The sequence below is a fragment of the Pinus tabuliformis genome, chromosome 8 (genome assembly GCF_031772625.1).
Source record: "Pinus tabuliformis cultivar Carrire ecotype Pingquan chromosome 8, CPIR1, whole genome shotgun sequence".
Classification (NCBI taxonomy): domain Eukaryota; kingdom Viridiplantae; phylum Streptophyta; class Pinopsida; order Pinales; family Pinaceae; genus Pinus; species Pinus tabuliformis.
The window spans coordinates 530,445,298-530,517,386 of NC_142294.1; positions in this window are offsets into that span (position 1 = coordinate 530,445,298).

Below are 72,089 nucleotides of genomic sequence, written 5' to 3' on the forward strand. Positions count from 1 at the left end.
CATCTAATTATCAAAATGAATTTGATGCTCATCTACTTGAAGATGATGAACCAGATAGTGTGGAGCATGTTGAAAAGGAACAACCATCAAAGAAACACAAAAGAATGTTCAAATCCAAATGGCAGACAAGTTTTCCATGTAATATTCTTTTTTCTTGATATGGTCAAAATGGATGTTACTTTCACATGGTATTTGTCGTGGTATATACCCATGGTATTTTCCCATGGTAATTGCCTTCTTTTTAGAAGAACAATAAAAGAAAGGCATTTAGAGAGTCCATCGAGCCTATAAAAAAGGAGAGGAGCTAGACATTTGGATCATCTTGAGTTTGTCTATCCTATTGTTTTTTTTTTAGAACTTGCTATGGCCAGTTCTAGTTAGTCACAGGGACAAAAATCCCGTAGTGTAATTTGTCAGGTGGATCCATCCACGGTCCACAAGTGTGCTTCTGTTGATCGAGTCATTTGATGAGCAGTCGTACATGCCATTGGAAGGGGCTTCAGTATGACTTGTATGGGCATGTATCTTTGTTTTCAGTTATTAATATAATTAAGAGGCTACATTTTCAAATCCCTTTGTGTTCAATGTTTTTGATTGCAAGCATTTTAATTAGAACACTAAAATGTGTCAGATCTATTAAAAAATTTGATGTTTGGGATCTTACAGTGGTAACAAAGCAGTGCATCCTCCCAGCCTGAGGGATTCTTGACAGCAGATCAGAATTTTTATTTGCGGGATTGAAATTTTATGTGGTAACTTCGGTGGGATTTCTCTCTCCCTAATCGACATTTTCCATCTTCGGTGCTACTCGATATCACCCTATTTGGTCTCTTGTTTTTCAGCTAATTATTCCTACAACCAGTTCGAGGACTAGATCTATATCTGCAGAAGGTTTCTCGTTATATATATATATATATATATATATATATATATATATATATATATATATATATATATATATGGAAAATTCACTTCTGCGGACAAAAATGAACTCCCTAGATCTAGTGGTCTGATATAAAACAACAGAGAGAAAAAATATCTATGTTTTCCTTAGAGAGATTGAAATACAGAAAAGAGACCTACTTGGAATCTATAGTAAGTTCTCCTCTCCTCCTTGCTTGTAAGCTCCAACTCTAGCTCCTCACGTTACAAACTGAACCTGAACAAATAACTAGAACAAGAAAAGGAACTACAACATCCACATAGAATAACTCAATATCTCTAATCAATGAGTCAACATGGAATTGAAATACATAAGCATTAGCATGACACAAGTATAGGAAAACATAATTGTTTTTGTATTAATAAATAAAGGAGAGAGTTACAACCATATATAGAAGTTGAATTTGTAGATGTCTCCCCAATTGTCTTGTCCTTCCTTGCCACAAAGCAAATCTTCACACTCAACCCTAATGCATAAATGGATGGATTACTTAAGCTCAAAGAAGCACCATGAGGGCACTAGCAATCTCCAAAATCCAACCCAAACTCTATGGGAGGTACTAAATTTATAGGGTGAAAGTGGTAGTTTAGGATTTATCAATCTAGGCTTGAGATCCACATATGAGGGAGGATAAGCTCAAAGGATAAAATATAACATCTTCAAGATAGGATCAGATATGAATTCGAGATCTCTATCCATGGTAAATGGTTAAAACCACTTTAGAAGCTTCTAGAAGAAGAAGATTCGAAAATATTTTTTAATTTTCCCTAAATTCTAGAATCAAAACACCTGCAGAATGGAGCAACCTGTGCTAATTAGTGTTGATACTCAGTTATGCAACTTTCATCCAACGCAGGTGGAGGGGCATGCAGAGTGCGTTAGGGCTAAAAACATGGTTTTTGAGATGATTAACCCAGAAACTGAGACTTTTTAGAGAAGTGATGCTTAGGGATTTGTAAAGGGATTATGAAAAAGCTTTCAAGGATGTTGATTGATCTAGTTTTCAGGCCTTTTGAGTGGATGTGACAAAATGACCTGTAATAGATTGCTCCCTAAAGTACAAAATTAGAAGTAGTGGCTGAGGACTAAAGTTTTTTACCTTGTAACAGTTCTATATGAAGAATAAATTAGTTTGAGATCATCATCTATTACAATACATATCATCATCATGATATCATCATTGAGGGAGGCATACCCATAGCATATGAGCTAATCTTAAATGTACAATGATCAAGAAGTCTCGTCCACTGATGACAAAATGTGGACCCATGCTTGGATGACTGTCTTGAATGATCATAGCCATCATACTTTGTAAACTTGTATCAATCATGAAATTGCATTTGGGGTCTTCTACCTTGTCATTCGATAGTACGAGAACAATGTAAACTATCCAACAGGAACTGTACCGAGTAGCCATTTTTTTGAGGTAGCAAAAAATCATCTGATTTTGAAAAGTGTTTTTTTTCATTCAAAAAAATTTCATTAGATTTTCAGGAAATCATTGTTTACAAAGATCATCTCAACAGTCCCTTTTCTCTCATTCTAACTAGACTTGTTGAGATTAGAGACTGGAGGATACCATAGAAAACACTTGACAAACATTATTTCTGGGAGGCATTGTAGCCTTAGCATATTAGGAAAAAACAAAAAGAGGACCAGAAATTATAGCAACATATCAAGGAGGGGGGTTGGGGGGCATTACAGGGGGAGCTACAAAATAGCCAACACGATCATGCATATGGAAATCTATGTGTTCCACCTATGCTTCTAGGCTGCGTAGTTTTTCATTTGTGCAGTTGTGGCTACGACGAAGGTTGTCCAATTTTTCAAGAATTTCACTTTCACTGTATTTGGTGTCCTTGATATCGGCCACAATTTCTTTTTGATATTCATACCTGTGGTCCCTGAGAATGTCCATGTTGAGTTGAATGTTCTGAAGCTGCTCAATAATGGACTCCATGGTAGCAGGGGCCACTATGTGACCAGGAGAGTGAGATGGAGAGATAGTTGCAGCATCCTCTGTCTCCCAACTAGCCAAATTGTTTGAGGACAAGTTATGGCCTGACTTGGGATGCCCTACACGGAAGTGCTCCCCCCCCTCCCATGGTGAGGACTACCCTATTGGCGGGGCATACTGAGATTGGCACGAAAAAACCGTTGAATGAAAGGGAGGGCCAATGAGAAGTCTTCACATAACCTGCAATAACAAAACCAATAGCTGAAACCAAGAATCTAATGCCCTAGGTGGGTGATACCATCATCCAGGAACCACAAGAGTGAACACAGGGAGAGTCAGCGTTGACCCAGACCAAAGAGCTATATGGGGCAGATGCCTTCCACCATCCAATTACCCCATGGAAGCCAACAACACAGACCTAAGAGCATGCCGCAATAAAAACAGTGACACCTATTCCTGATAGTCACCCAAACCACCAGTAGAGCTGACCAGAGACCAAGGTAGCACCCCCCCACAAACAAGAGCTAGAGGTAATTCCCCACAGTGAACCAACAATGGAGTGATCCCAGACAAGCAAAGACATAACCCCCCTCCTATTATGAAAAGCGAAAGAAATTACCAGCATAGATACCTGACCCTTCACAGCAAGAGGTAGTTCCTGAAGCTTTCGCTTCTGTATTGCGGGTCTGAGGTAGGTTGGCACATGACTGGCATGAAGACGAGATGACACCCCAATCGCTCAAGTTCTCAGATCTCAGGGCCAAGCCAGCAAACCAATTTCGACCCAACCCAAACTAGCACAGACATCCACTCCATTGCTCAACCAAGGTCGTGACCCCAGAGGGTCGTCATGGAGCCTGTCTCGCATGCCTTTGTTCTCCTCCCAAAAAACATTCATCACCCAGTCGTCCAGACTCGAGCGCACCGCTCGCTTTCCCATGAATTTAATTGCGGAATGTGCATGCAAGCTCAACACTCGCCTGTATTGAATGCGAATTCGGCCCATGAGCTGGTGTTTAATGAGCGTGTGGAGGCAGGATGAGCCCCAATGGTCGCGCATGTGACAAGTTTGTAGTTGGTAGGTCACCATCATCGGGGTTGATTTTGAAAAGTGTTGATTCAGAATACACCTTTTTTTTTAGCATATTTTTGACACTTTAAATTTTTTTATGTATCAAGTATGAATATTTTTTTTTAAATGTTAGTGATTTTCATGCTAATTTTGAAAAGTGTTGATGCAACATCAACCCTTTATTTAGAGGGCTTATTTTTTACACTTTAAACTTTCTAATGTATTAGGTATGGATTTTTTTTTAAATGTTGGTTATTTTCATGCAGATTTTGAAAGACATAAATAACTTTTTTTTTAAGGCAAATTTTGACACTTCAAATTTTCTTATGTCCTATGTATACATACTTTTTTTTAAATGTTGATTATTTAACCATTCTTCAAGTTGTCTTATTCATTTTCATGTTTTTCATCCTAAAATAATTGTTTTTTAAGGGTTTTCCAAATTTTTGTTTTTTGTTTTCCTTAGCAATGTTTTTTCATAATGATTTTTTTTTTTGGCAAAGTTTTAAAAAAATAATAAAATTAATATTTTGACAGGTCAGGACATTTCTTATATTTATATATCATTAATTAATATTTATATACACATAAAATAAATGTCACTAAAAAATAATAAGTTTGAAAACTCGAGTAAAAATACACATTTTGCATAAGATATAATTTAAAAAAAATACATATTTCAAGACATTTCCGCTAAAAATGACATGTTAAATAAAAAAAATTATGGAAAAAATAAATATAATTTTTGAAAAAATAACAAATTTTATGAATTTTGTATAAAAAATGATAACATTTGAAAAAAAAAAATCCAAAAAAAAATGATTCAGATAAAAAATTAAGTAAAAATACAATTAAATTAAAATAAAAATAAAATAATAATTAAAATTAAATTAAATTAAAATTAAAAGATAAAAAACATTAAAGTAAAAAAATAAAATAAACATTTAAAAATTAAAAAAAATAAAAATAAATACATATTTGGAAAAAAAAAGAATTTAAGAAAAAAACATTGTAAAAAATATATATACATTAAAAACAATTATAAAACATAATTAAAACAATTAAAAATAAAATAAATAAATAAATAAACATTACAAAAACAACAACAAAAACATTAAAATATATGTTAAAAAAAATTGTGGCTCCTTAGACCCCTAGGCGGGAATTCTAAGAAGTCAACTCCACTTGCCTAGCGTTGAGGCACCTCAGGCCCCCTGAGCGGGCTCATCCAATTTGGGAGAGGCCTCAATTTTTATTTTTTTCAATTTTACTTACATAATTTTTATAATTATTTTTATAATTGCTTTTATTTATTTTTTAATGTTTTTTTCTTTTTATTTTAAATTTTTCCTTTCTTAAATTTTTTAATTTTTTTTTTAAATATTTTTATTTTATTATTTTATTCTTTTGAATTCTTTTTATTTTATTTTATTTTTTATTTCTTTCTTTTTTTTAAATGTGTTTTTCTCTAATGTATCTTTTCTTTTTTTAATTATGTTTTTTTCAAAAAAAAAAATATTATTATTGTTATTTTTTTTCTTTTACAAGTTAATTTTGTTTTGTTTTTTTTGTTTTTTTTACATTTTTATGTTTGATTTTTTTTTCTTCTATATATTTGATTTCTTTTGTCTTTTTTTTTGGTTCTAATATATATTTTTATTTACCTGTTATTATTTAAAAAAAAAAAAAGTATTTTTTTCATTGTTTTAATTTTTCTTTCTTTTGTAAATTTTTGTTTTCAATTTTCTCTTGAAATTTTAAGGTTTTTCAGAGTCATGAAATTTTATCGTCATTATTTAAAAATGTTGAAAATTTATCCTAAAAAAAAGACGGTATTCCAACATCAACACTTTTCATTTTCAGGGTGTTTTTTGCAAAAAAAAAATGGTGTTCATTGCCAATTTAAAAAAATGTTGAAATTTTACCTAGAGAAAGAAAATATGTTATTCCAGCATCAACATTTTTCGTTTTCAAGTTGTTTTTCATGTTTTGGGGGGGTTTTTTGGTTAGATTTATCAAACTGAGTTTACAGTTTCCATTTGATAGTTTACATTGTTTGATTCTAATCATGCGAATAAATGAGTTGGAGTCAAACATGGTAACAACCATCTGATTATTGGCAGATGATGTAAGCCATTAACAGACACAAGAGAAACCACCGATGATGTTAATGGCTCTCAAGGTACTATAGTACAATCTATGTGGTGTGAATGGATGCGTTGAACTCGAACACCACATAGAATCTTTCGGTCGAAGGCCGATGACGAAGATCTATCACCTAGTGCGAGGAAACTTGTTATTGACGTAAGTAAGCTCCAAGGTACCAAAAAGTGTTTCTAAGCCAACTTCCTGGATAATGAGTTGATGTCGATAGGAAGTGACCCATTGCAAGAGGGCCTTGATGTATCCCCCATCAACGACATGAGACAGGTATCATGATTTGCGACAAAATGATGTTGGTGCAGAGCTAGTTTAGGAAGGGGAGACATGAATGAAGGTTTAAGGGTATTGTAGCAAATGTGAGCTGAAGGACTTCTCTTGAACATATCAGTGACACTTTATGGAGTTGGCAACATTGACCCAAAATCGATTACGGAGGCTTTTGATATGGTGTGATTAATCAAAGAGGCAAGTAGATTTCCCAACCTAACAGTCATAGAGATGAAGTGAAAGGGTGTCATGTTCAAGAGCAACTCACTGCTACTAATAAGTTAAGTTCCCTGTTTCCCCAATTTCCCCAACCATTTATGGTCAATACCTCTTTAGTTTTGATAAGCTTGAGGAAGATAACATATGCTTGATCTATAAGTTCATCTTTCATATGAATCCTTCTGAATATATTTAACAAACCCTGAGAAGGAGTGGTTTGGTCTCGTCATGTTTGACGAGTCCAACATTGTTTGATGATTTTACGAGACTAGTGAAGGTATAACTCGACTCCTTTTTCATGTTTAGAGAGTTTGAAAAAGAGGAGAAAAATAAAACTCCAAAGGTTCCTTTTCGTAAATTTAGTCTATTGAGTCTTAAAAGGAAGAAAACAATACTCAAGAGAACCTTTTAGTCATGTTAGACTAAATCATTCATTTTTCGTAAATAGTCCATCTCAGTCCGAAAAAGGGTTAAACTTACACTGGGCAAACATCTTTTCATTTACTTTAACAAGTTCCAAAATACAAGTGCTTGACAACCTTTTCATGTTTTGGGAGTCTGAAAGGATTCAAAAGAGGACTTTAGGGGGTTCCTTTTTCATAAGTTTACAGAGCCTGAAAAAGCAATAAAAGTATGCTCTTTCATCAAAATGACCTATATTGAAATTTTCATAAGATCCTTCAATTAGCTTTAAACATGTTCAAAACATCACCAAAAGATTAAAAATATATGCAATATGGTAAAATTAGGTCAAAATAATAAAAATATAATTAAATAATAATTAAATTGACCATAAATAGGAAAAAGTAAATTCAATTTTCACCATTTTTCATTTTACCTCTTGTGATTGAGCTTTGAGTGCATTTTACCCTCAAACTTCAGTAAGTGATTGTAGCCAATTCAGTGGACCATTTCGAGTGTCACCAATTCTAGGTAGGATATTTGTCCTTGTTCTTTTTTTTCACAATTTTCATTTTTCATGTTATGCAAAATTTTGAGATTATTCAGTGATTTGGGGTTTTATATTTGCGCCCTAGGTCCAGCACACCCTTTATGTATCGAAAGGTTCTTTGGTATTTCTTGGTTAACACTCAGAAGAGCCCCTCAGTGCACCCTCCCAAGAAGGGAAAATGCATTAGAGCACTCTATCCTCTTAAAATTAGGTGCTTTGGGCACTGTTCAAAAAACGGATTTATGATTTTGAATTTCTCTCAAATTTTTGTATAAGATTCATTGTAAATGCCCTTCTTATGGTTTTACAACTATTCACCAAAACAAAAATGGTTCTAAATTGGAGAGAAAGAGAACATTTGTCCCAATATTTGGATGTTTCCAATGACCCTGTAACAATACAAGCATTAAAGAATTGTGGACTCAAATTTTTCTGGCTTCCAGGCATGAGAGCTCAACTTGAGTTACTAGAATATCTAGTTAGGGCATGGGATATATAGGGACAGTGCTTCAGGATTGGAGCACATAGTCTCAGGAAAGAGGTAGAGGAAATATATTTTCTGACAGGCTTGTCTCGGAGAGGAGCTCCTATCTCATTATCTAGGATGAGAAGGGGTGGTGAAACCGTCAAAGATTGCATAGCTACACAATGTAGACCCCGCTCTCAACCAACAAAAGATGGTAATATAGAGATTAAGGATGTGACTCGACTGCCTCATAGGACGATCCTTTTCATCATTGCTAGGTTGGTTGGTAATGCTACCCTGCATTTGGCTACCAAGTCCTAAATGAAATATGCATTAGAATGCATAGAATCTATTGTGTTTAACTGGAGTGAGGGGGTGTTGGCCAATTTGAAAGAAAAACTCAATAGAGAAAAGGATGGGTGACTGAATAACTTTGGATATGCTTCCATTATGATATCATTTTCTCTAGAGAGGATACCAATACTTCTACCACAATGTATTGAGCTTGAGGTTCCAGGTCCTAGAGTTCCATAGATGAGGCAATGGGTAGATCTCATGTCTTGGTGCATCTTTGATGAGTTTCACTCCCACTTTATTCTGATAGCTGCAGATGCAGCTCATTATGATGAAGCACTATCCATATGCTAGAGTTGATTCCCGAGGAGATCCAGAGCTCGTTTTACTTGAAGGCGAGCAATGGGGTGATATAGGTAAAACAATGTCATTTTGAATATTTTTTATTTTTTCAATTTTACAATTTTTGTATGTTTTCAATGTATTAAAGACTAACTATTGGCTTTACATGTAGATATTGGACTAATACAACTAGTAGGCTCTTCCTATCTTCAGCGATGAGGAGATCCACAACTTGCACCAATAGAAGTTGTAGTTGCTACAGGGGAAGAGGAGGAGATCTGGGATCTCAACATAACTAAGACTCTTGCTGAGTTCGAGCACCATGTCGAGGGTTTGACCCATAGTATTCTAGAGACTAGGGTCAATGATATCCCCATGCTCTTACAGCAATACACCATTGGAGTACCAGAGTGTATTAGTTAGTTTTTGTGCAAGGTTTCCTGCATGATTGTCTATTATCATGATCATCACTAAGACTAGTCTACTAGGAGGCCTTATAGCCCTATTTTGTCTGCATGTATTTTGATAGTATAGGTCATGTGGCCATATGTGTCTCAGATGCAATTTTTATGAAACCAAACCCCCCCCTCTCTCTCTCTCTCTCTCTCTCTCTCTCTCTCTCTATATATATATATATATATATATATATATATATAGAGAGAGAGAGAGATTGATGTTTCCCATTTACTCTATTTCTTGTTCAATGTGTGATGTTGATTGAAATTTTTACATGTATTACAAATGTTTGTCTAAAACATAATTGGCTAATGCATCAATTAATGTGTTTAGACTTCTAGGGATATGTTGATATTGAATGTAATCAAAATTTCATTCTAGAAGATGAACCCTTAAAAACATGTGAAGCATAGTTGGACTTTTTACGGAATAGACATTGTTCAAATGTAGTATTAGGAGTTATGAATGATTTCTGACTATCAAATGATGAATGCCATGTGAAATAGCATTAGAGAATAATTCAATCATCACACTATAATCAATGATATTATTAGTTGATCGACCGATATAAATCCCTTGTAAACTCACTAACTCACCATTCGGAGCATAAATAGCCCATGTTGCAGAGGAAAGGTTCTGAGTACTATGGCTAGCGCCATCAGCATAACCAACATATGGTTGAGGGAATGCTAAAATTTTCAAATCAAATGTAAGCCAACATCAACAGAGATGGTAGAAAACTTCAAAGGAAACACACTGCAAACACACTAACACACCTATATAGTATGTACACAGTGACTATGCAAAGATAATCTAGGCATAGTATTTTTTAAGGTACAACCCATTTATGGGTTGTGCCAAAGGGATTCCATCAAAATAAATGAGCTCATAAGCCCCTTTTTCAAGTACATGTTTGACTATATACAGGCTTAGCCACATCAATTCAAGATTCCCAACCACTAACATATTGGCTTCCTGATCATATATAAGGACTAAGTCACCTTCCAAGAAGGCATGAGGTTTAACATTTTTGTTTCATTGTGCTTTGATGTGTTTCTTGTGGGCTTCATTAGCCATTGCAACATTGTGCTAGGTTTCATCTAAGCATGTTAGATGCAGAAAGCACTCCTCTTATGCGGAAGATGCGGGAAGAAACTCGACAACAAGCTTCAAAGATGGAATCTCACATTTGATGGGAAGGATCACTTCTAGACCATACACCAACTAAATGGGTGTAAATCGAGTCGGAGTTTAGACAAAAGTTCAGTATGCCCACAAAGTTGAAAAAAGAATGAGGTTCCAATTCATTTTATGAATCCTTATCATGTGTTGCAACATTGTTTTCAAAACCTTGTTAATGGCTTCTACTTGCTCATTGGCCTATGGGTAATAGGGATTCGAGTTATCATGTTGAAGGCCACACTTGGCTGTAAGTTTAGAAATCATGTGATTTCATAAATGTTTCCCATGGTCTATAACAATAGCTTGTGGCACACCAAATCTAGAAATGACATGATTGAAAATAAATAATGCAATTGTTTCATCGGTGTTTTTATATGTAGGCATCTCTTTAGCCCATTTATTAAAATAATCTACAGCCACAATGATGTAGCCATGCCCCTGAACAAATGAGGGTTACATGTCATAAATTCAATGCCCCATTTTGCAAAGGGACCAATAACGATAAAAAGATGCATAGGAGTGGGAGGAGCATGTGCTTTGCGATCATAGATCTAGCAAGTGTGACACTTTTGGATTGCAAGAATGCAATCTCAAAACATGGTTGACCAAAAGTAACAATCTCATAAAATATTTTGGGTAGTGGCATAGCCAGACATATGTCTGCCACATGTTGCAGTGTGACACTCATTCAAATCTTTCTCGACCTCCTCATGAGGCACCATCTAAAAATCATATTGACACCATGGTGGTAGGGTGTGTCACCAATTATAATGTAATTTTGAGCCTAGTATCGAATACGTCATTGATCAGAGTCAGAATTATTAGGCCGAAAATTTTGGGTCTAGAGATAGATAACGACATCTCCATAACAAGGATCAGATGAATCAATTAGAAACAACGACTCATCGGGAATAGAATCATCAGACGTAAACTCAATTTCAGATGAGGGAAGGTCACAGATAAGTTCAGTGAAGACTAGGGAATTTTTAGATTTTTATTTGATGAATTCCAAATCAAACTCCTGGAGAATAAAAATCCATTTATATTACTTGTCCCCTAATAATTTTCCTGACAAAATATATGTCATCGGGTTGCAATCAGAAACTACCATAGTCTTCTAAAGCAGAATGTAGTGGTGAAACCTTTGGACAGCTTGCATGGCTACCAAAGCTAACTTTTCAATGTGAGTGTATTTGATTTTAGTATCATTTAAATTTCGACTCAAATAATAGATAAGATGTTCATCCCCTAGGTCATCTTCTTGGACCAATACCATGGAAATGGTGGTAATAGCAGTAGGTAGATATAAGAAATAGTTGTGTTGATAATCAGGGGGATACGACAACAATGCTTGAACCATAACATCTTTCAAAGCATCAAAATATTTGTGGGTTGTATCATCCCAATGGAAAGGAACCCTTTTTTTCAATAGGCTAGTAAATCCTTTAGTCAATTCTGTGTAGTTTGGGGGAAAAATTCATAGAAATTTAGCCTTCCCTTGGAGGCATTGTAACTAAACAAGAGAAGAAGGTGCAAGAAAGTCAAGAATTTCATGTACATTGAGTGTATCGATACAAGTTCCTTTCTTCGACACAACGAAGCTGAGAAGTCTACAGGATTCGACACTAGGAAAAAACATTTGTGTGGGTTTAATCTGATATTGTAATGTCGAAAACATAGAAAAATATCCCTAAGATGCATCAGATGATCTTCTCAATGTTTGGGGTGGGAAGGTAAATCGTCCAAATAAGGTTGTACAATGTGTTTGATATCATGGAAGGCATAATTCATGGCCCTCTGAAAAGTTGCACCACCATTCTTCAAACCAAAAGGGAGCTTTTGATAGGAAAATGTGCCCCATTGAAAAATAAAAGAAGTCTTATGTTGGTCTGATGGGAGTATGTTGATTTGATTGTAGTCTGAAAAACCATCCATAAATGAAAAAGGTTTGCTTCCAGCACAATCATCAACTATTTGGTCGATAAACAAGGTAGGATAGTTTTCTTTGGGACAACCATGGTTAATATCCTGATAGTAGACACATAATTGAATCGTTCCTTATTTCTTCATCACGGGGACGATGTTGGAGACCCAATCAATGAGAGGAGTTGGGTAAATAAATCCAGCATGCAAAAGTTTTTCGACCTTTGATTTGATCGCAAAAGCCTTCTTGGGGTGAATCATACATAAGTGTTACCAAATTGGCTTAGCATTTGGATAGGTTTTAATTTCATGTACTACGATATTCAGATCTATATCGAGAATCTCTTCATATTTCTAGGCAAAACGTCGTGAAATTCTTGAAAAGGGGCTTTATAAATATTGACCTCATCAAGAGAACATGATGCGCCAATATGGGCATTTTCAATAACACCGTGTTTTATTGAAATATTAAGAGGAACAGTCTCTTCAATATTCGTTAAATTCTTCTCGAAATTGACATCATGAATAGAGATAGAATCCTTAAATGTCTCAATAATATTGGGTGAATAAATATCTCGAAGATTATTCTCAAGGGTTTCAGGTAAGGAGGAATGATGATGATTATTGTCCTATGGTACGTCATCTAATATCATATTTTCCATGATTCTTTCACCAGTAGAGAATGTACCAGTGAAAGGGTCAGAAGATGAACCAAAATCTTAGGAATGATCAACCCAATTTATTGAGGAGTTGAAATCAGAATTTGTCAAACAGGCCAAATAAATGGCTTCATATTCAAGCTCAATGGGACTGAACGACATATGGTCACCAAAAGTATCAACATTGGAAAGGTCTGGTACTATCCAAGGATCAGATGGAAAAGTACAAGAGGAAATCATATTAACACAGGCAACCAGATTTGGAATTTCAGGAGGATGGAGTAAGAAAGTTCCCATCAAAGAGGAATCTTTCAGCAATCCAACTCCGACATGTTGATAGGACTGTGGGTATTCACCCACAAGTGGGATGCTTCTAGTAGTTTGAGAATTATTGGAAAAAAGGGTAAAATGGTCGATGGCCACGATGCCACCCTAGTGAGGGAAAGAAATCATATTAAAATAAGTGATACGAAAATTTCCATGGCATAAATCGATGTGCGGCCTCCATCTATAAATTCAACTTCTACTGAAATCGTTTTGCCAGCTAATTCTACTTGCAATGTATTCAAAATTTCCTAAGGTTTGAAACCTATTCCATCAAAATATTTAAGAGTGGTAGGTGATTGATTAAGTTTAGGAGAACCAATAGCTTTCCAATAGGAAAGTGACATGATACAGGTTGAAGAACCTTCATCCACAATTATGTGATGGATAGTTTTACTTCGAACAAAAACCTAGGTCATGAATGCCAATTGGGGTGGAAGTTTGGGAGTATGATTCTCATGATTAAATACCACAATATTAGAATATGATGGATCTATCCCTCCAATTGTTGCAAGTAATGACCTCTTTTGTGTAGGACAATTATGCAATACCTCGAGAGTTGACATAGATAGGGACCTTGGGCCAAGTCCTCAACTATGTTATAATTTTTTACAACCCTTGCACGAGGATTGAATGTGAATTTGTGAATAATTTCTTTACAAGGTTTAAGGGTTAATTCAGATAGTATCATATTTGGATAAGGATTCATAGAAAGTTAAGTGGGATTGGCAGGTGGATCAATATCCTTACCAGTTGAGGGATTTGGATTACTATAGTTTTTATTTCTTGTAGCCACCATGATCTCGTCTCTATGTTTGGTGAAAGATAACATCATAACTTGGGAAGAGGAAGCTAGATCTCGTGCAACCATATTGGTCTCCTAGTTGGGAAAGGGATCAGTTAACACAGTAGGTACGTTAGATGATGACTTCGGGAATTTATTAACTTATTCCTGATGTGGACAAACCCGAGTAAAATGTTCCTCATTAAAAATAAGTCAGGGTAACAAGGATTTCATTTTTCCTCAAGAGACTGATTATTTTATTTTTCATGCAAAGAATTATCTTTCTTCTTCTTTCCTTTACCTTTATTCTTACTTCTAGGTTGTTGAGGTTTTCCATTTATGCATTGAACAACATTAATCTCAGAAGTAGTCACAGTAGTAGCAGAGTATGGGTTTTGAGTAGACATAGTAGGAGATTAACCAGGTAGTTTACTCACTAACTATTGACTAGCATAAATTAATCACACCATCAACAACATGTGATTCTTTCGTAGGAGGTGGTGGAACAGTATGTTGAGGTCGTGGAGCACTACGTATCTTGTCGTAGAGCATGCCATATTGAGTATAGATCAAATCAAGATATTGGGCATGAGTAATGACTTTCTCTTTAGTAACAACTCTAACTTTAGAAACATCCTTAGTTATGGATGGTAATAAGGATTTGATGAACCATTCAGCCAATAATTGATCAGGAATGAAAGTTTTGACCAGTCGATGCTAATGCCTCCAATATTGAATATGATTAGAGACGGAGTGGATTCATAATATTTCAAAGAGGTAAAAAGTTCAATTCCAGTTTCATATCAGATGGGTAATTGAAAATGGTTCAAAAATGTAGTTTCTAAGGCATTGAAATTGTTAAATGAAGCTCGTGGCAATTCAACATACCACTTAGTTTCCATACTAGTAAAATTCCTCTGGAAAATTCATAAACGAATTGAATCATCATTTAAGGAGTTAGATGAGCACCATAAATGATATGTCATAACATGAGTAGACAGGTCTTCTCCAGGATTTACATTGAATTTTGGAATATCACTCGGCAATTTGGTAGGAATGGTCGGCCACCAAGGAGAATAACAAATAGTGTCATTTGTTAGCCGGGTTAAATCTGGTAATTCGAGGGTTGTCATGAATGGAAACTTCCTATTAAAGTCTGGTGGAGGGTATCTTGTGTATGACAAAATGGGTTGAGAAACCAAAATTTGCATTCCAAGATAAGGAGGATTTTGATAACCAGGACAAGTGTTTGTCAACTTAATTGTGTTAAATTGATTACATAAATTATCAACAGGAGTTGGTAAACTTGTGAAGTGCAAGTGCACAATATATGTTAGAAGAATTTTTATTAAGTTGGATTTATTAATTGATTGATTTTGGAAATGTGTCTTTAAGTTTTGTATTCCTATTTCAAAATGAAATTAACATTTCTATCTAGTGAAAATAAAATGATTGTGAATTTAAAGCAATATTTCTTACTTGAAAAATGAAACCATAAAGAACTCACACTTGCAAAATGAAAACTATATTAACTCACACTTGCAGAATGAAAACTATATTAACTCACACTTGCTTCAAAATTGAAAGTTCAAGAAGTAACTGCAAACAAACCACTCTTCTTCTAAAATTAAACTAAGAAAACTTTTGAATAAAAATGCTTGAACAAAGAGTTGAAAGAAATCTATATACCCAAATCTATAGGGAGAAACATCTTTATGCTATGAAGTTGAAATTATTTTTAATGAAACTCCAAAGAAATCACAAGGAAATCATTCGTATTTTGATGATTCAAATCAGCTTCAGAAACTATAAAAGAGAGTTGCAAAGCTACCATAAGAATATAGTGAACATACGTGAAAATGCTACAGCAAATAATAACAAAAAGGAAAATCTAGATGTAAAAGCCCTCACTGTTTGCAGGGGCCCTCTACAAACAGGCAGTCTCAAGCTTCAACAAATAGTTAATTGTGCATCAAGTCTCCAACGATGCTTCCATTAAATAAAAACATAGAGTTTCAAAATGATTACAGTCACAAAATCCATTCAATAAATGTTTGAGGCTTTCATGCCTACTTTTGGCTAACAGAGTTCTAATTCAAACTATTAAACTAAGATTCCTAATTTTAGCTTCTAGCAGATAGCGATTCACTCATGATTTGTTATTCAACAAAGAAAATTGTGAGGCATTTTCATCTCAGACTCTCTCTTGCTTGCTCGAGCTACATGTTGACTTTTTCCTTTGACCACACGATTTGGGATTTCTTCTAATGATTTGGTGCAGATAAATAGAAGGAGATCGTTGAGGGGATCAACCTCTTCCTTCCCATATCTTTCTTTCCTTGAATGGCACCTCGGACCCTGTTCAACAATGGAGTTGGTTGTAGAAACAAATGTTAGCTGCAAAATTGCACAAATCCGGTAGCCAATGAAAAATTTAACTTAATAATAAGGAACATTTTTGAAATATGAAAAATAGGATAATTAGTACCTTACCTATGTTAAAAACATGCAATTTGATGCCTATCAAGTCAAAAATAATGGTCAAGGAGAAGGAAAATGAGTAACGAAGAGTGTCAAGATGGGGAATTCATGAGGCTCTACATTCCCCCACACGGAGGTCATTGCATGTCCTCATGCAAAAATGAAAAAATTAGTGCCCTTGTCAACTACTGCATCTCCTTTGAAACTCGAGCTAGCACATCTAAATTTGTATTTTCAGCCTTTTTCCTTGCCACTCCCATCCTTGGCTTCTTCATCATAATTGTGTATTTCAGATCTATCACTTTTCTTTTAAGGACCTTATTCTTTTGTTTAATCTTCTTATTTTTCTTATACCATAGGCTTAGATGTAAGAGAATATTGTCATTTTGGGTTCTTTAGATTTCATTCTTCATCTTCAAGCCTTCATGTTCCTTTTATATGTGTCTATTTAACATCTCTATCTCAAAGATTTCTTGTTTTAAAATATTTATGACTAGAGGTTCTTGTGGGCTACTAGACTGATCTTATTTTTCATGCACTCTTAAACCAGATGTCTTTTCGATAGCTTTCTTTTCCAGATATTTGATATAATTGTTTATCTCTTTTTGTACTGGATCTATCTCTGGTGTTGCTCGGCCTAGGATTTGAATGGGTGAAATGACAGTAGGTGAGGGAGTCCTATGCTTCTCTATTTCCTCTAAATTAACATATTCCATGACTTTTAGAGATGGTTCCTTCAGTGCTTGATTAAGCATGGCACTTCTTCTCACATTTGATGGAGGAGGGTTTTTTATTTGAATACTTTTATTTTCTGTTTTGACCTCCACTATCTCCTTGGATGTGTTTTCTTCTTCTCTGCTAAATTTCTTTCTTCTAACAATTTTCTTTTTCATTCTTCCTAAAAGTTTTGAAATAGGAATCTCATCCTCTAATTATTCCTCGGACTATTGTTGAGGTAAATTTTGAATAGGGCTTTCAGATACTCTTTTTCTCACTCTTTTTCCTTTACTACTACTGGCATGTCCTTCTTCTTCTTCCTTAAAATTCTTTCTAAGTAAGATTTTTTCCCAATCATCTCCTAAACCCTTAAGGTGGAATTCAATAAGCATTTTGATGAGGCCATGATGATACATAGTGGTCTCTATAAATTGAATATCTTTCTGTACATTTCCTAACATTTTTCTTAAGCTATTCAATAAAAAGTATTGGAAATTGATCTCATTTCCTTCCAGAAAATGCATCATTAGGAAAATGTGATAAAAGAACATGTAGCCAAACCTTCCTTCACAAGAGATAAATTTTTTAATAACCAGTAATAGATTTATCCATTTACTTTTAAGTGTAGTGCTTGGGATTCCTTTCTTAAAAATGGATGTGTCCATACCTGGATTCTTTAAGAAAATTTTCCATTCTTCACTTTCTATGTGTTTGTTTTTAAACCATTGTTCTCCTCCTCTGGATAGGCCGATAGCTTCAAAAATAAGGGACTCTGTCACTGCGAATTTAACATCTCCAATCTCAACTTCTACTCCATCAAAAGCTCTAGCAAAGGATTTGGTCACCTCTTTGTTGAAACCATCAAATTTCTCCACGAAATGTAGCCATTGCACTTTCTGCAACATCTCTTTCACTTGCAGGTAACCTTCCATGAACTTTCTTCCATTCGGATCAGACCTCACAATGATCCCCATGATCGGAAAGTTTTTCCTGTGACTTGCTTCTTAACAGAAAATGGATCAAGGTTTCATAATGAGGGGTTTCGGCAAGGGTATAAATTAAAATGAGGACGAGAGATGAATGAGTGAAGTGACCATTCTAGAGTATTTAATGAATGTGAGTTGGTGATTTCGGCAATCTCTTCAATGGATTCGAATTTGAGTTGGGAGTGTTGTGAAATGATTGGAGGCAAATGGTGGTGTTATGGTGATATGACCAAAATATCTTTCAACCTTAGGCAATGATGGTTTTTAATCGACGCATCCCTTTCGCAAAGGAACGACAAACCAATATGGTAAACCCATTCTTCATCGAGATCTAGTACAATGAGTTCACTATTTCATAGGTCATTGTTTATACTGGGTCTACCGTCAACATCATAGAAACTCCTCTCTGTCTTACCCTCGGCGCTAACCGCTTCTCTTTCCATCGATTGATGAAGCTTAGTTAGTGATTGTTGGCTAGCTACAAATATCACAAAATTCATATAATTAATGATTTTTTATCCTTATGACTAATTTAAATGTTTGCATACCTTTGCATAACCTTACTTTGATATTTTCGACCTTTGTTTGCTCCTTTCTTCATTGTCTTCAGGTGCTTTCAAGAATGAATTTGATCACTGCTTCAATTGATCCAATTGGTGGTTCCTGTTACACATCAACTGCAGAATTTTGTGAAAGCTGTAGATTGCTTGCTATTTTGTAGCTATTTTATTTCTGAAGAGTAAAAGAGGGACAAAAATAAAATGAGAATGGGAAAAAAAGTTTAGAATTCCAAAATTACTTGGTTTTCACCCTAAATTTTTTGTATAAACATGCCAACAGTGTTGGTTTTCATGTTTATATGAATTTTATTATATATATTTTTATCATTTTTTTAATATATATATATATATATATATATATATATATATATATATATATATATATGAAAATAAAAAACTTACAAGTCAAATTGGAGGAGAAGGAAAATCCTTCATAACCAACTGGAAATCAGTGTTGTCTTGCAAATGTTTGATAAACTCCTCCTTTGTCAATGGCTTATGATAGATTCTTAATTGATGACCATTCACAAGAAAAGTGGTTCTTTCTTCATCAATAGTTCTGATCCTAACTGCACCATTATCAAAGATTGTTTCAATCTCATAGGGCCCAAGCCAATGAGTTTGAAATTTCCCTTGGAAATATTTGAACTTTGAATCAAAAAGTAATGCCCAATCTCCTAGCTGGAACTTTCTTTCTTTGATATATTTGTCATGCCATCTAGATCTCTGTTGTTGAACTAGACTGGTTCTTTGGATTGCATCTTGTCTTATTTCATCAAGTTCATTTAACTTCTCCATCCTTTGTCTTTGTGCTTTTGAAAGGTCAAGACCCAATTTAACTGTTGTCTTGAAAGTTTTGACCTGAAACTCGATAGGAAACAGGACTTGCTTCCCATAAACTAGCTCATAGGGAGTGTTCCCTATAGTGTTTCTCCATGTGGTACGGTATGCCCATAAAGCTTCTGGAAGCTTTTCTGCCCATTCCCTTCTATGCAGATGCACATTTTTGGTGAGAATTGATTCAATTACTTTATTGGTGGACTCCACTTGTCCATTTTCTTGTGGATGGTATGGAGTGGAATTCCGATGTTTGATTCTGTACTCCTCCATTATCTTCTATACCAACTTGGATGTGAATTGAGTACCTTTATCTATTACAATTTCCTTTGGGACACCAAAACGAGTAAAGGTATCCTCGAAAAGAAATGATACTATAATATTTTCAGTAGCAAAAGGAAGTGCTTTAGCTTCTACCCATTTTGTAATATAATCAGTGTAAACAAGAATGTACATTTTCTGTCTCAATGGTGGATTGATTGGACCAACAAAATCCAGAGCCCATTTTTCAAAAGGCTCAATAAGTACCTGAGGTTGTAGAGGCATTTCATCAGAGGGAATAGGTTTCCCCATCCTTTGACAACTATCACATCTCTTGACATACTCCTTGGCATCCTTAAAAAGGGAAGGCCAATAGTAACTAAGGTAAGGACTTTGTAGGAAGTTATTTCACCAGCGAAGTGTCCTCCACATGGTTCATCATGACAAGCTTTCAATATATTTGGTACTTCATCTTCTCTAACACACCTTCAGATGATCAGATCTCGCCCTGTTTTATACAATTATTCATTTATCCATGAATAAGATGCACTAATTTGAATTACCTTCCATTTTTCTCAAGGAGATAAATATGATGGTAACTTCCCTGTACCCAAATAATTAGAAATATCTGCAAACCAAGGTGATTTAGTAGATACTACAAAAAGATATTCATCAGGGAAATTGTCTTCTATAGGTACATCATTATTATCATTTTGAATTCTAGAGAAAAAGTTGGCAACTGTATTTTGTTTTTCAGTTGATACAAAATATTAATGTGTTGATGGGTCAAAATGTACCACCAACAACTAAGGGGTCTCCCCAATGTGAAGTCCCAATTAGACCTCACACCATTTGGGATAGGAGCCCCATCTGATATGTGGGCCCAACTGCCACCATGAATGTTTCTACTCTTGGTTATCAAATGAGAAGGTATCAGAGTGGGACAAGAATGAAATGCTCAGGTAGTGAAACAAAATCAGCCCAAGATTGACAAATTGCAGAAAGAGGTACAAACAAGTCTCAACAACAATAAGAAGAGATATACCATGAGAGGGATTAGTGAGCTAAAAACACATCAGAGATAATAAACAGGGACATGCCAAAATTCAATTGCATATTAGTTCACAATAGGTCATCGACATGGCAAGGAACAAGTGCAACCATTATGTATCAGTCCATAAAATATTGTGTATATGAAAGCACACATATAAATATGGTGAAGTACCGGACAACTAATACAACCACCATGAGTAAGCATGGGAATTAGTGCCAAAGATGAAGAACATCTTATTAATATCGCTGCAGCTTCAAATACATATCACGCAATTGGTTAAAACCCAATAGTGGAACATGGGTTGTTCATACAATTTCTCGATGCCAAAACCCTAGCCCCACTGCAAATCCACTCTACTAGCTGCCAAGAGCTGAGTGGCCCTAGATCTCAAGCATAAATTAGTTATTTATCCTAGCCTCAACTCAAGTGCTAAAGTCCCCCATTGTGAATGAGGGATGAGGGAACATTTATAGAGGTCAGGTGACTGTTCACCTACCGTGACCTTTGGCCTTCCCTCATGCCCTTTCAGCTACCTTTATGCCTCTTGAGCTTCCTCACTACTCTCTCATGTCTACTTCCTAGTACAAACTAAATTGATCTTAGCCTAACTGCTGACATCATAGGAGAACATTTACATTATGATGAAAAATAAGAAGAATATGTAGAGGGTTCTTGTAGACCCTAGAACGCTTGTCACCAAGGTGGTTTCCAGAGTACAAGACCAAATTGTGTGGTTCATTGGCTACATGGAATTCCATCGCAGTTGTCGTAGTGTCTCAATCAGCTTCGTGGAGCTATATTTTTCACTGTTTGGTCATCCTAACTATAGGGCTTCCTACATGTAGCCCTATATCTCTCCTCATAAGTTGAAGTTCTCACTCTCCTATACCCTGTAAGAAAATAATCATAGTTATACACGATGATAATCGAAGAACCACACCATACATGTAAAAATAGATAAATAAAAAAATAGTAATCACGAAAAACCAAAATCAACTTTGGACCCTTGGATGTCCTATCCCGTGCTATGGCAGTGTTAGAGCGAGTGGATTTGCAGGGTCTTACCAGACTTCCATATCATCCTTCATGGGTTTAATCATAGTGAATCCAAACCCTAACTTCTTCCTTTCTTTCACGAATCAACTTTATACAATAGGTTCTTTGGGAAAGGGTGTGAGGAGCATGTGGTTAGCCATTGCATTTCAATGCTTCATGTCCCTTCAGCTGGTGCACAGTAGAAAAGATCCCTTATGCTCATTACAAGGCATATATCTAGATTTGGGTTTGGTAGGGAAACTAGCAGGACCTATGTTCATCAGGCATTGACTTCCTTCCTTCAAGCTCTCAGGAAGAATTTCTTAAATACATATCACAAAACTCCTTGAGGTTCACCCTTGGGTGAGAATAATGCTTCATATATAGGGAAGCATGGCCAATCCACATTGGCACCTAAAGTGCATATAGATGGACCAGAATTTCTGATTCTTGAGTGTGGAATATCATCACTGAATAAAAGAAGACATGTTTGATATGAGAGGCATCTTCTTCTCTTTCATAAACCAACCATCAACTCTAAGCACCTAGCCTTTACATTCAGTTTCATTTTTGGCTTATGATCGGGCCTGCATTCCTTGACATAGTTTGACAAGCCATGTTGGGTCCAATCATTAGAAGGAAAGCAACATAGAGTCGCATTTTAACATTCTCCTCCATCCCAGGGAATAATATTCATGCTCCATTGTATATAGAGTAAGCCCAAGAATTATGTGGAGACCTAGGGAGTGATTTGTGATTTTCCCCAAAGTCGCATAGTCACACTTTTGGTAAGTCACATCTCTGGCTTCTTTCACTAACGCATGAAAACGTGACCTCATGACCTATGTGGGAACGTGACTTACTGAAGGTCGCATGGTCATAGCAGATGGATTGTCACACTTTCGGGGAGCTTGCCTGAGGAGTTGTAATGAGACCCAACGACTTGGTTGAAAGTGTGACCCCCCTAGAGGTCGCCATGTTGCAACACAACACAAGTCACATCGCAGTCTAGGTCACACCTCTTACATGCCCGCCTGAGGTCTTCAAGTGTGACTTAGCAACTATTAGTCGCACAGTCGCATTTTGAGCAAGGTCACACTTTTGGTTTCTTCCTTGAGGGCGCGGAGTCTGACTTAGTGACTAGTGAGAGAAAAATAATTCACTTCTAATCCTGATCCTGATTCAGGAAGATGACTTGAGATGAAATGCATGATTCCATTCTTGTATGGCCAAGATCCTATCAACAACTTTGGGAATGCCAAAAGAGTGTAGAAACGTTTCTTCTAGCTCCCTTACGGATCTCAGGCGTAGTGTTTCCTTTTCGCTGAGTGGTTTGACGCGATTTCAGTCTTGACATCCCTTGATCTTGACATGTTGTGACTTTACTGAAGGCCTGTGTTGTATGGGCACGGGCAATCATTCATGCGAGCAGTTCTACCATCGGAGTTCTAAGAACTCTTGCCAAACATTTCCTATGTTTCATCCAGATCTAGAAGCATTATTAATGTTCAACTCCTCTCATCCCCTCAATAGATCAGTATCCTTCAACATCAACATGACTTCAGCCTCTGCGTGGGAATATCTATAATGCTCAGGTGTCATGAGAATCATTCTTTTGAATTTACTGGAGTTTTGTGTATAGTGACATTGCATGCATCCTATTCGAACCCGACTCTAATCTTCTTTCCAATGCAAATGTATTTCCAACTCTGCCACCCAACGCAAATGTATTTCCCCTCACGGTTCAGGTGTTGGCCATATTTTCCTTTGCCACATCACATTCAGTCTCAAGTCTTGTTAACCAGGTGTTAGCATGCTCCAAAGGCATGCCAATAGCATTCAAACATTTGCATAGTCATACACAATGACATTTGTGTATTTGAGGGTGAGTCAAAAGTTTGTTGGTCCAACGAACACCATGTGGTGTTGTGTCGACATTAGGCACGACTGGTATGGGTTATTGTTGTAGTATGCCTCCTCATGTTGCAATAATGGCATGGTATCCCTTTTCCCCTTGTTGCAGATGCATTACGATATTCCCAAGACATTTAGAGAGGGATGACATTAACAATGGTTGTTGAGTGGCATTGAACATACAGGTAGAGCTCAAGCACACTACACATTTTCCTTTGAAAAATATTTGATGCATAATCCTGATGCCCCAGTTAAATGTATGCTTCTTCATATGTTTATACATTCGACCATGTGCCTCTTTTCATGGAGTTGTATGCAATAGGTGGTTTCTCCATGGTGGTTTCAGGTGCTTAGAATTCCCTTGAAGGCCTGACTCCCATTGGTTGCATGAGGGACATTCTTAGTCACAACAACTTACAGTTTTATAATATGAGGATAAACCCACAATATTTCAAACCCTAGATCAATTGAAGGCACTAGGGCACATGCGCAATATGGCCAATGGTGCATCATATGTCTATCTCTCGGATTGTGCCCTCATCGTTGCCTCATAAATACTAATGCACCCCTTCTATTCTATGCTCATTGTTGACATATTCACAACTTATCTAATATATGGTCAACCATTCACCTTCAGCATGCTCAAAAGGTAGTTTTTCAATGTAGAGATCTCGTGGGTGTTGGTAATTAGCGATGACCTAGATACTTCATTCATCATATGCAAGAAGTGCCATCGTGATCTTTAAAGAGATTACACAAAACCTCTACTATTGTCGAGCCTGCATGTACAAAGGTAATATTAGATGTTGGTAATATTATATGTCACAAGTAGAAGTCTTTGCACACTTAGATGTTAATACCTACAAGCACAATGAACATGGGGCTAGGTCTTAAAATACTTGTTATAGAAATGCTATATGCGTTCTAAATGGGGACATAAATACCACTAATGTAAATGACCTTCCTATAAGCATGATAAATTGTGCGCATGTGTATTATCCAAGGCTTTAATCTTGGGTATGTAAGTGACAATTTATCAAATGTATCAAACCCCTTAGCATGTGAATTGGCTCAAATTCAAAAAGTGAATATGTAGATGTCATGTCTAGGACCAAAGCTATGATTTCATCTTGGAGAGGGAAGAGATCGAGGTTATAATTTGGAAATCATTAAAATTCCTCCAACCTTGGTGTAGCCAGGATGATGTTATGGTGCGCTGACAGTGCCAACACATGCTTGTGGAAATTCAGTTAGAGGATAAGGTGATGTTAGACAAGGTCATGGGTTTATTTGATCATCAGGGTTTCTGGTGCGCAAGATGGGGATCACAATACACAAACCCAAATACATTTGGAAGGGACGAGGATGATGGTGAGGCAGTACCATCGACAAAATGTATTCCCATAAACCCTAGAGGGTGAGGATTACTCTGAAGCAAGGTTGGACCTTCAATAACATGCACCTAGGTTTATAGAGATGCTAAGGGAAACCCATGACCCCTACAAACCCTAATGCACATGAAGAGGTGAAGGATATGCCAACAACCTGGGGAAATTGTTTTGAAATGACTCTCACCATGATGCCAAGTGATGCCGATGAGAGTGCACCCCTAGAGGCATATGCGAAGGTGAGCTTCAAAATCATGAGAGACTCTTAATGCATCAATGCAACCATTAACCTTCAAAACCCTAATGCGATCTTAAGGCCTATGTTTGAGATAAAGCATGATGTGTGGATGCAATGTATGAAGCATGAGTGGGCACATCAAAGGGGTTGGACAGGCAAGTTTGTGGGGAGAGTAATTTGTTGAAGGCCTTATCACAACCCTAGTAGCCTGGGGCGAGTGGTAGGGTACCCGAAATTTTGGATATGCCCCAAAAATTTGGGTGGTGTTGTAGTGGCTACAACATAATGTGAAACTATTGCAACAACAACAACCATCTAGTGATTCTTCCATTCGTGATTGGTTTATTCATTAAGTACTTAATTGCATAATGATTTGTATGTACAAAATTTTCATAGCTAGTAATGTAATGTCTAAATTTATTGATAACATGGACAACAACTAAATACTCATTTTCTATTATAGTATAATTTAACTCTGCAGGAGTCAAATTTTTACTAGTGTAATAAATGGCATAAGGAGTTAAATCCTTTTGTCCAAGTACAACTCCTAAAGTTGTGTTTGAAGAATTAATTGAAATGTGAAAAGGTAATTTCCAATTTGGTCCTCTAAGAATGGGTGCTTCAGAGATTTTCTCTTTTAATGTCTCAAAGGCCTTTTGGCAACCAAAATTCCAATTGAATTCACAGTCTTTTGTGAGCAGTTTGAAAAGTGGAGATGAAATTTTTGTAAAGTTTTCTCTGAATCTTCTATAATAACCAATGAAACCAAGAAAACTTCTAACAACTCGTTGATAGGTTGGAATTGATAATTTAGAAATAGCTTCTACTTTAGATGTGTCCACTCTAATTCCATTTCCTGAAATATGGTGTCCTAAAACAATTCCTTCAGTAAACATCAAAAAAAAAAATTCATGGCTTAATGAGATATTTTCCTCTTTACATCTAATGAGAAATTTTTCCAAATTTTTAAGAGCTTCTTCAAAATAATTTCCATAAACTATAAAATCATCCATATACACTTCCACACAATCATGAATTAGATCAGAAAAAATGCCTAATACTTCTCTTTGGAATGTTGCAGGTGCATTACATAATCCAAAAGGAAGTACTCAGTAAGCATAAGTTCCCCATGGGCAGGTAAAAGTAGTTTTATCTTGGGGCTACCTAGATTTGATTATACCCACTAAAACCATGTAAGAAAGAAAAATATTCCTTTCCTGCCAATGTATCTAAAACCTGATCTATGAAAGGAAGTGGAAAGTGATATTTTAAAGTGGCTTTATTCAATTCACTATAGTCAATGCACACTCTCCATTTTCCATTTTTTTCAGGAAAAATTACTAAGGGTGAAACCCACTCATTGTCTGATATTGAATAGATGAAATTGACATTCAACAATTTTTGTAGTTCCTCCTTAATAATTTCCCTTAGATTTGGATTCATTCTTCTTTTAGGTTTTCGAATTGGTTTGGAATTTTCTTCAATGTAGATATGATGTATACAAGTATTAGGATCAATTCCCTTCATGTCAGTATATTCCCATACATAGGCAGAGGAATGTTCTTGTAACATCTTTATTAATACTTTGTTTTGAAATTCTCCCAAATTATTGTTGATATTCAAAGTTTTTCCTTGAAAGATTTCAATTGTAGAATTGTCAAATTTTTCCATAGAATGCAAGGTTAGTTGATGAGATGATAAATATTCAATATTGTATTGTTCTCGAAAACTCTGACTAGATTCACAATATGATGAAGATTCATTATTTTCTATTAAATTGAAAATTTGATCTTCCTCATCTATTTGTGAAGTAGCAAATATTGGTCTTATATCAATGTCATCATCTATCCATTCTTCATTTTCAACCTCTATTGTTGTTTTTGTAGGTGGATACAGTGTGAATTTCTTTGTTGAGCTCCCATCAGAAATGAACATATCACCATATCTACAACTTATAAAATCATTGGTTGTAGCTAGCCATGGTCTTCCTAGAATCAATGGATGTCCTCCTAAGTTATCCTTTGGTGTTAAAATCATAAAATCGACTAGGTATTCCCAAGAATCTAAGGATACATATATATCTTCTAATGCACCATTAGGTTTGATTACAGATCTATCTACTAATTGTAACAGTGTAGGTGTATATTGAAGATTAGAAAGTTTTAATTGATTCATAGTTTTTTTACTCGTGATGTTTATAGCTACTCCTAAATCAATCAATTTATTTGGGATCTCTACACCATTGATGTGTGTTTTCACAATGGGACTTCTTGGATCAAGATATTTTTGAATTGTTGTCTTACCCATCATGATATCTGCAAATTTTCCAACTAGTTGGATTCTTTTGATTTATTTTCATTTTCTTCCTAGTCTTTTTATGTTCAATTCCATAATTGTCTTTGTGAAAATTGGTATTTCCTTAATGTCTTGTAGAAAAGGAATCTTAACATTCTTTAGTTCATATAACATGTCATAATTAGGGAATAAAATCTATTTTTCTACCCCTTCATTAATTTTTAATCTCTCAAGAAAAGAAGGTTTTGAAACAGATATTAAAGGTTGCTCCATAATAGGAGTTGATTTATTTGAATGTGTTAGAGTAACTTGTTTTTTAGTTTTTTATTTTTCATTAAGAGACTTCTCTTCTTCAAAGATCTTTTCTTTTTCACTTTCTTGAATAACAAATGATGGGGACTTTTTTCTAATATTCTACCAGATCTGAGTTGAACATTGTTTAGATCTAGTGGAGTTATCATGTAAGTTTGAAAATTTTGTCCTTCCATATTGTAAACAGGTTGTGAGTTTTTATTATTGTTTGTATTTGGGAGTGGTTGGGTAGGAAATTGGTTTGGTCTTTGAGGAAATGGTAATGAAAATTTGTGGATTCAAATTGTGAGGTTGGTTTTGTTGAACGAGCTAAGGATAATATTGTGGAGGAAAAGTAGGATATGATTGTTGAAATTATGGAAATTTAGGATGTTGAGGATATTGAGAGTACTTTCCATAAGGATTTTTCCATCCTTGTGACCAAGGTTGTGGCTAATATTTCCAATGCATTGGGGCAGTCCAATTACTTTGTGATGATTGTGCAAATGGCTGAGTGTTAAATCCTTGAGTTGTATTTGGTTGTGGATTCTGCCAAGGTCTTTTAGCAATAAAACAAAGAGGATCTACTTGATTTGGTACTCCTTCTTGATAGACAGCTTTAAGACCCGGTATTGAGGTACATTCTTTTGTATCATGATTTTCCGCACATATAACACAAGTTTCTACACTCTTTAAATCAAGAGGACATTCTCTCAAGGCATGCTTCTTTTTGCGCTTAGGGCAAAAAATGGACAATGCAACATTTTCCAGCTTTTTCCTTGTTTTGTATTTTAAGGGTGCCAATTTGTTCACTAAGACTCCCTAAAATATATGTTTTAAAATTATTAAGCATATTTCCTAACTTTGCTCTACTTACTGTCCCAGCTGTAGATTTATTAATCCTTGATAAAAGAGGATCTCTTGGATTTTTCCCAGTTCTTGCTTTGCCTCTTGAAATGTGTATGCATAACTCACAAATTTCTCCTAGTGAGAACTCAAAAATGTCTCCCTTACCCATTAGATTGAGAAGATCAATCCACTCATCTCTAATGGATTTCAATAAGAGATCTTTCAAATTTTCCTCATCTAGATTATTCATTTTTTCCCTTTTAACATTATAAGCAAATATTTCAACAAAGTCTTCAATATTTTCATCTTCTTTTTGTACCATTTTAAAAAATTCATCCTTAATATTATGAGGCATACAATAGTCGTTATATTTCTCTAAGAATGTAGTTTTCATTTGTTCCCATGTTCTTATGGAGTTTATTTCTAAACTCATAAACCATTTTAATGTTGCATCTTTAAGGGTTGCATGGAATAATTTCAACTTTTGAGCATCTTGCAGATAATCATATGATCTACACGACACTTCAACTTCAAAGAGAAATGTTTTAAGATCTTCGCTCCTTAGTCCATGAAAGTTTGGAAGGATAGAGAGTGAAATATTTTTCATTGTCACAGTTGTATCTTCATCGAGGATAGGAAATCCAAAGGATTTTTTATTTATATCTTTTCCTCTTCCCCTTCCTCTTCCTCCACCACTTCCACCTCCCCTATTTCCTCCTCTTCCTCCTCCAATCCTAGGTTATTAACCATTAAAATTATGTACCTCTCCTTCCACTTCTCCATCCATTGTAGATTCTTCAGAACTAATATAGGATTTTGTTTCCAAGATTGGGTTTTCAACTTCCTCTAGTTCCTCTGGCTCTTCTATAAATGTTTTGTTAAAATAGGTTTCTTCTTCCTCTTCTTCAGTAGGAACTTCCAGCTCTTGAGCTAGAAGTTGTTCTCTAGTTGAAAATAGGAAAATTACTCCTGTTGTTGGGGATATGGGATCTTCTTCTTCTATTATGGCTTCTTTGATGAATTTGGTGAATCTCTAGGTTGGATTTTGGAACTTAATACGTCAAGGAGTTTTTGTTTTCCTGCTATGGATGGAATTTGAGTTTGTGTGGGTGGTGTGACACTATGAGGTCGTGGTGGGCTAAGTGATGTTGTTGGAATCAAAATCTTTCCTCTACCGACAAATCTACCCCTAGAATCTCTTTCCCTATGTATATCATATTTTTGTTTTTGCTGTTTTTTTTTATCCAAAAGAAATAAAGACTTCTATTTACATTTCCCCGACAACGGCGCCAAAATGTATGTCAACTTATTGTCTTAAAATGATTACATAAATTATCGACCGGGGTTGGTAAAATTTTTAAGTGCAAGTGCACAACATATGCTATTGTAAATGTGTCTTTAAGTTTTGTATTCTTTTTTCAAAATGAAATTAACATTGCTATCCAGTGAAAATAAAATGATTGTGAATTTAAAGAAATATTTTTTACTTGAAAAATGAAACCATTAAAAAATCACACCTGCAAAAATAAACTCACACTTGCATAATGAAAACTATATTAACTCACACTTGCAGAATGAAAACTATATTAACTCACACTTGCTTCAAAATTAAAAGTTCAAGAAGTAACTACAAACAAACCACTCTTCTTCTGAAATTAAACTAAGAAAACTTTTGAATATAAATGCTCTGAACATAAAGTCGAAAGAAATCTATATACCCAAATATATAGAGAGAAACATATTTATGCTATGAAGTTGAAATGCTTTTTAATGAAACTCCAAAGAAATCACAAGGAAATCACTGGTATTTTGATGATTCAAATCAACTTCAGAAACTATAAAAGAGAGTTGTAAAGATACCATAAGAAGATAATGAACATATGTGAAAATGCTACAGCAAATAATAACAAAAAGGAAAATCTACAAGTTAAAAACCCTCACTGTTTGCAGGGGGCCTCCACAAATAGACGGTCTCAAGCTTCAATGAACAGTTAACTGTGCATCAAGTCTTCAAAGGCACCTCCATTAAACAAAAACACTGAGTTTCAAGATGGTTAAAGTCAAAAAATAGTCATCCATCGTCATCATTTTCTTTGTCCTGGTTTACAGTATTTTATAAAATATATTCAATAAATGTTTGAGGCTTTCATGCCTACTTTTGGCTAACAGATTTCTAATTCAAACTATCAAGCTGATATTCCTAATTTTAGATTCTAGCAAATAGTGATTCGCTCATGATTTTCTATTCGGCAAAGAAAATTGTGACGCGTTTTCATCTCAGACTCTCGCTCGCTTTCTCCAGCTACATGTTCACTTTTTCCTTTGACCATGTGATTCCAACTTTCTTCTAATGATTTTGTGTGGATAAATAGGAGGAGGTCGTTGAGAGGATCAACCTCTTCCTTCCCATATCTTTCTTTCCTTGAATGGAACCTCAGACCATGTTCAACAATGGAGTTGGCTATAGAAATGGATGTCAGCTACAAAATAGCACAAATCTGGTACTATGTGAAAAATTTAACTTAATAATAAGGAAAAAAATTTGAAATATGAAAAATAGGATAATTATTACTTACCTATGTCAAAAACCTGCAATTTGATGACTATCAAATCAAAAATAATGGTCAAGGAGAAGGAACATGAGTAAAGAAGAGTGTCAAGATGAAGCATTCATGAGGCTCTACAACAAGCATAACTAAAATGGTCCAATTCCTTGATAACCTTGAAGAGGCTGGAATGATTGTGTTTGAATTTGTTGGCCTTAATAAGGAATTTGTGGAATAGTAATTTGAACAATAGGTATTTGTGGGATACTTTAGAATGGTTTTCGAGAGGTATTTTGCATCATCCCTACATTAGGTTGACTGGTTGGTACTTGGGCTATACCATATATAGGTTGATTCACTCACATCTGAGGTATAGACTGACCAATTGGTGGGGTTTGCAATGCACCTTGAAGAGGCATGGTAGGTGGGATTTTAGAGATCCTAGATACCAGTGGAATAGGTTGTGTTGGAGATACAACCTAGACAAGTTGACTTACTTGAGATAAAACTTGTGTAGGTTGAAGCATAGTTTGAATAGGTGTGCAAGTTGGAACCTGAGGTGTCACCAAATTACATTATGAAGTGGGAAGTTGATTTAAAAAAAATCAATTTGAACCGGAAAAGTAGGATTCCAAGAAGCCATTCTAGGGAACGGAGGTCTCGAATAGTATTGAGCACCCATTTGTGACATTTTATCATGAGATGGAGACATGGAAATAATAGGTTGCTCCCCTATCGGGGGATAAGGAGTATATGGAGGAAACTTTCCCCACGAGGAGATTGCCCAGTATAGGATGGCATAGGTTGTTGTAGATGTCCCAATTCACTAATATATGAACCATATTGTTGCTCCAAAGAAGGTTGGGGTGCAATAGGTGGAACAGATGGTGATGTTCTCATCAAAGAAGTGTTGGATAACATTCCAGATGAAGATGACAAGGTAGAAGCCCATGGACTAGTCGACGCACCAGAAAAGGTTCCATATAATGACTAGTAGCCAGGTGGCACTGATGTACCACCATACAAATGGGTTTCTAGTAAAGTCACAAACATGGAGGTAGTTGCAACTTCAATTGACTCACTCATAATAGCATATACAGGTTGAGAAATTGTTATTGACTCAGTCATGGTTAAACTTCCCAAATAATTTTGTTGAGGGAAAATCAAAGGTGAGTTGAAATGAGGGGTGTTAGGTGAAGGAGCTTGTATGGGAGTATGAGGAGTATGAAAAGGATGAGCTTGATAAATAGGAGTCCCTCTTAAATGGACAACAGATGAGGGTCAAGACTCTTCAGTAATTTCCTCAATTCTCAAGAGATCAAGTGGAAGTACTTCTCCGTTGGGACCAAAATATGCAAGTTTTGGTTGGGTCAAAGGCAGAGGAAGAGAAAAAGAAGGCCTTAAAGTAGTGGGTTGAGTTAACTGAGGCTCCTCAGGTTGGATAAATTTAGTTTGTAATGTTTCTGAATCTGGAAATTCAAGTTCAATGACCTCAGGTAGTAAAGTTTCAAGGTTTTCAATTTTGATTGTGTTAGACTCACCAGCTGGTAAATATATGATTTAGGAATTAGTACTTATGGGAAGTGATGATTCTAGTTGATTGATTTCATATGTAGTGCCATAAGGGGAATCTTCTGAAGTACCAATTTTGGTATTTTGTGTCTTTTCTTTCTTTTGATGACCAAGTGTTTCCTCTGGAGGTAGAGGAGGTAATCTTTGCATTCTATGTGAAAGATGAGATTGTTGAGGGTGTTTTTCCGTGATGGTTTAATGAATTTTATAACTTTAACAACAATAAAAAATAAAAAAGGGGTAACTAGGAAGAAAGGGATTACTAAGTCGCTTTGAACTGTGGAATATTGTTTCCAGTACATGCAGGAAATCTCCATGAATGTTGTGTCTGGTGTATCACAATGGAAAAGGCAATTGACTCGATTACCTATGGTGAGATAGAAACCTATAGGGGACTTCCAAAATATACCTGTAAGTACGTGGAAGTGTTGTACATGGTAGTGTTGTCTAATTTGTCTTGTATGATAGGAAGTATTTTGATATACTTTTTAAACATGGAGCGCCATATGATATACCCAAAGGTATGTGGAGAACGGCCTACTATACCTATGTACATGGAATATCGACTACCCCCATAATATAACACAGAAAATTAACGACAACTCCAATGCTTGAAGACACCAAAACACGTCTCTAGCCTAGACCTCTATGTGTGTCGTTAATGTTCCAATTTCTACTTAGATTGATTGAGTAAATTTTATAATTTGATCTTCAATTATGTTTCAGTTTCAAAGCTCGCGATAAGAGTTCACCTAAATCCTCTATGATGCAACTAGTATGATAATAAGGACTCTTTTATTTTCAATGAAGATCTATCTACAAGAGGTAAGAGACATAGAATAATGTAGTAATCAATGATGCAGAAAACAAAGCTTCCTAAATATATATTGACAATGCAATTGTTCCAATTCGAAATGAAAACCTTATATGCAATGCAAATAATGAAAAAAAATAACTTTTCTTTCCTCTTAATTTTCAAATGAAATGAAAACTAATATGCAGCTATATCGTTTATAAAAGCAATCACACTGAATATGGTTGTACTATAAATTTATTCAAGCTAGTCAACAATCAATCCCAAAAGACCTAATTGATAAGAAGGAAGAAAAACCAAAGAAATTTTCATCAAAGGCTAAGAAATTCAAATGCAAATACTATGATGGCTTTTCAAACACATGGAAAAACTTAGAGACTCAAGAAAACCTTTTGGACCAAAGCAGGAACAAAGAGCAAGGCAAAGAAATTCACTATTTTTTCATTCTATGGGATCAACGCGGGTGTAGCATGGGCACCAGAGTGCAACAGCACACTTCCAGAGAAGAGATATTTCGCTATAGTGCTCTGTCACATAACAAAGTGTGTGTTGGGGCTAATTTGGTAAAAATATGACACAATAAACCCTACCAAGATCAAAAATGTGTTTTCTTAAGGTAAAATACTATCTAAATAAGTAAATTAAGGTTGCTTTTAAAGGTGAAAATATGTTAAGGCCAAGGAAACCACTAAGTGAAATCTCGATCCCAATATGGTTGTCAATTTGTTATATGGAAAATTCACTTTTATGGACAAAAATGAACTCCCTAGATCTAGTGGTCTAATGTAGAACAACATAGAGCAAAAATATTTATGTTTTCCTTAAATAAATTGAAATATAGAAAAGAGACCTACCTAGAATCTATAGTAAGTCCTCCTATCCTCCTTGATTGTAAGCTCCAATTCTAGCTCCTCGCGCTATAAATGGAACCTACACAAATGACTAAAAAAATCAAAGGAACTACAACATGCACATAACATAATTAAATATCTATAATCAATGAGTAAACATGGAATTGAAATACATAAGCATCAACATGACACAAGTATAGGAAAACAGAGTGTTTTTGTATTAATAAATAAAGGAGAGAGTTATAACCATATATAGAAGTTGACTTTATAGATGTATCCCCAATTGTCGTGTCCTTCCTTTCCACAAATAAAATATTCACACTCAACCCTAATGGATAAATGGATGGATTCCTTAAGCTCAAAGTAGCAGCTTGAGGGCACTAGCAATCTCCAAAAGCCAACCCATACTTTATGGGAGGCAGTAAATTTATAAGGTAAAAGTGGTAGTTTAGGATTTACCAATCTGTTGTAGCGGCTACAACCACCCTCCAAAATATTTCCTTAGACTCATTTTGGAGCCTCCCTACCAACCATCCTCAGTAGCATGACTTGCACTATCAAACACATCAGCTTCAATTGTTTCATAGAGTCTTGTCAGTTTGTGCATGCAAGTTCGTTCCACCTCCTTCACAGGTTGATTTTCGGACTTAGTGTCAGTTGTTGGTTGAACAACTCCCTTTGGGAATTGCGCAATTCTGGAGGGGAACCATCCTTCCCTCCAGAAATTGCACTAAACCAGCTACACACCCAGCTGGGCTCCAAAATTGCATAATTCTTCCTAACATTCTTCCTCTCAAAAATTGTGTAATTCATCCCAGGAAAACTGCTCAACCTAGAAATTGCGCAATCCTGGGAGACAGTCACATGTTCCTCCCAGAAATTTCGCAATCCCTCTAGGATAGCCAACCCTGCAGCTAGTAGAAATTGTGAAAAATCCATCTAGGCAGCTTGCTGGGCTACGAAATTTTGCAATGCAGTTAGACAGGCTTCCTTGAGAAAATTGCGCAACCTGACCTAGGATAGCTGCTCAGCCCAGAAATTGTGCAACCGTGGGAGAGAGTCACTTGTTCCTCCATGAAATTGTGCAATCCATTTGGGATATCCATCTCTTCTCAACCGAGAAACTGCGTAGAATTTCATCCCAGACCCGCAGGCTAATGCATGTGCCTTCAGGTTGACCAGTTCCCTCCGAGACTGAGGAAAACTGATTTGCATGCATGGAATTCTTTTCCCAAGGTAGCATGCAAAGGCATCCCTAGATTGAGAGATCTATTTTTAGCAAATGGAGGTTACATGTAAGGATCATTTCAAAAAACTCCCAACAAGTGTCCCTTTTCCTAGATTTATGGCATGTTCCTAGATTTATGGCATGCGTGTCACAATCTCGATTTGATCAAAAATCATCAACCGGATGCTGCAGAGTTCATTCCTCACATCGACCTTGTAGCTCTGACATCCCACATTGCATTTAGGAGTCGTCATCAATTTCAGCTCAATTGTAACGGGGTAAGCCCACTTCTCATGTCTTCCGCTGCATTTATGTCGCTTTTTGTGTTTCGGCATGTGTGAGTGTTGTCTGATTGATTTATGTGGACGCTTGTTGTCGTTTGCATGCATGTTAGCTTGTAGAAACGCCGTTTCAGTTTTCGTTTGCATCTTACTAATGTCGCATACATGACATTATTTTTTCACCGACGGTCGTTGTCGCGGCGACCCATTTCACTTGCATGAATGCTATCCCATTTTCTGAATCTTGCACTTACTGTTTGCATGCATAATCATTCACTCTTATTTGCACTCATCTCATCATGCATTCAAACTTCTCATGTTTTTAGTCACCCATCGGTCGGTCTGGGCTGCCTTGGCTCAGACCGTGCCTTGCCCGGCTAGCACTGCACACTTCCGGAAGTGAAGGCTCTGCCTTCCCTCCAGAAATTACGCAATTCTGGCCTAGAACTAACCTCCAGGCTTGCATTGCGCAATTCTTGGAGGCACTATCCTACTAGAGGGTGAAATATTTTTCATTGTCACAGTTGTACCTTCATCTAGGATAGGAAATCCAAAGGGTTTTTTATTTATATATTTTCCTCTTCCCCTTCCTCTTCCTCCACCTCTTCCACCTCCCCTATTTCCTCCTCTTCCTCCTCCAAACCTAGGTTGTTCACCAGTAAAATTATGTACCTTTCCTTCCCCTTCTCCATCCATTGTAGATTCTTCAGAACCAATGTAGGGTTTTGTTTCCAAGATTGGGTTTTCAACTTCCTCTAGTTCCTCTGGCTCTTCTAGAAATGTTTTGTTAAAATAGGTTTCTTCTTCCTCTTCTTCAGTAGGAACTTCCAGCTCTAGAGCTAGAAGTTGTTCTCCATTTGAAAATAGGAAAATTACTCATGTTGTTGGGGATATGGGATCTTCCTCTTCTATTATGGCTTCTGTTGATGAATTTGTTGAATCTCTAGGTTGGATTTCGGACCTTAATACCTCAAGGAGTTTGTGTTTTCCTGCTATGGATGGAATTCGAATTTGTGTGGGTGGTGTGGCACTACAAGGTTGTGGTGGGGTAAGTGATGTTGTTGGAATTAAAATCTTTCCTCTACCTACAAATCTACCCCTAGAGTCTCTTTCCCTATGTATATCATATTTTTGTTTTTGTTGTTTTTTTTTTTTTTATCCAAAAGAAATAAAGACTTCTATTTACACTTCCCCGACAATGGCGCCAAAATGTATGTCAACTTAATTGTCTTAAAATGATTACATAAATTATCAACCGGAGTTGGTAAACTTTTTAAGTGCAAGTGCACAACATATGCTATTGGAAATGTGTCTTTAAGTTTTGTATTATTTTTTCAAAATGAAATTAACATTGCTATCCAGTGAAAATAAAGTGATTGTGAATTTAAAGAAATATTTTTTACTTGAAAAATGAAACCATAAAAAAACCACACTTGCAAAATTAAACTCACACTTGCATATTGAAAACTATATTAACTCACACTTGCATAATGAAAACTATACTAACTCACAGTTGCTTCAAAATTAAAAGTTCAAGAAGTAACTACAAACAAACTACTTTTTTTATGAAATTAAACTAAGAAAACTTTTGAATATAAATGCTCTGAGCATAAAGGTGAAAGAAATCTATATACCCAAATATATAGAGAGAAACATATTTATGCTATGAAGTTGAAATGCTTTTTAATGAAACTCCAAAGAAATCACAAGGAAATCACTGGTATTTTGATGATTCAAATCAGCTTCAAAAACTATAAAAGAGAGTTGTAAAGATACCATAAGATGATAATGAACATATGTGAAAATGCTAAAACAAATAATAACAAAAAGGAAAATCTACAAGTTAAAAACCCTCACTGTTTGCATGGGGCCTCCACAAATAAGCGGTCTCAAGCTTCAATGAACAGTTAACTGTGCATCAAGTCTTCAAAGGCACCTCCATTAAATGAAAACACTGAGTTTCAAAATGATTAAAGTCACAAAATAGTCATCCATCGTCGTCATTTTCTTTGTCCTGGTTTACAGTATTTTATAAAATACATTCAATAAATGTTTGAGGCTTTCATGCCTACTTTTGGCTAACAGAGTTCTAATTCAAACTATCAAGCTGAGACTCCTAATTTTAGATTCTAGCAAATAGTGATTCGTTCATGATTTTCTATTCGATAAAGAAAATTGTGAGGTGTTTTCATCTTAGACTCTCGCTCGCTTTCTCCAGCTCCGTGTTGACTTTTTCCTTTGACCATGTGATTGCGGCTTTCTTCTAATGATTTTTTGTGGATAAATAGGAGGAGGTCGTTGAGAGGATCAACCTCTTCCTTCCCATATCTTTCTTTCCTTGAATGGAACCTCAGACCATGTTCAACAATGGAGTTGGCTGCAGAAACGGATGTCAGCTACAGAATTGCACGAATCTGGTAGTGAGTGAAAAATTTAACTTAATAATAAGGAAGAAATTTGAAATATGAAATATAGGATAATTATTACCTTACCTATGTCAAAAACCTGCAATTCGATGACTATCATGTCAAAAATAATGGTCAAGGAGAAGGAAGATGAGTAAAGAAGAGTGTCAAGATGAAGCATTCATGAGGCTCTACAACAAGCATAACTAAAATGGTCCAATTCCTTGATAACCTTGAAGAGGCTGGAATGATTGTGTTTGAATTTGTTGGCCTTAATAAGGAATTTGTGGAATAGTAATTTGAACAATAGGTATTTGTGGGATACTTTAGAATGGTTTCTGAGAGATATTTTGCATCATCCCTACATTAGGTTGACTGGTTAGTACTTGGGCCATACCATATATAGGTTGATTCACTCACATCTGAGGTATAGACTAACCTATTGGTGGGGTTTGCAATGCACCTTGAAGAGGCACGGTAGGTGGGATTTTAGAGATCCTAGATACCAGTGGAATAGGTTGTGTTGGAGATACAACCTAGACAAGTTGACTTACTTGAGATAAAACTTGGGTAGGTTGAGGCATAGTTTGAATAGGTGTGCAAGTTGGAACCTGAGGTGTCACCAAATTACGTTATGAAGTGCGAAGTTGATTTAAAAAAAAAAACAAGTTGAACAGGAAAAGTAGGATTCCAAGAAGCCATTCTAGGGAATGGAGGACTCGAATAGTATTGAGCACCCATTTGTGACATTTTATCATGAGATGGAGACATGGAAATAATAGGTTTATCCCCTATCGAGGGATAAGGAGTATATGGAGGAAACTTTCCCCCACGAGGAGATTGCCCAATATAGGATGGCATAGGTTGGTGCAGATGTCCCAATCCACTAATATATGAACCATATTGCTGCTCCAAAGAGGGTTGGGGCGCAATAGGTGGAACAGATGGTGATGTTCTCATCAAAGAAGTGTGGGATAACAGTCCAGACAAAGATGACAAGGTAGAAGCCCATGGACTAGTCGACGCACCAGAAAAGGTTCCATATAATGACTGGTAGCCAGGTGGCACTAATGTACCACCATACAAATGGGTTTCTAGTAACGTCACAAGCATGGAGGTAGTTAAAACTTCAATTGACTCACTCATAATAGCATATATAGGTTGAGAAATCGTTGTTGACTCAGTCATGGGTAAACTTCCCAAATAATTTTGTTGAAGGAAAATCAAAGGTGAGTTGAAATGAGGGGTGTTAGGTGAAGTAGATTGTATGGGAGTATGAGGAGTATGAAAAGGATGAGCTTAATAAACAGGAGTCCCTCTTAAATGGATAGCAGACAAGGGTCAAGACTCTTCAGTAATTTCCTCAATTTTCAAGAGATCATGTGCAAGTACTTCTCCATTGGGACTAAAAGATGCAAGTTTTGGTTGGGTCGAAGGCAGAGGAAGATAAAAAGAAGGCCTTAAAGTAGTGGGTTGAGTTAACTAAGGCTCCTCATGTTGGATTAATTTAGTTTGTAATGTTTTTGAATCTGGAAATTCAGGTTTAATGACCTCAGGTAGTGAAGTTTCAAGGTTTTCAGTTTTGATTGTGTTAGACTCACCAGCTGGTAAATATATGATTTAGGAGTTAGTACTTATGGGAAGTGATGATTCTGGTTGATTGATTTCATATGTAGTGCCATAAGGGGAATCTTCTGAAGTACCAATTTTGGTATTTTGCATCTTTTCTTTCTTTTGATGACCAAGTGTTTCCTCTAGAGGTAGAGGAGGCAATCTTTGCATTCTATGTGAATGATGAGATTGTTGAGGGTGTTCTTCCATGATGGTTTAATGAATTTTATAACTTTAAAAACAATAAAAAAATAAAAAAGGGGTAACTAGGAAGAAAGGGATTACTAAGCCGCTTTGAACTGTGAAATATTGTTTCCAGTACATGCAGGAAATCTCAATGAATGTTGTTTCTGGTGTATCACAATGGAAAAGGCAGTTGACTCGATTACCTATGGTGAGATAGAAACCTATAGGGGACTTCCAAAATATACCTGGAAGTACGTGGAAGTGTTGTACATGGTAGTGTTGTCTAATTTGTCCTGTATGATAGGAAGTATTTTGATATACTTTTAAAACATGGAGCACCATATGATATACCCAAAGGTATGTGGAGAACCGCCTACTATACCTATGTACGTGGAATATCGACTACCCCCATAATATAACACAGAAAATTAACGACAACTCCAAAGCTTAAAGACACCAAAACACATCTCTAGCCTAGACCTCTATGTGTGTCGTTAATGTTCCAATTTCTCCTTAGATTGATTGAGTAAATTTTATAATTTGATCTTCAATTATGTTTCAGTTTCAAAGCTCACGATAAGAGTTCACCTAAATCCTCTATGATGCAACTAGTATGATAACAATGACTCTTTTATTTTCAATGAAGATCTATCTACAAGAGGTAAGAGACATAGAATAATGTAGTAATCAATGATGCAGAAAACAAAGCTTCCTAAATATATATTGACAATGCAATTGTTCCAATTCGAAATGAAAACCTTATATGAAATGAAAATAATGGAAAAAAAATAACTTTTCTTCCCTCTTAATTTTCAAATGCAATGAAAATTAATATGCAGCTAGATCGTTTCTAAAAGAAATCACACTGAATATGGTTGTACTATAAATTTATTCAAGCTAGTCAACAATCAATCCCAAAAGACCTAATTGATAAGAAGGAAGAAAAACTAAAGAAATTTTCATCAAAGGCTAAGAAAATCAAATGCAAATACTATGATGGCTTTTCAAACACACGGAAAAACTTAGAGACTGAAGAAAACATTTTGGACCAAAGCAAGAACAAAGAGCAAGGCAAAGAATTTCAATATTTTTTCATTCTATGGGATCAACGCGGGTGTAGCATGGGCACCAAAGTGCAGCAGCACACTTCCAGAGAAGAGAGATTTCACTATAGTGCTCTGTCACATAACAAAGTGTGTGTTGGGGCTAATTTGGTAAAAATATGACACAAGAAACCCTACCAAGATCAAAAATGTGTTTTCTTAAGGTAAAATACTATCTAAATAAGTAAATTAAGGTTTCTTTTAAAGGTGAAAAGATCTTAAGGCCAAGGAAACCACTAAGGGAAATCTCGATCCCAATATGGTTCTCAATTTGTTATATGGAAAATTCACTTCTGTGGACGAAAATGAACTCCCTAGATCTAGTGGTCTAATCTAGAACAATAGAGAGAAAAAATATCTATGTTTTCCTTAAATAAATTGAAATACATAAGCATCAACATGACACAAGTATAGGAAAATAAAGTGTTTTTGTATTAATAAATAAAGGAGAGATTTATAACCATATATAGAAGTTGACTTTGTAGATGTCTCCCCAATTGTCTTGTCCTTCCTTTCCACAGATAAAATATTCACACTCCACCCTAATGGATAAATGGATGGATTCCTTAAGCTCAAAGTAGCAGAATGAGGGCACTAGCAATCTCCAAAAGCCAACCCATACTTTATGGGAGGTAGTAAATTTATAGTGTAAAAGTGATAGTTTAGGATTTACCAATCTGTTGTAGCAGCTACAACCACCCTCCAAAATATTTCCTTAGATTCATTTTGGAGCCTCCCTACCAACCATCCTCAATAGCATGACTTTCACTGTCAAACACATCAGCTTCAATTGTTTCATAGAGTCTTGTCAGTCTGTGCATGCAAGTTTGTTCCACCTCCTTCACAGGTTGATTTTCAGACTTAGTGTCAGTTGCTAGTTGAGCATCTCCCTTTGGGAATTTCACAATTCTGGAGGGGAACCATCCTTCCCTCCAGAAATTGCACAAAACCAACTGGACACCCAGCTAGGCTCCAAAATTGCATAATTCTTCTTGACATTATTCCTCTCAAAAATTATGTAATTCATCCAAGGAAAACTCCTCAGCCTAGAAATTATGCAATCCTAGGAGACAGTCACATGTTCCTCCTAGAAATTGCGCAATCCCTCTGGGACAGCCAACCCTGCAACTAGCAAAAATTGTGAAAAATCCATCCAAGCAGTCTGTTGGGCTAAGAAATTTTGCAATGCAGTCAGACATGCTTCCTTGAGAAAATTGCGCAATATGACCTAGGATAGCTGCTTAGCCCAGAAATTGTGCAACCCTGGGAGAGAGTCACTTGTTCCTCCATGAAATTGTGAAATCCCTTTGGGATAGCCATCTCTTCTCAATCAAGAAACTGCATAGAATTTCATCCCAGGCCTACAGGCTAATGGATGTGCCTTTAGGTTGACTGGTTCCCTCCGAAACTGAGGAAAATTGATTTGCATGCATGGAATTCTTTTCCCAAGGCAGCATGCAAAGGCATCCCTAGATTGAGAGATCTATTTTTAGCAAATGGAGGTTACATGCAAGGATCATTTCAAAAAACTCCCACCAAGTGTCCCTTTTCCTAGATTTATGGCATGTTCCTAGATTTATGGCATGTGTGTCACAATCTCGATTTTATCAAAAATCATCAACCGGATACTGCAGAGCTCATTCCTCACATCGACCTTGTAGCTCTGAGATCCCACATTGCATCTAGGAGTTTTCATCACATTCAACTCAATTGTAACGGGGTAAGCCTGCTTTGCATGTCTTCTACTGCATTTCTGTTGCTTTTTGTGTTTCGGCATGTGTGAGTGTTGTCTGATTGATTTATGTGAACGCTTGTTGTCGTTTGCATGCATGTTAGCTTGTACAAACGTCGTTTCACTTTTCGTTTGCATCTCACTACTGTCGCATGCATGACATTATTTTTTCACCGACGGTCGTCGTCGCGGCAACCCATTTCACTTGCATGCATGCTATCCCATTTTCTGAATCCTGCACTAATTGTTTGCATGCATAATCATTCACTCTTATTTGCACTCATCTCATCATGCATTCAAACTTCTCATGTTTTTAGTCACCTGTCGGTCGGTCTGGGCTGCCTTGGCTCGGATCGTGCCTTGCCCAGCTAGCACTGCGCACTTCCGGAAGTGAAGGCTCTTCCTTCCCTCCAAAAATTATGCAAGTCTAGCCCAGAAATGACCTCTAGACTTGCATTGCACAATTCTTGGAGGCACTGTCCTGCTAACCCCAGAAATTGTGCAATGCAGTTTGCTAGTTGCATGTCACTACTGACTGAAATTATGCATTGCGCAGTTTCAGTCCTCACTAGGCTAGGCTGGACTGTCCATTGGATAGTTCTAGTAGTCAATTAGTCCACCTCCCAGCAGCCCAAACTGTGTCATCCACAGTCTTGACACTCAATCTCCTAGCCTCACAATGAAAATCAGGCAATCTTCACAGACAGTGAGACAGGTAGGTTGCATGTCAGTCCTCTAGTTTATTTTGGTTTTCAGCTGATAGATTGCTTGCCATGAGTGTTTTATGTCTCCAGGTATCACAAGTGTCATCCGCCTCTCAGTAGCACAGGTGCAATGGCTTCCAGGAGAGCAGAGTCAAAGACACCATTAAGAGCGCAACTGGGGATGCAATCGATCAAGTGTCTATGAACTTGCCTATCCACGAAGACATAAAGCTGTTCATGGAAAAGGATATCAAGATGAATGGCAACAACATCACAGTGAGCAGCACCATCAGCAGCAATAGAAGGAAACACACCTGCACACGACGATTGTAAGTGGAATGTTGTTGACAACATAGAGGTGAAGCAAACTTGCAAGTTCAAAGTGGATCCACTCATGACGAAATCATGCTTTGGAGATTAAGGCTATGAGGTGAAAATGCAGCAAGACGATCACGCGAGGGCAGAGAAAGGAACAGAGAAGGAGTTTCATGTGATGAAGCAGCAACTCAAGGGAGAATAGGAGTTGTACAGACGAGAGAAGAGTTGCAGCAAGAACAGGTACAGCAAGGGGCGCAACATGCACAGACTGATGAAACTGCGCTCATACAAGTTATAGATCCATCCCAGCAGCTGGCACGGAGCAGACAAGGTGAGCAGTGTTGTTGATTGCATGCAAGGGAATTCAACAACATGCATGTCATTGTGCCCACGCATACAATCACACTCATTTGGCACACTCATCGAGGCAAAGACAAGAATCATGTCCGTCTGGAGCTGAACATGTATTCCAACAAGTTCATGTGCATGGCCACCAGCACATGCTTGAAGATCAACGCATACACTATGCAACAGCAAGCTACCGATCACACCCAGGACTACCATGCGCATGCTATCAGATGAGTTGAACGGAGGAGCCATATTAGTGTACACGAATGCAACAAATGCAAGAGTTCGCTTTCAGTAGGATGTCACCATTGAGCACACGGACACCATCATGGATGACCAAGCTTGGCATCAGTTTGCCACCAACGACCATCACAGCGATGTCAAAGAGTTGGTCTCACCAAAACGGTCTGAGTGTTAGTGATGTCTTGAATGTCTTGCTCAATCCATTGTGTCTCACATGGGTACATGTGCAGATTATATGTAACGTCTTGTCAAGTGCAAGTTCAAGTGTCGATAGTTGAACATAACAATCATAAAGTAGTTGAAGAGACATGAGTATAGATGAACGGTCACAAAGGGGAATGTCAAGGGTCACCCCACCCTTTGCTATAAATAGTCCCTCATAACTCATTGTAGATGCTTTTGGTTAGCCAAGCTTCTGATAGGAGTATCTTAAAGAGAGCTTGGACAGTATTGTAATGAGCCTTGGCTTCTCCATTGTGCAGAGCTAGTATATCTCTTTAGAGGAGAAGGCGGCAGTGACTGTAACATTCCGTTGTCGGAACTAGTGGTTGGTCATGGTTGTATTGTATGACTGGAACTTACACTTCTTAATATAATAGATCTAGCACGTTTCATGCATATGTCATATTGAATTTCAGCTATCTTGTTTACACTAAATGATATATGTATATGTTTTCTTACGCATGCATGTGTAGCTTCTTTCTGTATATGTATGTATGAATCTTACTGAAATGTGCTATTGTTTTAACCATCACTTTGGATTTCTAGCTTACTTGCCTTCCATGTTGTGATGCATTTTTGCTTGTGTGTTCCCTTCTTAACTACGTGCTTTCACAGGTTTCCAAGGGGAACACTCACCTCACCCTCCATGTGTTAGAACCACTTATGCAACTTCCTTGACTTGTTGCATATGTCACACCCTTACTACCAACAGGGACTTGCCTCGATGAGAAACTGCGATCAAAGTGATATCATACGACCCACTGTTGAGACTCCTACACCAAATGGTCTGAGGTCTAATTGGGACTTCTAACCGAGGAGATCCCCTAACATGTTGGTGGGTCCAACACCATCAACATTTCTGGCACTAGGAGGAGGGCCAGATGACAAGCTATGTCCTCTCATATTGTTTTGAACCTTTGCACATCTATCATGGATTATCTTACACTCACCCCTCCATGAGTTTTTTCGCATGCCGAACCTCTCAACATCACAAGGGAGTTTTTTGATCTCTTGCCCGAATTCACGTATGATGGTGAAGGCGAAGTGGCCTAGATTGAGTACTTAGAAGACTTCTATGAATTCCTTGAGAATATAGATGAGTTCTATGCAGAAGAGGTCAATACGCTACTTGCATACACAATTCGTGAATCCCCACTACGCTGGTGCTGCAGCCTAGCAGCTAGAAGCGTGCACTCACTTAAACAATTTTGTGATCTCATTGTGATCTCATTCAAATTGTGAGGTTGATTTTGTTGAATGAGCTGAGGATAATATTGTGGAGGAAAAGTAGGATATGATTGTTGAAATTATGGAAATTTAAGAGTTGAGGATATTGAGGGTACTTTCCATAATGATTTTTCCATCCTTGTGACCAAGGTTGTGGCTAATATTTCCAATGCATTGGGGCAATCCAATTACTTTGTGATGATTGTGCAAATGCCTGAGTGTTAAATCCTTGAGTTGTATTTGGTTGTGGATTCTGCCAAGGTCTTTTAGCAATAAAACAAAGAGGATCTACCTAATTTGGTACTCCTTCTTCTTGATAGACAGCTTTAAGACCTAGTATTGAGGGGCATTCTTTTGTATCATGATTTTCCACACATATAACACAAGTTTCTACACTCTTTAAATCAAGAGGACATTCTCTCAAGTCATGCCTCATTTTGCACTTAGGGCAAAAATTGGACAATGCAACATTTTCAGCTTTTTGTTTGTTTTGTATTTTAAGGGTGTCAATTTGTTCACTAAGGCTCCCTAAAATATATGTTTTAAAATTATTAAGCATATTTCATAACTTTTCTCTACTTATTGTCCCAGCTATAGATTTATTAATCCTTGATAAAAGAGGATCTCTTGGATTTTTCCCAGTTCTTGCTTTGCCTCTTGAAATGTGTATGCATAACTCACAAATTTCTCCTAGTGAGAACTCAGAAATGACTCCGTAACCCATTAGATTGGAAAGATCAATCCACTCATCTCTAATGGATTTCAATAAGAGAGCTTTCAAAGTTTCATCATCTAGATCATTCATTTTTTCCCTTTCAACATTATAAGCAAATATTTCAACAAAGTCTTCAATATTTTCATCTTCTTTTTGTACCATTTTAAAGAATTCATCCTTAATATTATGGGGCATACAATAGTCTTTATATTTATCTAAGAATGTAGTTTTCATTTGTTCCCATGTTCTTATGGAGTTTATTCCTAAACTCATAAACCATTTTAATGTTGCATCTTTAAGGGTTGCATGGAATAATTTCAACTTTTGAGCATATTGCAGATAATCATATGATCTACACGACACTTCAAATTCAAAGAGAAATGTTTTAGGATCTTTGCTCCTTAGTCCATGAAAGTTTGGAAGGATAGAGGGTGAAATATTTTTCATTGTCACAGTTGTATCTTCATCGAGGATAGGAAATCCAAAGGGTTTTTGATTTATATATTTTCCTCTTCCCCTTCCTCTTCCTCCACCTCTTCCACCTCCCCTATTTCCTCCTCTTCCTCCTCCAATCCTAGGTTGTTCACCATTAAAATTATGTACCTCTCCTTCCCCTTCTCCATCCATTGTAGATTCTTCGGAACTAATATAGGGTTTTGTTTCCAATATTGGGTTTTCAACTTCCTCTAGTTCCTCTAGCTCTTCTATAAATGTTTTGTTAAAATAGGTTTCTTCTTCCTCTTCTTCAGTAGGAACTTCCAGCTCTCGAGCTAGAAGTTCTTCTCCAGTTGAAAATGGGAAAATTACTCCTGATGTTGGGGATATGGGATATTCTTCTTCTATTATGGTTTCTGTTGATGAATTTGGTGAATCTCTAGGTTGGATTTCGGATCTTAATACCTCAAGGAGTTTGTGTTTTCCTACTATGGATGGAATTCGAGTTTGTGTGGGTGGTGTGGAACTATGAGGTTGTGGTGGGGTAAGTGATGTTGTTGGAATTAAAATCTTTCCTCTACCTAAAAATCTACCCCTAGAGTCTCTTTCCCTATGTATATCATATTTTTGTTTTTTTTGTTTGTTTTTTTTTTTTTATCCAAAAGAAATAAAGACTTCTATTTACACTTCCTCGACAACGGCACCAAAATGTATGTCAACTTAATTGTCTTAAAATGATTACATAAATTATCAACCAGAGTTGGTAAACATTTTAAGTGCAAGTGCACAACATATGCTATTGGAAATGTGTCTTTAAGTTTTGTATTCTTTTTTCAAAATGAAATTAACATTGCTATCCAGTGAAAATAAAATAATTGTGAATGTAAAGAAATATTTTTTACTTGAAAAATGAAACCATAAAAAAATCACACTTGCAAAAAAAAACTCACACTTGCATATTGAAAACTATATTAACTCACACTTGCATAATGAAAACTATACTAACTCACAGTTGCTTCAAAATTAAAAGTTCAAGAAGTAACTACAAACAAACTACTTTTTTTATGAAATTAAACTAAGAAAACTTTTGAATATAAATGCTCTGAGCATAAAGGTGAAAGAAATCTATATACCCAAATATATAGAGAGAAACATATTTATGCTATGAAGTTGAAATGCTTTTTTAATGAAACTCCAAATAAATCACAAGGAAATCACTGGTATTTTGATGAGATTCAGAAACTATAAAAGAGAGTTTTAAATATACCATAAGATGATAATGAACATATGTGAAAATGCTACAGCAAATAATAACAAAAAGGAAAATCTACAAGTTAAAAACCCTCACTGTTTGCAGGGGGCCTCCACAAATAGGCGGTCTCAAGCTTCAATGAACAGTTAACTGTGCATCAAGTCTTCAAAGGCACCTCCTTTAAATAAAAATACTGAGTTTCAGAATGATTAAAGTCACAAAATAGTCATCCATCGTTGTCATTTTCTTTGTCCTGGTTTACAGTATTTTATAAAATACATTCAATAAATGTTTGAGGCTTTCATGCCTACTTTTGGCTAACAGAGTTCTAATTCAAACTATCAAGTTGAGATTCCTAATTTTAGATTCTAGCAAATAGTGATTCGTTCATGATTTTCTATTCGGCAAAGAAAATTGTGAGGTGTTTTCATCTCAGAGTCTCGCTGACTTTCTCCAACTACGTGTTGACTTTTTCCTTTGACCATGTGATTCCGGCTTTGTTCTAATGATTTGGTGTGGATAAATAGGAGGAGGTCGTTGAGAGGATCAACCTCTTCCTTCCCATATCTTTCTTTCCTTGAATGGAACCTCAAACCATGTTCAACAATGGAGTTGGTTGTAGAAACGGATGTCAGCTACAGAATTGCACGAATCTGGTAGCGAGTGCAAAATTTAACTTAATAATAATGAAAAAATATGAAATATAAAATATAGGATAATTATTACCTTACCTATGTTAAAAACCTGCAATTTGATGACTATCAAGTCAAAAATAATGGTCAAGGAGAAGGAAAATGAGTAAAGAAGAGTGTCAAGATGAAGCATTCATGAGGCTCTACAACAAGCATAACTAAAATGGTCCAATTCCTTGATAAACTTGAAGAGGCTGGAATGATTTTGTTTGAATTTGTTGGCCTTAATAAGGAATTTGTGGAATAGTAATTTGAACAATAGGTATTTGTGGGATACTTTAGAATGGTTTCCGAGAGGTATTTTGCATCATCCCTACATTAGGTTGATTGGTTAGTACTTGGGCCATACCATATATAGGTTGATTCACTCACATCTGAGGTATATACTGACCAATTGGTGGGGTTTGCAATGCACCTTGAAGAGGCACGGTAGGTGGGATTTTAGAGATCTTAGATACCAGTGGAATAGTTTGTGTTGGAGATACAACCTAGACAAGTTGACTTACTTGAGATAAAACTTGGGTAGGTTGAGGCATAGTTTGAATAGGTGTGCAAGTTGGAACCTGAGGTGTCACCAAATTACGTTATGGAGTGCGAAGTTGATTAAAAAAAAAAAAACCAAGTTGAACAGGAAAAGTAGGATTCCAAGAAGCCATTCTAGGGAATGGAGGACTCGAATAGTATTGAGCACCCATTTGTGAAATTTTATCATGAGATGGAAACATGGAAATAATAGGTTTATCCCTTATCGAGGGATAAGGAGTATATGGAGGAAACTTCCCCCCACGAGGAGATTGCCCAATATAGGATGGCATAGGGTTGTGTAGATGTCCCAATCCACTAATATATGAACCATATTGCTGCTCCAAAGAGGGTTGGGGCGCAATAAGTGGAATAGATGGTGATGTTCTCATCAAAGAAGTGTTGGATAACATTCCAGATGAAGATGATTGGGTAGAATCCGATGGACTAGTCGACGCACCAGAAAAGGTTCCATATAATGACGTGTAACCAGGTGGCACTGATGTACCACCATACAAATGGGTTTCTAGTAACGTCACAAGCATGGAGGTAGTTGCAACTTCAATTGACTCACTCATAATAGCATATACAGGTTGAGAAATTGTTGTTGACTCAATCATGGGTAAACTTCCCAAATAATTTTGTTGAAGGAAAATTAAAGGTGAGTTGAAATGAGGGGTGTTAGGTGAAGGAGCTTGTATGGGAGTATGAGGAGTATGAAATGGATGAGCTTGATAAATAGGAGTCCCTCTTAAATGGACAGCAGATGAGGGTCAAGACTCTTCAGTAATTTCCTCAATTCTCAAGAGATCATGTGGAAGTACTTCTTTGTTGGGACTAAAATATGCAAGTTTTGGTTGGGTCGAACGCAGAGGAAGAGAAAAAGAAGGCCTTAAAGTAGTGGGTTGAGTTAATTGAGGCTCCCCAGGTTGGATAAATTTGGTTTGTAATGTTTCTGAATCTGTAAATTTAGGTTCAATGACCTCAGGTAGTAAAGTTTCAAGGTTTTTAGTTTTGATTGTGTTAGACTCGCCAACTCGTAAATATATGATTTAGGAATTAGTACTTATGAGAAGTGATGATTCTGGTTGATTGATTTCATATGTAGTGCCATAAGGGGAATCTTCTGAAGTACCAATTTTGGTATTTTGCGTCTTTTCTTTCTTTTGATGACCAGGTGTTTCCTATGGAGGTAGAGGAGGCAATCTTTGCATTCTATGTGAAACATGAGATTTTTGAGGGTGTTCTTCCACGATGGTTTAAGGAATTTTATAACTTTAACAACAATAAAAAATAAAAAAGGGGTAAATAGGAAGAAAGGGATTACTAAGTTGCTTTGAACTGTGGAATATTGTTTCCAGTACATGCAAGAAATCTCCATGAATGTTTTTCCCGGTGTATCACAATGGAAAAGGTAGTTGACTCGATTACCTATGGTGAGATAGAAACCTATAGGGGACTTCCAAAATATACCTGGAAGTACGTGGAAGTGTTGTACATGGTAGTGTTGTCTAATTTGTCCTGAATGATAGGAAGTATTTTGATATACTTTTCATACATGGAGCGCCATATGATATACCCAGAGGTATGTGGAGAACGGCCTACTATACCTATGTACGTGGAATATCGACTACCCCCATAATATAACACAGAAAATTAACGACAACTCCAATGCTTGAAGACACTAGAACACGTCTCTAGCCTAGGACTCTATGTGTGTCGTTAATGTTCCAATTTCTCCTTAGATTGATTGAGTAAATTTTATAATTTGATCTTCAATTATGTTTCGGTTTCAAAGCTCGCGATAAGAGTTCACCTAAATCCTCTATGATGCAACTAGTATGATAACAAGGACTATTTTATTTTCAATGAAGATCTATATACAAGAGGTAAGAGACATAGAATAATGTAGTAATCAATGATGCAGAAAAAAAAGCTTCCTAGATATATATTGACAATGCAATTGTTCCAATTCGAAATGAAAACCTTATATGAAATGCAAAAAATGAAAAAAAAAAAAAAAAAAAAAAACTTTTCTTTCCTCTTAATTTTCAAATGCAATGAAAACTAATATGCAGCTAGATCGTTTATAAAGGAAATCACACTGAATATGGTTATAGTATAAATTTATTAAAGCTAGTCAACAATCAATCCCAAAAGACCTAATTGATAAGAAATAAGAAAAACCAAAGAAATTTTCATCAAAGGCTAAGAAAATCAAATGCAAATACTATGATGGCTTTTCAAACACACGAACAAACTTAGAGACTCAAGAAAACGTTCTGGACCAAAGCAGGAACAAATAGCAAGGCAAAGAAATTCAATATTTTTTCATTCTATGGGATCAATGCGAGTGTAGCATGGGTACCAGAGTGCAGCTACACACTTTCAGAGAAGACAGATTTCGCTATAGTGCTCTGTCACATAACAAAGTGTGTGTTGGGGCTAATTTGGTAAAAATATGACACAAGAAACCCTACCAAGATCAAAAATGTGTTTTCTTAAGGTAAAATACTATCTAAATAAGTAAATTAAGGTTGCTTTTAAAGGTGAAAAGATGTTATGTCCAAGGAAACCACTAAGGGAAATCTCAATCCCAATATGGTTGTCAATTTGTTATATGGAAAATTCACTTCTATGGACAAAAATGAACTCCCTGGATCTAGTGGTCTAATCTAGAACAACAGAGAGCAAAAATATCTATGTTTTCCTTAAAGAAATTGAAATACAGAAAAGAGACCTACCTAGAATCTATAGTAAGTCCTCCTATCCTCCTTGATTGTAAGCTCCAACTCTAGCTCCTCGCGCTATAAATGGAACCTACACAAATGACTAAAAAAATCAAAGGAACTACAACATGCACATAGCATAATTAAATATCTATAATCAATGAGTAAACATGGAATTGAAATACATAAGCATCAACATGACACAAGTATAGTAAAACAGAGTATTTTTGTATTAATAAATAAAGGAGAGAGTTATAACCATATATAGAAGTTGACTTTATAGATGTATCCCCAATTGTCGTGTCCTTCTTTTCCACAAATAAAATATTCACACTCAACCCTAATGGATAAATGGATGGATTCCTTAAGCTCAAAGTAGCAGCTTGAGGGCACTAGCAATCTCCAAAAGCCAACCCATACTTTATGGGAGGCAGTAAATTTATAAGGTAAAAGTGGTAGTTTAGGATTTACCAATCTGTTGTAGCGGCTACAACCACCCTCCAAAATATTTCCTTAGATTCATTTTGGAGCCTCCCTACCAACCATCCTCAGTAGCATGACTTTCACTGTCAAACACATCAGGTTCAATTGTTTCATAGAGTCTTGTCAGTCTGTGCATGAAAGTTTCCATTTTCCTATATTTATGGCATGTTCCTACATTTATGGCATGCGCGTCACAATCTCAATTTTATAAAAAATCATCAACGAGATGCTGCAGAGCTCATTCCTCACATAGACCTTGTAGCTCTGACATCCCACATTGCATCTAGGAGTCATCATCACATTCAACTCAATTGTAACGGGGTAAGCCCGCTTTGCATGTCTTCCGCTATGTTTTTCTCGCTTTTTGTGTTTTGGCATGTGTGAGTGTTGTCTGATTGATTTATGTGAACACTTGTTGTCATTTGCATGCATGTTAGCTTGTAAAAACGTCATTTCAGTTTTCGTTTGCATCTCACTACTGTCGCATGCATGACATTATTTTTTCACTGATAGTCGTCGTCGTGGCGACCCATTTCACTTGCATGCATGCTATCCCATTTTTTGAATCCTCCACTTACTATTTGCATGCATAATCATTCACTCTTATTTGAACTCATCTCATCATGCATTCAAACTTCTCATGTTTTTAGTCACCCGTCGGTTGGATTGGGCTACCTTGCCTCGGACCGTGCCTTGCTCGGCTAGCACTACGCATTTCAGGAAGTGAAGGCTCTGCCTTCCCTCTAGAAATTACACAAGTCTGGCCCAGAACTGACCTCCAGGCTTGCATTGTGCAATTCTTGGAGGCACTGTCCTGCTAGCCCCAGAAATTGTGCAATGCAGTTTGCTAGTTGCATGTCACTACTGACTTTGCGCATTGCACACCTTAGCAGGCTAGGCTGAACTGTCCATTGTTTAGTTCTATTAGTCAATCAATCTGCCTCCTGGCAGCCCAAACTGTGTCATCCGCAATCTTGATAGTCAATCTCCTAGCCTCCCAGTGAAAATCGGGCAATCTTCACAGACAGTCAGACAGGTAGGTTGCATGTCAGTCCTCCAGTTTATTTTGGTTTTCAACTGATATATTACTTTCCATGAGTGTTTTTATGTCTCCAGGTATCACAAGTGTCATCTGCCTCTCAGCAGCGCAGGTGCAATGGCTTCCAGGAGAGCAGAGTCAAAGACATGATTAAGAGCGCAACTGGGGATGCAGTCGATCAAGTGTCTATGAACTTGCCTATCCACGAAGACATAAAGTTTTTCATGGAAAAGGATATCAAGATGAATGGCAACAACATCACAGCAAGCAGCACCATCAGAAGCAATAGAAGAAAACACACCTGCACATGACAAATGTAAGAGGAATGTTGTTGACAGCATAGAGGTGAAGCAAAGCTGCAAGTTCAAAGTGGATCCACTCATGACAAAATCATGCTTTGGAGATTGAGGCTATGAGGTGACAGTGCATCAAGATGATCAATCGAGGGTAGAGAAAGTAACAGAGAAGGAGTTGCAGGTGATGAAGTAGAAACTCAAGGGAGAATAGGAGTTGTACAGACGAGAGAAGAGTTGCAGCAAGTACAGGTATAACAAGGGGCGCAACATGCACAAACTAATGAAACTACAATCATACAAGTTATAGATCCATCCCAGCAGCTGGCACGGAGCAAACACAGTGAGCAGTGTTGTTGATTGCATGCAATGGAATTCAGCAACATGCATGTCATTGTGCCCACGCATGCGATCCCACCCATTTGGCACACTCAACGAGGCAAAGACAAGAATCATGTCCGACTGGAGTTGAACATGTATTCCGACAAGTTCATGTTCATGGCCACTAGCACATGCTTGAAGATCAGCGCTTACACTATGCAACAGCAAGCTACCGGTCACACCCAGGACTACCATGCACATGTTATCAGATGAGTTGAATGAAGGAGCCATATTAGTGTACCCGAATGTAACGAAGGAAAGAGTTTGCTTTCAACAGGACGTCACCATTGAGCACACGGACACCATCATGGATGACCAAGCTTGGCATCATTTCACCACCAACGACCATCATAGTGATGTCAAAGAGTTGGTCTCACCACAACGGTCTGAGTGTTAGTGATGTCTTGAATGTCTTGCTCAAGCCATTTTGTCTCAGATTGGTACATGTGCAGATTATATGTAACGTCTTGTCAAGTGCAAGTTCAAGTGTTGATAATTGAACATAATAATCATAGAGTAGTTGAAGAGACATGAGTATAGATGAACGGTCATAAAGGGGAATGTCAAGGGTCACCCCACCCTTTGCTATAAATAGTCCCTCATAACTCATTGTAGATGCTTTTGGTTAGCCAAGCTTCTGATAGGAGTATCTTAGAGAGAGCTTGGACAGTATTGTAACGAGCCTTGGCTTCTCCATTGTGCAGAGCTAGTATATCTCTTTGGAGGAGCAGGCGGCAGTGACTGTAACATTCCGCTATCAGAACTAGTGGTTGGTCATGGTTGTATTGTATGACTGGAACTTACACTTCTTAATATAATAGATCTAGCACGTTTCATGCATATGTCATATTGTATTTCAGCTATCTTGTTTACACTAAATGATATATGTATATGTTTTCTTACGCATGCATGTGTAGCTACTTTCTGTATATGTATGTATGAATCTTACTGTAATGTGCTATATTTTTAACCATCACTTTGGATTTCTAGCTTACTTGCCTTCCATGTTGTGATGCATTTTTGCTCGTGTGTTCCCTTCTTAACTACGTGCTTTCACAGGTTTCCAAGGGGCACACTCACCTCACCCTCCGTGTGTTAGAACCACTCATGCACCTTCCTTGACTTGCTGCATATGTCACACCCTTGCTACCAACAGGGACATCTTACTTTCCTCTATGCAAAACCACGATCAAGGTGATATCGTACGACCCACTGCTGAAACTCCTACACCAAACGGTTTGAGGTCTAATTGGGACTTCTTACTGAGGAGATCCCCTAACATGTTGGTGGGTCCAACACCATCAACATTTCTGGCGCTAGGAGGAGGGCCAGATGACAAGCTATGTCCTCTCATCTTGTTTTGAACCTTTGCACATCTATCATGGATTATGTTACACTCACCCCTCCATGATGTTTTTCGCATGCCAAACCTCTCAACATCACAAGGGAGTTTTTTTATCTCTTGTCCGAATTCACGTATGATGGTGAAGGTGAAGTGGCCTAGACTGAGTACTTAGAAGACTTCTATGAATTCCTTGAGAATGCAGATGAGTTCTATGCAGAAGAGGTCAGTCCGCTGCTTGCATACACACTTCGTGAATCCCCACTACAGTGGTGTTGTAGCCTACCAGCTGGAAGCGTGCACTCACTTAAACAATTTTGTGATCTCATTGAATCTAATTTCCATAATTTTGATCTAGAACCTCTTGACAAAAAATTGTTAGAGCAACGGAAGGCTCCGCACGAATCTCTTGATGATTTTTGGCAGCGCTTCCATGTTTTGCAGTTTCAAGATCCGAAAATCCAGATGAAATTCTAGTATCCCATTGATAGATATGAATATTGTCTTATCAAATCTGTCAATCCCAAGAATTTCAAGCTTAATCCCCGCTTAGCATACTTCGGTGATGGAGCTGCACAATCACAGATGGACATGGTCGTTGTCACAAGTGACTGTCTACCATCCTCTCATTAAATAGATCCACCACCGTAGAGTGATGTTGGAGAATATGCACACACATCTATTCAACCATCACATCCTCGCGACATCACTACTTCTAATTTTTTAGCGGACTTGTTTGGGAATCCCATGGGTTATCACATGTATTTCGTACCTCCACCTCCGTCCTTGTATTCTGATCATCCTCCGGATTGCACTATCTTGTGTTCTTCCGTTCTGGAATCTACACCTGTTTTGACGAGGATTGATCTATCGACGGAGTTGGTGTTGCACAACCAACATGCACTGGCATTCATGAAGAGTATGACTGGGAGCTTGAACATTCACCGGCAGTAGAGGACCATCCCTGTCTGCCTGTACCTCCTCCTTTTGTTCCTGAAATCCTTGGTAATCCTGCCATCCCTGATTTTTCATGTGTATCTCCGTCCATGGATGCACTCATTGTTCATCATTAAAAGTACACACCGGATGTCATTCCATCATCCAACAATGGAGAGGACCAATCATTCCTTGAAAATCCACTTGATTTTTCATCTATATTTTCCAGAAATGCAGAGGATGAACATTCTTGCTTCTCATCTACTCCTCTATTTGATTCATAAAATCATGAGGATGCCGACCAACATCCTGTATTTTCTTATATCGGTTGTCGTGATCTCTTTATCTCATCACCCGATCACGATGTTGATTCACTCGTTGTTAATCCATCTAAGCGGTTGGTCTACAATGATCCATCTATCAATGAAGTCGAAAACCCCCAGACTGTCGAGGCACTTTAGCCCGAGCTTATGGTTATGTCAGGCCTTCATTGTCCTGAGTTTGGTTTCACTTCTAATCAATAAATTATTCAAACACCCAAGGCTCCTCATCACTCATCTGTATGCACTCAAGAACAATCCAACACTCAAATTTCACATCCTCCACTCGAACTGCACGATCCCATCGCTCACGCATTGGAGGAATCTTACTCAACAAGCACAATTGTGCAACATAAGTGGTATACCTTCCACACGTGTGCTTGCATATCACATTCAAGAGTATCTGTGTGCTCAACATCTATAAGTAGTGTCACACAACATCATGGTATGTCCATGGACTACAAGTCATGCACTTCCACTCGTTTTTTTTATGTGGACGCATTTAAGCTCGGAGTGTGTCTGTCTTCATTTTTGTATATTTCACATCTGTTGGTTCACACATATATGTTGTTCATGAACCGTGCCTTCACCAACATGGGTCAACCAATGCGCCAGTGGCTGCACTGGAAGTATCACTTCACGTGACACGACCCATGCACTACTAGCTTAGGATTAGGAGTAGTGTTTTATTTTTGAGTTGTTTTCTTGCATGCATGTTTGCTTCTTTCTTTGTGTGTTTGTTTGGTTGCTTTTTTGTTTTCTTACTCCCTTTGCTTCTGCTTCTTGATTTTTTTTTTTGTTTGTTTGCTTGTTTATGTCTGTAGGTTAGTTTCGCATGGGATGCGTGTGACTCTTGAAACAAGTTGGGTAAAGTACAAGAGGAATTGTACAGCTATCAACATTTGGTTATCTGTTGTCCGCTCTCTTATGTAAGAACTTGTTGTCTTTAGTCCATGACACATCAATGGAAAATATATATTGTTCCAAGTGAACCTTGGTGAAAACACAATGCTTGCACGCTAACTAGTATCACCTACTCTAGTCGGTTGTTTTTTGGTTAATCCTTCTCAGCTTAGTCAAGTAGAGTAAGGTGAGGGGGAAAACATTAACAAGCACGTTAGAGGTATATATAAACTACTTCTCTGGAGGAACAACCTCTTTTGCTCTCAATAAATCGGGATCCCTCTTCCGTCTATGAAATGAATAAGTGTTATGCAAAGTTATGAAAATGAAAAATGAAAAAATGAAAAAGTTAAAAATTTTGAAAAAATGAAAAATGAATAATGTGAAAGAAGAGAAAGGCTTCCTGCGTAGAGAGGTGATGCAAGTAACTTCATCGGGGTACTGACTAGGCTCGCTGGTAGCAAAGTGATGCTTGTGTTCCTGCATTGTTCCACTAGGGTACTATCGAGGCCTGTTGGCAGCAAAGCAACACCGGAGATGAAAACTTAAACTCTGACGACCATAAGGCTTGTGCACCAATATACCCCTCATCCCCAATAGAAATAATTTTTTGGCTTGGCTTGGAATGTGTGTCGACCGACGAAGGTCTTGTAAAATCCTACATCCTACAATCAAGCAAGTGTTGAAATCAAGATGAACAGAGAACTGAACAATACTTCCGAAGGTGTTAGACTTGCTTTTCACGAACAAGATCCATTCAGAGAGATGGAGTTCTACCAATGTGTCACCAAGTGTTGTAGCAGCTACAAACACCCTCCAACATTTTGTCTTAGCTTTGTTTTGGAGCCTCCCTACTGACCATCCTCAATAGCATGTCTTGCACTGTCAAACACATTAGCTTCAGTTGTTTCATAGAGTCTTTTCAACCTGTGCATGCAAGTTTGTTCCCCCTCCTTCACAGGCTGATTTCCAAACTTAGTGTCAGTTTCTGGTTGAGAATCTTCCTCTAGGAATTGTGAAATTCTAGAGGGGAACTAGCCTTCCCTCCAGAAATTGTACAAACCCAACTGGACACCCAGCTGGACTCCAGAATTGCATAATTTTTCCTGATAGTCTTTCTCTCAAAAATTGCGCAATTCATCCAAAGACAACTGCTTAGCCCAGAAATTGTTCAATCCTAGGAGACAACCACCTGTTTCTCTGAGAAATTGTGCAATCCCTCTTGGACTGCCAACCCAGCAGCTAGTGGAAATTGTGCAAATCCAGCTAGCCAACCTGCTGGGCCAAGAAATTGCACAATGCAGTCAAACAGGCTTCCTTGAGGAAATTGACCAATCTGACCTAGGTGTTGAGGGACTAAGTCTCCTAGTGTTTTGGGTCAACACACTAGCAGAGCGAGGGGTTATCTACAGTAAAAGACAAGTATTCCATGCATACATCATACTTAAATAAGTAAAATATGCAAAGAGAGGTGCACCTGGGGGTCCTTTGTCCGGGTAGATCCAGCCAGGGTCCAAACCCTCTTGGAGTTCCTCTCGATCCTTGAACCTACAAAACAACCAATTCAAAGAAGCATAGCAATATATGGACAAAACATCATATAGAAATCAACTGCATAACCTATTGAAAAATGGTTAATTATAAATTGAAACAATTATTCATATGTGAACCATAACAATAACATCATATGCATAAAGAAGATTGATTTCGGGAACAAGACAAATGTTTCTTTATTGCAGATAACTAAAACAAAGCAAGGAATGATATCACCTGAATCTTCCTTTGATGGCTCCAAGCAGAACCGTCCTTCGGGTCCGTCCAATCCCAAGTCTTCAAAAGGCTCCTTTCATAACTCACACAAGGATATCTCAACTAGTGAATGACATCAAAACTCAAGGAAACAAGGGTTTCCTGTAGTGGGGGGAGTGTTGGAAGCACGACGGTCTTCAGGCTTGATCAGGGATAATCTCAGTAGAGTAATTCTCTCTCTTCTCTCCTCCTTAAGGCCTTCCCATTGAAGCATTTTTATACTTCTCCCAAAGTAGTTTTTTAGTTGGGAATTCATTGGGAATAGTTGGGGCCATGGGCACTAATAGGTAATCAACAGGTAAAACCCGTGATCTCCGCCCGAAATTAAGGAGATTTGATTTTTTTAAGTGTTTTAAGTCATATAAGTGGGTTGGGTATGCACTGACCTGCATAAACACGCGTTTAGCTCAGGGAAATGTCGCGTATAGGGAGTAAAACACTGTTTTTTAAGTATTTGGACCAAGTCTGGAAGGAGGGGTTGCCCTAGGCCATAAATGCAGCATCAAAAATATCAAGGGTGAGATTTGGAGCTATAACAGATGCCCCCTAATATATGAGGTCAGAAGGGGTACATGATGGTCGAAATGTATTAAGTGCATGGAAAGGAAACCTGTCAAAAACTGAGAAGGACTTCACCAGATTTCAGCCTGCCAAGCCACAAAAGGAGATCAAAAAGAAACAATGTCTGAGGTGGGCATACCCATGCTCAGAGAAAGTAAAGCATGTCCACATATCAAACACAAGCAGATCCACTAAGTATACAAGTATAGGAGACTGGAAATACATAATGGATCATCTGATCACGGTCGAACAAGTACATGTCTGAATCACATATAAGAAGATCAATGAAGTTGAAAGATGAAGATTATCACTGATGTCAAAAACTGATCTCAATAGTACCAAATGAGCATGATGGAATAATATGATACTACACTGCAAACTCGGGTGCCAACATATAAAATTTCGCCATGAATGACTGCAACATATAAGGTGGAAAGGTATCAACTAGCAGCAACAGGAGCAACTGTCAAGTGAACCAATGAATGCTGATGCATCTTCACCGACTACCGTGGTAAATTTCTATACAATGGGAATGAATGAACTGAAGTCTACCATGTGAGAAATCATTTGATTACCGATCATTGATGTATACCGTTAATAAACGCAAGACTACTCACCGATAATGATAATGAGAGTTAAGGTACCCAGTACAATCTAACAAGTGCGAATAAATGAGTTGTAGTCGAACACCTATAAGAATCTATCAATCAGGAGACAATGATGGTTTCCCACTTTCAATAGCGAAGGATCTACCACTGATGACTGCAAACTCCAAGGTACTGCAAAATGGACTCTAGACCTTTGCCCCAGAGCAATGAGTCGTAGTCGATAGGGAAAGTTCTGCTAGAAGGAAGGCATTAAGGCATCCTTCATCAATCTAGCGCGAGTGTAACCCGTAGGCCAATAATGTGGAAGGAATCGGATGGAAAAGATGTAGTAACCAAACTGAAGCACACTTCCGGTATACACAAAATGTAGCTAGTGCACGACAAAAACCCTCTGAACCAACCAATAATGAAAGCTGACACAGAGGTGAGGTATCCACCAATAGGGTCAAATGGAAACCAAGGTAGTGCATGAATCCCTTAAAAATGTGTGATAATGTAAGCTGATTTCGAACGCAAGGGAAACCACTCAGTCAAAGACTGTTAGGCCCCTATACTACTAGTGTAACCCCTTATTGTTATTAGTATAACCCACTTATTATATTGATGTACCCAGGTAGTGCCCATATTGTTACTATTATGCCACATAGAAGCCCACCATTGTTACTGTTGTGTCCTACAATATTATTGTTATGTAGCCTTTGACTGTATTGGGACCACTTAGACTCCTATATATAGAAAGGAGGTATTTTCATTTGTATCATCCAAGAATTGTTCATTTATGTAATGTAAAGGAGGTTGCCCCCTCGAAGAGGCTGAATTCTAAGGCGTGGATCTCTCTTTTCTATCTTTTTGTGAGCTAGTTTCATAACATTTGGTATCAGAGCTTTGGATTCTAGGGTTTCGCTGCTCCAAACAAGTCATCGTGGAATTTTCACGATAACTTTTTTTCTGTGACATTTCAAAAGTCACAAAACAAACCCATTTGAAAAGAATTTGTGCTGAACCTTGGGTCCGAATTTCAGATCGTTTCGCGCGATATTTTCGGAGATATGATCTACGGAAGTTGGTATTTTTGCAGACTCCTGAATTACACTCAAAATAGGTGACCTGGGGAAAACCGTCATAACTTTCTTTCTAAGAATCGGATTGAAATTTAGTAAGAATTTACAGAAAGCAAACGGGTTGTAGTTTCTATTTATATATTTTTCAGAGTCAAAGGTTGAAACAGTGACACGTGGCACTTCATACAAGTTCGCTCTACTGAAACAGTCTATAATCAGGTCACTGCGGGAGATTGTGCATAACGTTTTCTTGGAGAATCCAATTTGGATCAGACTTGTGGCATTGGAAAGAGGACATAGAGGGCTACTACAGGTCGCAAGTTCAGAACTTAAAGATCTAAAAGTACAGAGTTACAGTCATTTCAAGGTAGAGCTCCTAAAATCAAGAAAAAGCAAGATGAGGAAGTTTGATGGCAAGGATCCGGTAAATTGGATACTTCAGATGGAGCAATATTTTGATATACATGGTGTACAACTGTTACAAAAGGTATGTATTGCATCTTCATATTTAGAACCAGATCAATTTTTATGGTACAAAGGGCTTTGTTCTCGTAAAAAACTTGTTACGTGGTCAATTTTCACGGAGGAAATGATAGCACATTATGAGGATATAAAGAGTAACACCTTTTTTAGAGCAACAACACAACAATTGGAAAGAGTAAAAGGGCTTTGTGACATAATGGAAAGCAAAATTATGGAAACCAGGAAGCATACCCCTCACAACTATAAAGATGGAAGTGTTGTTTCTCCCAGCCTTCCACAACCTACAAGGGTTACACCACAACAATTGGAAGAAAAAGGAGAAAAAGGGCTTTGTTACAATTGTGATAGCAAATGCACTAAAGGTCATAGGTGTGCTGAGAAGAAATTATTTTACATAGAATATGAAGAGGAGGAAGAAAAGGATCAAGAAACATCAAAAGAAGAGGATATACGTCAGGACACCACCCCAGAGAAAGAAGAAATGAATCAGACCATATCTTGTAAAGCCTTGGCAAGAATTAACACTCCTCAAACTCTCAAGATAGAAGGACATATCAAGAAGAAAAAGGTGCAAGAAGTGAAATATCACATCGAGAAAGAAGAAATGAATCCAACCATATCTTGTAATTCAATGGATGAAATTACCACTCCTCAAACTATCAAGATAGAAGGACACATCAAGAAGAAAAATGTTCAAGAAGTGAAAGATCACATCGAGCATCAAGAAATGAATCCGACCATATCTTGTAAAGGACTGGAAGAAATTACCACTCCTCAAAAGATAGAAGGACATATCAAGAAGAAAAAGGTTCAAGTAGAGAAAGATCATATCGAGCATCAACAGCAAGTTCTCCAACTTTTAAAGGATAATGCCACTTCGATGCAAAATCAAATGAAACAATAGGTAGATCAACATCGTAGTGAAAAATGTTTTGATGTGAGTGATTGGGTATTTTTACTGCTACATCTCAAGCAAGCTATTTATGAGAAGGAAATGTTGGCAATACTACATGCACTTAAAAAATGGCGACCTTACCGAATGGGAAGACGCTTCAAGGATGAGGATGTGGAAGCATTGTTTTGTGCTATTTATATTATCCAACCAAATTGGATAAACGAAGCAACGGATGAATGGAAGAAGAACGAAGAAGTATGGCGACTTATTCAAAAGTTGCAAAAGATCCCAATTCAATCAATATTGCTAGAAATTGAAGAGGAAGGAAAAATCATATTGGAACCTGGAGCAGTCATAGAAACAAGAACCCGACAGCTACGAAATCGATCAATTTCAGAGTATCTCATCAAGTGGAAGAACTTACCCGCTGAATATTCCACATGGGAGGACAAGAATTTTATATAGAAGCATCAAGAACTACTCAAGCGTTGAGGACAACGCTTTTTGAAGGAGAGGGGCATGTTAGGCCCCTATACTACTAGTGTAACCCCTTATTGTTATTAGTATAACCCACTTATTATATTGATGTACCCAGGTAGTGCCCATATTGTTACTATTATGCCACATAGAAGCCCACCATTGTTACTGTTGTGCCCTACAATATTATTGTTATGTAGGCTTTGACTGTATTGGGACCACTTAGACTCCTATATATAGAAAGGAAGTATTTTCATTTGTATCATCCAAGAATTGTTCATTTATGTAATGTAAAGGAGGTTGCCCCCTCGAAGAGGCTGAATTCTAAGGCGTGGATCTCTCTTTTCTATCTTTTTGTGAGCTGGTTTCATAACAAAGACCCATGATACTGATTGATGTTGAGCACAAGCTAACCTATCAATAATGAAAATAGGACTAGGGTGCAGCTCTTCTCAAACTAGCATGAGTAAAGGACCAATATAACTGATGTGATGATAGAAAAGACAATGACAATCAGGGATGGCCGACTGAAAAATGAGTCAAGAGACACTGTAGAGAGGCTGACTCAAGCTTATTTCCCTTGAACAAAAGCACGACTCAAATGATGACTTTGTGGAAGCATATGATAACTCTGTATAAGCTCGTCATGTAGGAGGCACAAACGAACTCTCCATATGATTGGAAGATATAACCAATCGGAGGAGAACTAACTCAATAACAAGGTTAAGGCATACCTAAGTCAAACTAAATCCCGCCTAAATGAGGAGAGACTTTCTTTTGAGTGCTTTGTTCAAGGGCGACACGACTCACTCTAGCTACCAAAAATAAATGGAAATGTTGTCCAGTTCCTGCTCTTTTTGGAATATATAATTTTTTTTGTCTTTTTCCTTAAGCTAGAAAAAGAATAAACAATGCTATAGTACAGTGGAAAGAACGAGTGTCGGTGAAGCAGATGATCTAGTTCCTAGGATTGAAACAATCCTATGCTCAATGCAGGGATGTGAAAACTGGTTAAAGACACTCAAAGTTATGTTCCTTCCATGGGTCATAGTGCGTCAAGTTGCAGAAGTTAAGGGATTGCAAGTTTGATTTTGCAGAGAACATGGTCAAAAGTGGCTTAAACACGAGTCCAAGTGAAGCTGGCTCAAGGCCAAAAGGTGCAAATGGTAAAAATGCAATGCAGTAGTACAACTCAACACAAAGGAGCCTCTAGGGTATAAGGCTAGAACGAAGCGAAGAAGCAAAGAGGAATGAGTCTTCAACGCATAAGTCATGGCGGGACTACAGAGGACTCCCGAGCCTACTCAATGAAGCAGCATGGGCAACCAATGTCAGTGAGGTGCTAACTACGATGCCCATGAAAAGGATGGCTCTACCATCGTGTCATGATTTAAAAAAAAAGGCAAGTGAAGATGGTTTACGAACCATAACACGATGGGATCGACCCAATGGCAAGTATATCGGGAGATGAAGGCTAGTTATGCAAAATGCAACGAAAGAGTGGCTTCCCTAATCTATATGCCAGTAAGTAAATGATACCTACCATGATGGGTCTGCAGTCATGGAACTGACTTTAAATCTTCGAAGAAGCGTCCAAAAAATCCTTAATAAACAACCTATCCTCGACAATTCAAACTCCCAAGTTAAAAGATACATGAGAGGGAAAAAATCAAATTTTGAAAAAATTTTGACATTTTCAAAGTCTATAAAATGACTTTTTGACTCACCATTGTTACCGTTTGAGTTGAGAGCACAAGGAGTGGAGAAAAAGAAGCAAGCTTGCCTTTTGCTGAATCCGACCGTTCAAATCTTCTCAAAATCATCAGGTAACCCCAAAACTTAGCTTGCATCAATTTGTGATTGTTTTTAAGAATTTTAATTAAGGTTTCACCGTTGAATTTATGTCAAAAAAAAAAATTCGCGGCATATACGCGGGTTGGCTGTATGCAACCTGCATATACGTAGGCCCTAGATGCGACTGAGTATAAAACAGACCCACGTATACACCATTATGATTTCAAAACAAAAAACTAACTGTCCAAACTTGTTTTTTTCTTAGGATGACAATCACCTGGAGGGAAAGGGAGCATGCCACTATTGATGATGAGGTTATGAATGATCAACAGGCCTTGGATGCCTTGAGAGGATGCAGTTTGCTAAAAATTTTCAAAATGCCAAATATGAAGGCAAATACGTGCTTACTCGAAATGCTCATTCACTACTGGAGTATCGAGGATGATTCATTCATGATTGATCAGATGCCATTAAGGATAGAGATTGAGGATATCTATTTTATCACAAGCCTTTCCCGAAGGGGAGAGGTAGTACATTCTATGAGTCATTCATGAGGTAGCCTTTCTATAGAGGACTATGTGCATATATACTGCCTGAGCCATCCAGAAAAGATTGGAAGCTAGATTCCAATCAAGCATGTAGAGAGTTTTTCATTGAGGATCATCCTATTCACTACAGCTAGAGTGAATGCATCAACCTCCTTACACTAGGCTTCACGAATTGCCATGAGCTTGGTTGTAGACTGTCTCACCACAATATTTGATTGGTGTACACCTCTTCTCACCAACTTGAAGAGCCAACTATCATCTATCAAAAAGGGCCAGACCAAAAACTTTGGGTATGGGACTATTTTGTGCTCCTTTTTCGAGAAGGTCCCAATGCTATGCCCTAGAGTACCAGTTCTGATCAGCAGGCCGCGAGATCCACAGATGGGCAAGTGGGTCAATCTGATGAAATGTCTAGGAGGTGGGGATGTGTCGTGGACAGCTTTTGAAGATGATTTCTTCTCCAGGTGGGAGCAGCAAAGCATCGCAGTGGATGATTACCCCTACACCAGCTTGGACTTCCGGGGAGATCCTGATCTGGCATTACCACCAGGCGCAGCATGGGGAGATATATGTAAAATATATTTTATTGATTTTGTGATTTTTATGACTTTTCAAATATGAAAATTAACTTAAAAATATTTTTGATGGGATTCAAATGACTAATGCAATGATCATATTCCAGACATTGGGCCAGTATGACCAGATGGCTTCCCACGACATGGACGTCGTGGCCGAGGTGCCGAAGAAGCGGCTACCGATACAGAGTGGGTCCTATACGCAGTTCAGCGGAACTTGGTGAGATTGACTCACCGAGTACCAATGGTGGTGGTAGAGGATCTCCCTGAGGAGATGCAGCGTCGCGTGGTTGGAATGTCATGAGACTAGGTTCGGACTCTTAGGCATGTGGCTAATGCTATAGTCACATACTTAGCCTCTCATCCTGAGCCAGGTCATAGATAGTCTGGACATGATTATGAGCATTTTAGTCCCAATTTTTGTATATTATTTTGGGCACACTTATGTACACACGGGAAATTTTGTGATATATATATATATATATATATACAGTTCCGACTTTTGATGTTTGATTTTATCATGATGAATGAATGATGTGCCAATCTAAAGCTTGATTAGCGATAGAATCTGCTAATGAATTATTAGATCGTGGAATGTGCAAATAAGTAATAAAAACAAATGATCTTTGCAACACCCTCACTCTCAAATATTGGCGATATAAACATGGATCCCTAACCCGATAAATGTTATTTAATTGAGACACTATCAGCTGTGAATCAAGATACACTACTAATGAATCAATTCCATAAGAAATAGCTTCAGATAGTAGATTAATAACGGCAGTATACTCAGCCATATTATTTGATGCAGGACCAATGCATACTCCCCTTGACACCATCAACTGACCAGTTGGATAGTAGATCACCCAAGCTGCAGAAGCGAGGTTCCAAGTGTGCCGACTAGCACCATCGGCGAATCCAAAATAGACCAAGTCATCCATCAACATATGCCAAAGCAGATCAAAAAATATCGATATCATGAAAACTCCCAATAATATATGTACAAAAATACAAAATATACAAAGAAGCCATTGCTTGGCTGAAACCTAGGCAAAGTACTTCTTGAGGTAGAGCCCATTTCGGGGCTCCGCCAACTTGTTCCCTTCAAAATCGACTAATTCATAAGCCCCTTTTTCTAAAACTTGTTTCACTATAAAGGGACCATACCACATAGACTTGAATTTTCCTACCCCCAAGGCATCTTTATCTTGGCCATAGACCAGGACAAGGTCGCCTTTAGAAAAGACTCGGGGATGGACAACTCTATCGTACTGAGTTTTAACACTTTTCTTATGAGCCTTATTGATTGTGGCAGCATCTCGACGTTGCTCATCAAGATGTTCCAAATGAAGGAGGCGCTCTTCGAGACTAGAGGTCTCTGGAAGGAGCTCAACAACTAGCTTAAGAGATGGAATTTCGCATTCAACAGGAAAGATAGATTCTAGCCCGTAAACTAACTAAAAAGGTGTAAAACCAGTAGCCGTCTTTACGGAAGTTCGGTACGCCCAGAGAGCCGAATACAACATGAGATGCCAATTGGAGCAATTTTTGTCAATTTTCCTTTGTAGGATCATCTTGAGGGACTTATTCACGGCTTCTACTTGGCCATTGGCCTGAGGATAATACGGAGATGAATGCTCCTGTCGGAAACCCAATTTAAGAGCCAATTTGGACATTAGTTGGTTCTGGAAATGACTGTCATGATCAGTGACAATCTCTCTCGGGATACCAAACCATGAAATAATCTGATTGAAGAGGGGAATAATGCCACTGTTTCATTATCATTTTTATAAGTAGGCATGGCTTCAGCCCACCTTGTAAAGTAGTCTACAACCACAATAATGTACTTGTGATTCGCTGCTGAAGGCGGATTACAAGTAGTAAAATCAATACCCCACTTTGTAAAATGACCGACAGTGACAATAGGGAAAAGAGGAGCTAGATGCGCGCGCATCTTCCGAGTATAGACTTAACAAGGGTGGAAATGTTTGACCGCTTCAATACAATCTTTGAAAAGCGAAGGCCAAAAGTAGCCGGCACGCAAGATTTTCTGGGTTGTGGCAAGCCCTAAAAGATGACCACCACAAGCTCCACTGTGGCAATCATTAAGCACAAACTCTGCTTCCTCTAAGGTTAAACAATGCCTAAGGATCGAATCAACCCCTCGACGATATAATGTATCACCAATGATCACATAGTTCTTAGCCAGGTGATGTAATTTTCGACGTTCATCCTTGGAGGGAGCAGGAGGAAACTTCGAAGTCTGGAGATAGATTATGATATCTCCATACCAGGGATCTTCTGAAGAGATGAGGAATAGATGTTCATCGGGAAAAATTTCCTCATAAACAGTATCCTCTCCACAAGGCAGCTCAGAAATTAATTCCGCGAAAACCAATGATTTCTTAGACTTGGCCGACAAGAACTCGAGATCGAATTCTTGTAAAATAACAATCCATCAATTGTATTTTCCCCCAATCACTTGCCTACTGAGGACAAATTGGAAATGATTAACTGCCGCTAAGACAAATGTTTTGCGTAGCAGAATGTAATGGCGAAGCCGCTGGACAGCATGGACAGCTACCAAGGCTAATTTCTCAACCAGAGAATAGCGTAGTTCAGGACCTACCAAGCCTCGACTCAAGTAGTAAATGACATGCTCTATGAGAGCATCATCTTCCTGAACCAGAACCATACCTATGGTTGATTCTGTAGCTGCAAGATACAAAAGGAAATCTCTACCATAATCCGGTGGACTCAAAAGTGGGGCAGAGATCAACGCCTACTTCAAGGCATCAAAAGATCGTTGCGCGAAGTCGTCCCATAGAAATGGAACTCCTTTCTTGAGAAAACGCATAAACCCTTTAGTTATCTTAGCATAGTTCGCTATAAACCATCTCAAGAAATTTTCCTTCCCCTGAAGACTTTGAAGTTGTCGGATGGAAGACGGGGGAGGCAACTGAACTATTGCCTCCACCTTGAAGGGATCAACTCGAATCCCTTCAGTTGACACAATGAACCCTAATAACTGACCAGATGTAACCGCGAAAATGCATTTATTTAGATTCAACCGAATCTTGTAAAAACGACATCGTTCGAAAACCACCGAAGGTGACCAGGATGATCGATTCTCTTTCGAGAACAAGCAGCTAAATCATCTAAGTATGCTTCGATGACATGATTGATGTCGTGGAAAGCATATGACATGGCCCACTGAAAGGACACTCTAGCATTTTTAAGACCAAAAGGAATCTTTTTGTACGCAAAGGTACCCCAGGGACATATTAAAGTTGTCTTATGTTGGTCTTCTGGACAGATAGATATTTGATTATAACTAGAGAATCCATCCATGAAGGAAAAAATCTCATTACCCGCACATTCATCAACTATTTGATCAATAAACGGTGTGGGGTAATTATTTTCAGACAAGCTTTGTTCAAATCCCTAAAGTCAATGCATACACGGATTGTTCCTTGTTTTTTTATCAACCGGGACTGGATTAGAAACCCAATCCGTTAGGGGAACGGGGTATATGAAACCCACCTTGAGCAGCTTTTCTACTCCAGCTTTAATAGCTGCTGCTTTCCTAGGATTGACCGATCAAAGCTTCTGATGAATCGGCTTAGCGTTTTCATACGTTTTGATCTCATGTTGAACAATGGATGGATCAATACAAGACATTTCTTCATAAGACCAAGCAAATACATCCTAAAACTCTTTAAAGAGGTCGGTGTAAATTTGAATCTCTTTAGGGGAACACTCGGCTCCGATGAAGACATTTTCTATCACATTAGGGTTCCTAGAGATGTTTATCGGTACAGTTTTTTAAATGACCGACATGTTACCTTCGGCACAAATATGTGTTGGAGCCAAAGGGTTTGAAACCGTAAAAACATCACTAGTATGCAGATTGGAAAACCTGGACTCGACTTTTCGCAATGGGGGAAGAAAATATGAACGATGGTGTAAGTCTTCCCAAGGTCAATCTACACCCATCATTGCTTCTAAGATTGCTTCCTCAGATGGTAAAACCATATCTAAGCAATCCATAGTAGAATTAGAGTCAAGGGTCCAAGCTGGGGCCACATCACCATCTAACTCTTCCTCTCAAAAAGGAGTAGGATGGTCATCTGCAGAGTTAACGATAGACTGATATCTAAGCTCTGCTGCAGACATGGGGGATGCCATTCCACCCACTTTTCCTTCATCTAATGTTGTAGTAGGCGAAGGCAAGGTCCAAGGGTCTGAAAAATAACGAGTCCGTAAGAACTCTTCCCATGAAGACTCTTTGGAGGATGAAATAACATTGATTCTAGCTATAGGAGTGAGAAAATCAAATGTACCCATCAATGAAGAATACATCCCAACTCCTAGATTCTCGATAGGTTGACGAGGGTTATCCACCAACGGAACAGTAGAATCCGAATTTGCTCGAGGGTCAGCTGGAGAATAATCCAATTGATCAACCTTAATGATTTTCCCCTCATGAGGAAAACAAAGGACTCGAAATAGAGTCGAAACGACGACATCCATTTCATAAATCCAATTTCGTCCTAAGAGGAGATTGTAATCTACGTTGGCATCAATGATTTCTACTTCGATGTTAACGACCTTCCCTCCAACACATATAGGAAAGGCTAGGATAATCCCATGTGGTCTATGATAATGACCGTCAAATGCAATCAAGAGTGCAGGTGAAGGAACAGTCGAAGGCGATCCAATGGCCTTCCAACATGACATCCACATGAGGCACGTGGAAGCTCCCTCATCAACAACGGTTCGAAAAATGTTATTTTCCGGTAAGTAGACTTTATTTGAAAAGCCATATGATGAGGGAGTCTCTTTTTGACATTGAGCATGTTAAAAGTGAGCACTAAGGAATTGTTTGGATCAACTACCCCTATCACTGAAAGTAAAGCACTTCGTTGATCTAGAC